General features: G+C 39.9%; 4 protein-coding genes, 2 long non-coding RNA genes, 1 other non-coding gene and 1 pseudogene across 9 annotated transcripts; 3 read left to right on the plus strand and 5 right to left on the minus strand.

Moving 5' to 3' along the window:
• The first annotated feature begins 18,885 nt into the window (after positions 1–18,885).
• On the plus strand, positions 18,886–21,264 carry LOC133745318 (monooxygenase 2). 2 transcript variants are annotated; one of them, XM_062173377.1, is made up of 6 exons: positions 18,886–19,295; positions 19,483–19,629; positions 19,878–19,943; positions 20,043–20,205; positions 20,288–20,516; positions 20,599–21,264. In XM_062173377.1, the coding sequence occupies exons 1-6, from the start codon at positions 19,066–19,068 to the stop codon at positions 21,117–21,119; spliced, it is 1,356 nt and encodes a 451-aa protein (XP_062029361.1). In that variant the 5' UTR covers positions 18,886–19,065; the 3' UTR covers positions 21,120–21,264. The 2 variants fall into 2 exon arrangements, with proteins under 2 accessions (XP_062029361.1, XP_062029362.1); XM_062173378.1 differs by lacking the exon at positions 18,886–19,295 and having other exon boundaries at positions 19,488–19,629; positions 19,870–19,943.
• Positions 21,265–24,355: 3,091 nt separating this feature from the next.
• On the minus strand, positions 24,356–25,602 carry LOC133742761 (uncharacterized). Its single transcript, XR_009862725.1, has 2 exons — positions 24,719–25,602; positions 24,356–24,596 (listed from the first exon to the last, which is right to left on the minus strand). It is a non-coding gene; the product is annotated as an uncharacterized LOC133742761 (long non-coding RNA).
• Positions 25,603–25,773: 171 nt separating this feature from the next.
• Positions 25,774–27,895, plus strand: LOC133742759 (ras-related protein RABD2c). The gene is made up of 8 exons (XM_062170435.1): positions 25,774–25,939; positions 26,317–26,389; positions 26,500–26,547; positions 26,652–26,699; positions 26,877–26,948; positions 27,038–27,193; positions 27,310–27,413; positions 27,583–27,895. The coding sequence occupies exons 1-8, from the start codon at positions 25,926–25,928 to the stop codon at positions 27,674–27,676; spliced, it is 609 nt and encodes a 202-aa protein (XP_062026419.1). The 5' UTR covers positions 25,774–25,925; the 3' UTR covers positions 27,677–27,895.
• A 205-nt stretch (positions 27,896–28,100) lies between these two features.
• LOC133742757 (pentatricopeptide repeat-containing protein At4g16835, mitochondrial) lies at positions 28,101–31,254 on the minus strand. Its single transcript, XM_062170431.1, has one exon. It carries the CDS (start codon positions 31,112–31,114, stop codon positions 29,081–29,083), a length of 2,034 nt encoding a protein of 677 aa, XP_062026415.1. The 5' UTR covers positions 31,115–31,254; the 3' UTR covers positions 28,101–29,080.
• TRNAE-CUC (transfer RNA glutamic acid (anticodon CUC)) lies at positions 31,236–31,308 on the minus strand. The gene has a single exon. It is a non-coding gene; the product is annotated as a tRNA-Glu (tRNA).
• Positions 31,309–34,664: 3,356 nt separating this feature from the next.
• LOC133742758 (vacuolar protein sorting-associated protein 32 homolog 1-like) lies at positions 34,665–40,061 on the plus strand. 2 transcript variants are annotated; one of them, XM_062170432.1, is made up of 2 exons: positions 34,665–35,250; positions 39,931–40,061. In XM_062170432.1, the coding sequence occupies exons 1-2, from the start codon at positions 34,711–34,713 to the stop codon at positions 40,042–40,044; spliced, it is 654 nt and encodes a 217-aa protein (XP_062026416.1). In that variant the 5' UTR covers positions 34,665–34,710; the 3' UTR covers positions 40,045–40,061. The 2 variants fall into 2 exon arrangements, with proteins under 2 accessions (XP_062026416.1, XP_062026417.1); XM_062170433.1 differs by having other exon boundaries at positions 34,665–35,232.
• LOC133742760 (uncharacterized) lies at positions 38,609–39,145 on the minus strand. Its single transcript, XR_009862724.1, has 3 exons — positions 39,000–39,145; positions 38,830–38,925; positions 38,609–38,648 (listed from the first exon to the last, which is right to left on the minus strand). It is a non-coding gene; the product is annotated as an uncharacterized LOC133742760 (long non-coding RNA).
• Positions 40,062–49,065: 9,004 nt separating the features above from the next.
• Positions 49,066–50,814, minus strand: LOC133744802 (peptidyl-prolyl cis-trans isomerase FKBP62-like; annotated as a pseudogene).
• Positions 50,815–65,421: the final 14,607 nt, after the last annotated feature.

A 65,421-nucleotide genomic window follows, 5' to 3' on the forward strand; every position in this document is an offset into this window, starting at 1 on the left:
TGACCAGCGTGTTTGCGTGTCAACCAACATCATGAAATATTTAAACGTCCGCAAGTTGGTTGAATCAGTCCACAGAATCTCCACGGATTCTATGTAAGAACAGAATGAGTATTTTCAGATCTTTTGCATAGGACGGTCTCAGTCCTAATTTTCCTAAGGAACGGGTTTTGTAAAATGAGCGAGAGACCTTAGAAGCAACCAATGAGGATTTTGGTTGGGCCTGAGCGTCTAAAACGCTATTTAAAGCAAAGTTATTACTACATCACCTATCATGGCGTCATAACCATAGGAAGTGGCATCCATGACGTCATGGCCATGGGAATTGGAATCCATGGCGTCATGGCCATGGGTGCGCCTACTATGGCGTCATCAAGGGGGACGGTGGCGGCCCTAGCTAGGCCTGCGGTGGACGGCGGCAGCGGCGGTCACACTTAATCCGCGAATCAATCTTTGATTCTTGCTTTGTTTTGCTAGAAAGAATGGATGTCCGTGTGAAGTCTTTAATAGACGGATCATCATATCATGACTAGAATGACCTTTCATGTCATGACAAAGCTAATATGTGTCTAAATCCAAGAGATATTCTCTCATAACTTTATTGGATTTAATAGCTCGAATTGTGGTGACATAAAATCCACTAGAGAGACACATATGTTTCTCTAAGATGCGTCTTTATTGGCAATGATTAGAGGTAGTGCAAAGGAACTCTTTTCCGTTCTCTTCATGTGTTTTGTATGGAATCCGTTGACTCGAATAGCTCAATAGAGTTCGATTTGCCCTAGGAGCGTAGAGAGTTTCTGTGACAGTAATCAAGGTGCCATTTGGCAAGTAGAATTTAGACTATTCCATGTCCTTGAAATAATCCTGATGGCCCAGCCATCGTAGTTACAAAGTAATATGGTCAGAATCAAAATGGAGTCATAATGAAAAGAACTCAAAATTTTATTCATAAACCAACGGAGTACATCATTGTTTCTTAACGATTAAGAGAATCTAATCCAAGTACTAGCTAATGCAAAAACATGGTAGTCGTTTAACTTCTTTTGGTAACTCCATAATAAATATGACCAGGTGAGTAGAGAGATGTTGGTGGAGCAAAACTCACTTAAGTACCACTTATCTCAAAACCTTCCTAGATATCATACTCACTTTGGATGAGCTTAGTTTGAAGAGAAAATAAACCAATGGCATTTAGTACAAAATATAAGGGAATAGCCCATTACATCTCTTGAAAAAAAATAAAGACTATCTATTGATCCCAGCCAAATTTGAAGTCTTCAACCCTTCACTCTAGATCACCTTCTTGATCTTCTTGTTCCACATAGTGAGCGTCTCTTGCTTCACAATATGCTTTGCAGACGGTGACAATTAGGGGTGGGCACAAAACCGAAACTGGGCAAAAAACCGCCCGACCCGAACCGGAAGAACGGTCCGGTTAACTGACCCGATCAAAAAGAGCAGGAAAATTCAAAGGACATGTTTGGCTCCAATTTTTCTGCAGCTGGTCAACAGTCTCTTTTCTGCGCGGGCGTGCCAGCACCGTTCGGGTGCGGTCGTCGGGGATGTCCCTTGACCTGACTTCTTTCAAGCAATTGTGGACGAGGAGAGCACAAACCTCGTCGTGGGATTCTTTGTGCCTCGTGGTGAGGACTTTTGCTAATCTTCTTGCGTCACCAAATCGATACTCGATGTTGTAGATCGAGCAGAGCGAGAACCACCGGGAAGTAGAGAGAACTTGCTAAAGCGTGACTTTAGCTTGGCTGGGTTGCTAGGGCGTTACCCTTGCTTGGCTGGTTCTGTAACCGTTATGGTCGCGGCACTACCGTCGGCTCCCGAGGAGACTAGGACCGAAGCACGTTGACAGAGGGTTTGGTGGCACTGAAAGTCGGCTTCTGAGAAGACTAGGACTAGGAGTGTGATCACCGCTAAGAGAAAGAGAAGGAGAGGGAGAGGAGTTGCTCTTAGAGAGGTTTGCTCTAGAGAGAACTTAGATCATCTTAGAGATGTTGTTGTTGTATGTGAATGTGTGTTCTAGAATGAGAGGAGAATGTGTTTATATAGGGAAGAAAAAGAAGAGTGAAATGATGAGTGAAAGAAAAATAATGAAAGTAGATCTAAGTTCACTTGTAAAATATGGAAAAGATAGAGAAAAGATGAAATGAAAGCAAAGCATGAAGGTGCAGCAACATGGAAGTGGTGATGATCTATTAAAGAGATTGTTGTAGAAAAATATATCCAAGGAAAAAGAGAAAAGCATCTAGCTTTCTTCATGTGGGTAGGAAACATGAACATGTGAATATTGAGCTGGTTTTAGGTCAGTTTCTGCCCCTTTATTCCTTCAATTATTTCTCCAACAAGACTTCATTATATGCCTTCGACTTCTTCATATGAAATGTTCCACTATGAGTGTAGATCATCATGACAAATTTTGAGATTTTTATTCCATGTGGTTGGGCCGAAAATGCTGCTGGACCTCTTACAGGTCCAGTTTTCCAGTTTTGCTTCTGTAGAAAATTGGGCTGATTTTTTGAAGGCCTTTCACTCAAAAAAAGCTCTGGCACTCTTCATAAGAAATGATCCTTGCACTGTCTAGAATGGATCTGCAGAGTTTCAGCTCATTTCAAGTTCATTTGGTCAGTCTGCCGCCCCTCCTTCCTTGTTTAGCTCGGTTTCTCCTAGCCGAAATAGGAAAATGTGCTAAAGTTGACTTTTCATGTTTCCATGCTTCTATGCTTTCATAGTAGGCTTTATTTAGCCTCTAAATATATATTTCGAACTTGTCGAAAATATATAGCTTGAGCCACTGACATTGGCTCAATTTCTCCAAGACACGCCTTGTCAGGCCAAAATGCTTATTTTGGGTCCAAACATTGCCCCCCAGACCTCGAAGTCAAAGGTCTTCGTCTTGACTGAAGAGGTCTTGAATCAGCACTCCTCTTATAATGTCGTTGCTCCAAAGCCACTTGTATTGGCTTGACTAAAATTACTTGAACAGTAGCCTCTCTCCCTCTTAATTATACATAGTGAGCATACATATATTAATCGCCAGTCTTCCTTCGCGAACCATCCTTTGCGAGGCCATGTAATTAAAACCACTTCGCTGCCAACAATCCGCAACCCAGCTTTCGCCACAATTATTGGCAAAAATATTGATTTGACCTCCTCCACTGCTAATACCATACTAGGCATATTAAATGCCTCTTGTATATGTGCTCAGACCAATACCAATGGCCTCTTAAGTATATTAGCAAGTTCCAGCCACTATTAGGCAAGAACACAATTTTTTGCATCCTCCGCGACGCACAAAATTGAAACTCTTTTTGTATTTTTTTTTATTTATTTATTTTTTATAATTTTAATAAGACATTGTGAATCAAGGTTTAGACATGCGGCCCAAGTATAGTCGTCTAGACACAAATTTTCTTTCAAATCCTTTGGGCAACCTTACTGAAATGGCCAGGTGGGGGAGGGCGAACAAGAGAGGCAGAATCCATTTTGGCATGAGCTACTCCCACATAGTGGTTTAGGCCCATTTGCACGCACTTCTGGATTCAAGAACCTGTCATGAACGTTGTCCCCTTTCTAGACACCATTTCACATAGGCTATACTTACTAAGATGAGAAAGGTCATAAATGTGAAGACAGTTCAACAAGTGTTAATAAAAGCCGCCCTTAACCTTAAGGGACCTGAACTAGGCACCAATAAGGAGTTTAGGCCAATATTAACAAAAGAGACTTCACCTATTCCGTTATGATTCACAACCCCTTACCAAATTCAATTTTTTTTTTTTTTTAACTGATTTTTTTTTTTAAATGAAAAGAAAACTAGAAACGAAAAAATTAACAGAAAATTAAAAGCAAAGAAAGAAAGAAGCTAGCAGCACCATGTTTGGCTAACCTCTAGAAGACCACGGGGGAGGCCATCTATGCTTCATTCCAAGCTCCGATGTATCAAAATTGGTAGGGTAAAAATCCCTCCTGTGAGAGCTTGTAGGAAAACAACAAAGATACTTCTCGTTGAAGAATTTGGAGGAATTTGGCTCGTGAGAGGAGTCATCTTGCCCCCCAAGTATCTTTGTTGGTTGGTGAAGCATGATCTTCAATTGCAATTGAGGAGATGAAGATGAGTATAGATCGGCTTTGTTACCAACCAACATGTCATAGAACATGGCCTCTCTAGAATAAGCCACAGATTGGCTATCATATTTGACCACTTGTTGGTCTAAATTCTCCACATCAAGAGCTTCACTTGTTGGATAATTGTAAACAAGAGTTATCTTGTATTGATGATACTCAAATTTACAGTCACGAAGGACAACTTGGCCACTAGAATAATTGTTCTGGCCATTCATGCAACGTGGGTTGTAGATGTGCCCTCCACATATATCAAAGCCACCACTTGACCTTGAAGAATATATGAAGAACTTCAAGTTGAATTGATTAATAAAGCCACAAATTGGCTTCTGTAGACCACAACTTAATTGATAATTAAGTTGGTCCTGATTTTGATCACCTTCCCCATGACGTCCAGTAGCAGAGTTACAATTAAAATGATCATGAACTTGCTTCTTTTGATCAAAGGGATGATCATGGGCCATATCTTGCCCCCCATGCATCTGATCAGTAGCCACATATTTCGCTTGATCAGTGGAGAAATCAGCTATATGTTCAGAGACAATTTCATTGTCAGAAAAACATTCTTGTGGACCGTCTTCTCCATGCACAACCTCTGTGTAAGGCTGTGACTCAACAGTGAGACCCTTACGTTGATTGCCACCTATAGGCAAGTTAGTCTCAGAAATGACCTCTTCGCGAGCAGGTTCTGGAATCGTGAACTCATCAAGCCGTCGACGGTCCTCCGCGAGGGCTTTACTCAGATTCTCATGGTATGCGGTAGAATTCTTTTGAAGGATATCAAGCCACTCTTCTATGCTCGCATTCTCTGGAATGGGAATGGGCACATAGCCTTCTATCGTCGCCATGACTTCAGGAATTTCTTTTGGTAAAGATTTTCCTCTGGCATCCCAATGATGGTGAACATAAAAAGACTTTGGTGTAGTCCCACCGGGTGTGCCAAAATGTTTGTTTTGAAGCCCAGTGGTTGAATGTGCTTCAAGAGAAAAGACTCTGATGTTGTCCCACTGGGCGTGCCAAAATGTTTGGCTCCAATTTTTCTGCAGCTGGTCAACAGTCTCTTTTCTGCGCGGGCGTGCCAGCACCGTTCGGGTGCGGTCGTCGGGGATGTCCCTTGACCTGACTTCTTTCAAGCAATTGTGGACGAGGAGAGCACCAACCTCGTCGTGGGATTCTTTGTGCCTCGTGGTGAGGACTTTTGCTAATCTTCTTGCGTCACCAAATCGATACTCGATGTTGTAGATCGAGCAGAGCGAGAACCACCGGGAAGTAGAGAGAACTTGCTAAAGCGTGACTTTAGCTTGGCTGGGTTGCTAGGGCGTTACCCTTGCTTGGCTGGTTCTGTAACCGTTGTGGTCGCGGCACTACCGTCGACTCCCGAGGAGACTAGGACCGAAGCACGTTGACAGAGGGTTTGGTGGCACTGAAAGTCGGCTTCTGAGAAGACTAGGACTAGGAGTGTGATCACCGCTAAGAGAAAGAGAAGGAGAGGGAGAGGAGTTGCTCTTAGAGAGGTTTGCTCTAGAGAGAACTTAGATCATCTTAGAGATGTTGTTGTTGTATGTGAATGTGTGTTCTAGAATGAGAGGAGAAGGTGTTTATATAGGGAAGAAAAAGAAGAGTGAAATGATGAGTGGAAGAAAAATAATGAAAGTAGATCTAAGTTCACTTGTAAAATATGGAAAAGATAGAGAAAAGATGAAATGAAAGCAAAGCATGAAGGTGCAGCAACATGGAAGTGGTGATGATCTATTAAAGAGATTGTTGTAGAAAAATATATCCAAGGAAAAAGAGAAAAGCATCTAGCTTTCTTCATGTGGGTAGGAAACATGAACATGTGAATATTGAGCTGGTTTTAGGTCAGTTTCTGCCCCTTTATTCCTTCAATTATTTCTCCAACAAGACTTCATTATATGCCTTCGACTTCTTCATATGAAATGTTCCACTATGAGTGTAGATCATCATGACAAATTTTGAGATTTTTATTCCATGTGGTTGGGCCGAAAATGCTGCTGGACCTCTTACAGGTCCAGTTTTCCAGTTTTGCTTCTGTAGAAAATTGGGCTGATTGTTTGAAGGCCTTCCACTCAAAAAACGCTCTGGCACTCTTCATAAGAAATGATCCTTGGGCTGTCTAGAATGGATCTGCAGAGTTTCAGCTCATTTCAAGTTCATTTGGTCAGTCTGCCGCCCCTCCTTCCTTGTTTAGCTCGGTTTCTCCTAGCCGAAGTAGGAAAATGTGCTAAAGTTGACTTTTCATGTTTCCATGCTTCCATGCTTTCATAGTAGGCTTTATTTAGCCTCTAAATATATATTTCGAACTTGTCGACAATATATAGCTTGAGCCACTGACATTGGCTCAATTTCTCCAAGACACGCCTTGTCAGGCCAAAATGCTTATTTTGGGTCCAAACAGGACCGAGCCGATCCGAATTGATGCGGTGCGGGTTCGGTGTCAGGTCTCAGACCGACCGAACAAAACCGACCCGACCGAATTTAATTAATATATATTTTTATTTATTTTTATTAGTTGTTTATTTCCTATTCATCCATATATGCTTATGATATACCTTACCTCAGAGAATCCCTATGGCCATATAAAACTGAAAAGAGGGAGCCCAAGCTCTCATTTGCATCTGGATCTCTCCACACACAGCCGCTCTCGGCCTCTCTCAGTCTCTCTAGTCTCTACTCTCCAGTCGAAAACCCTAGCCCTAAACCAGAACCCAGTCAGATCGGCGATCACAGCTCTCTGCTCTTGGCGATCGCAGCTCTCGGCTCTCGGCAAACCATAACCCATTCGATTCATTCGCTCTCGGCTCTCTGGTGAGTTTTTGAAACCAAAATCTCTTCGATTCATTCGCACATTTATACTCGATTCATTCGATTCAGTGTGTTGATGTGGTTTTAGTGTTTTACTGGTTTAGATTTATAGGTTTTGAGACTGGGTTTTGACTATCCGAACTGTTGACTATGTTGCTTTATAGTTTTGATTTATAGCTTGCATTCTGTTAAGAAATGTTGTTGATTGTTCGATTCATTTCACAGTGCATACATATATCAAAATTGGTTGTGTTGTTGCTGATAAACATAGTTCTAAACTTCCAATATGCTTTGTTCAGAACTTCAGATGATGGAAGGGAATTCAAACACTGTGACTCATATTCCCACAAGCGTAGAGGCTGCATCAAGCATAGGGACTTCAATACCCTCATTCCCTGCTTCGAAATTAAACCCTACTGCTGCTGGTGCGATTGTTTCAGTTCCACTTGGTCCTGCTGCCCTTGTCTCAGGTCAACCGACTGACTCTACTGCTGGTACCGATGCTCCTGGACTGGAATCAACATCGAAGAGGAAGAACAAGTCTGTGGGTTGGGAGCACTTCACGAAGATGAAGAATCCAGGTGGGACTCCGATGGCCAAACCCCGAGCGAAGTGCAACTATTGCCCACAGACTTATGCCTGCCACTCCAAGTCTAATGGGACGTCAAGCATGAAAACTCATCTGCTTTATCAGTGCAAGAAGTGTCCGCTGTACATACCTGCCAAGAAACAGAGGTACTTGACTTTTGATAGCATTGAAAATGGTGGTAATGTTGTGGCTGTTCAGTATGATCCGGATAGGTCTAGGATTTTTCTTGCTAAGATGATTATTAGAGATGAATTGCCGTTTAGTCATGTTGAGGGGGAGGGTTTTAAGGAATTCATGCGGGTGACAGTGCCTAAGTTTGGTCTGCCTTCTCGTAGAACCATTGCTAGTGATATATGGGATTTGTATCAAAATGAAAAAACAGCTCTTATAAATATCTTGGCCACTTATGGACAGCGAGTTTCCCTCACTACCGACACTTGGACTTCGATCCAAAATGTCAATTACATGGTCTTAACTGCTCATTTCATTGATGACCAATGGACTCTCCATAAGCGAATCCTAAGCTTTGTTGTAATTCCTAATCATAGGGGTAAAACCATCGGGAAACTTGTTGAGTCATGTCTTATAGGTTGGGGAATAGAGAAAGTGTTTACAATAGTTGTTGACAATGCTTCTCCAAATCAAGTGGCACTTGATTACATGAGGGAGAAAATAGGGAATTGGAGGGAGTTGGTGTTAGATGGTGCGTTTTTGCACATGAGATGTTGCTGCCACATCCTCAATTTAATTGTTAAGGATGGCATGGAGGAGTTGGATTCAAGTATTGATGGGATTAGGAACTGTGTTAAGTATATAAGGTCTTCACCTGCTAGGTTAGAAAGGTTTCGGAAGTGTGCTGCTCAAGAAAAGGTAGAGAGCAAGGGTGGGATAGTGCCGTTGGATGTCTGCACTAGGTGGAATTCTACGTATTTCATGCTAGACATTGCTGTGAAGTTTAAGAAAGCATTTATGAGAATGGAAGATGAAGATTCTCAGTTTGAGAGTTACTTCCAAGAAAGGGTTGGTGGGAAAAAAAGGGAGGGGCCTCCGAATAGTGCTGACTGGGAGAAAGCAGCTAGATTAGTGAAGTTTCTGAAAATCTTCTATGATGCCACTCTCCAATTCAGTGGTACCAAGTGTGTGACTACAAATCAGCCACTGTTATGGATGTGTACAATTGTGCAAGAGTTAAACAAGTGTGCAAAAAGTGACGATCCTCTAATGGTGAGCATAGGAGCGTCAATGAAGCGAAAATTCGACAAATACTGGAGAAAGTTAGAAGACATGAACAAGATCTTATTGATTGCTGTTGTGTTGGATCCTAGATACAAGATGTTGTATCTAGAGTACTTTTTTCCGAAGCTGCAGCAAGATAGAACTTTGGTGGCTGAGATGGTTGATGAAGTGAAATCCATGTTTCTGCAACTCTTTAATGAGTATGCAAATTCTGATCCCGAGGCTGCACAAGCAAGTATGGATATCACACTACCTAAAGTTGATTCCAGCAGTTCTGCTCAAGGTGAGGACGATAGCCATGCATCCAATATCCATGAATTTATGATGCTGAGGCAAGAGAAAGATGTGGTGGAGATTAAAAATGAGGTTGATAAGTATCTTTTGGAGGCTGCTGAAGACCCTTCTAATCCTAAGTTCCAGATCTTAGAGTGGTGGAAAGAAATGCACCTCGATATCCAATCTTGTCTCAAATTGCACGAGATGTGTTTGCTGTCCCTGCATCCACAGTGGCTTCAGAGAGTGCTTTTAGCCTTGGCAGCCGAGTGGTGGATCCTTTTAGGGCCAGCTTGACTCCTAGAATGGTTGAGTGCCTTGTGTGTTGCTCGAATTGGTTAAGGGCTGCCGGGAAGTCTTTATTCAAAGAGCCAACCAAAACTGAACTTGCGGTCTACGGTGAATTGGAGAAACTTGAGCAAGGTAAAATTTTGTTTTAAGTTTTCTTCTTTTAAGTGTAACTTTTGTTCAAATCTGTAAACTTTTCACATTTGCTCAAATATGTTAGTTTTTGTTCTAACATTGTTTTCATGTTTGTGCTGCTAGATGTTGGAATTACCAATCTTTCAGATATTGAGGAGTGATTCTGCAGATCCGCTTGGTACAACCGTACAAAATACAAAGTTAATTAGATTAGTTTATTGCTGGATTATCTTGTTGCAGCTCTACCTGTCTCTTACAGTTGCTAATATGCTTTGTTTACAGATTATGGTCGATGGAAGGGAAGTAGCCAAGATGAAGAATGAAGAATGAAGAGGAGAAAGCCAAGCTGAAGTGTTGCTTATGTTCTTAGCTTTTTTTTTTTTGAATTTCTTTTCAACTTAAAGCTTATGGTCTTGAACTTTGGATTAGTTGGTTTGTTGGTCTGTAAACTTAAGTGGTTCAGAACTGTTTTGGATTTGTATTGCTTGGTTGCATGCTTCTGATTCTGGATTAGTAATATGCATGTTGGTATGGTGATTAACTGATTATGCTTTGTTCTTTGTGTGTCAGTGAGTCATTAGGTTGATAACTTGATATATCATATGTTGATCATTTGCTCAGTACGTGACTAAAAGTTGTAGACTTGTAGTCATTGAAATAGGTTGAAAAATATGGAAATCTTCAATATTGAGCCTTAGAAAATTTGTAGCCCCTTTTTTTTTTTTTTTTGAAAACTGGGCTAGTATTTAAAAAGCCCATAACTGAACTGGCCCGAACCGGAAATCCGGTTCAACCGAAAAACCGGCCCACAAAAAAAAATATCAGTTGCGGTTTGGATTTTGGCCCAACCGAAGAATCCGGGTCAAAAACGGTTTGGGCCCTAACCCGACCCGATCCGACATATGCCCACCCCTAGTGACAATATCTTCACGAGCTCTACAAATGTGTGCCTAATGACCGGATACTCCACATCGGGAACATACATCTCTGTGCTCAGACTCCATTGATTGAGGCGCTTTGAAAGCGTCATTTGGATGGCTCTTAATATTGGTGGCACCACCAACATGACCAGAGGCGTTGCCTCCCTCTCTCTTTCCACGTTGACATCTTCGGTTCCATGTTCGCTTATTTTGGCTTTTACCTTCCTCATTAGAGCGAGAATATGGACCAAAACGTCCATAAATGTCCCTAGATTTAGGGTTTCGCTCTTGGCGCCCTCCCTTAGGGGCGCGACTATAATTGGACTCCGAAATATGCTATGTTCCCACGGACCTCGAATTATAGTTATTCATAAGGATGTTGTCATGTTTTTCAGCAACATTCATAGCTCCAATGAGCTCATGAAACCTTATGATCCGTCCTGCAGTAATATCGATTCGATAGTTCTTAGCAACCATCAAAGCAGAGACGGGGAAGGTAGAGAGAGTCATCTCAATCAACATCGCATCTGTGACATCTTTTCCACAGAATTTCATTAAGGATTTAATGCGAAGTGCTTCAGAGTTGTATTCAAGAACTGACTTGAAATCACAGAAGCGGAGGCTATGCCATCTCACTTCTAGGTCAGGAAGCAGGGAGTCACAGACGTTGCAAATCTTTTTTCGTGTGAGACCCAGAGCCTTCTGGGGTCTTCTTCATTCATATACTCGTACTGGAGCGAATCATCCATATGACGAGTCATTAGGATGATGGCTTTCACCTTATTTGCCTCCGATGATACTCTATTTGCTTTCAAAGCTTGAGCTTGAGCTTGAGCTTGCTCAACAGTTAGCACGTCCTGGCTAGGCTCAAGAATTGTATCCAGGATTCCTTCGGTCTTGAGATGCTGGCGGACATCACGGACCCACTTGTGATATCCAGAGCTAGTTGTTCCCAATGGAGCAAAGTCCAGTTTGTTCAGGTTACTCATCCTGAAAAGAGAACAAGAAAAATTGTTAGTTTCGGAGTGGAAAAAGCTACCACGAAAACAATAGAATTTTCTGAGCTTAATCGCTCCCAATAAATAAGGAATTTCTGAGCGTAATCGCTTCTAAGAAATTCGATTCCAAGAGGTATTGGAATAGATCGAAACAATGATGTATTTGTGGTCGATCATAATTTCTCAACAAATTCTAAGTTTGGAGGACTCTACAAGCTCCAAGCTTAGAGTGAGCACGAACCCCCACAGTTCGGCTTATGGTCTCACCTATAAAGAAGACAAGGGGGTAGAAGAAGGGAGGTTGCAAGTCCCCGAGAAAAAGAAGAAAATTGAAAAAAAAAAAACTCAAAAAGGGGAACTTTGAGTAAAAAAATACCTCGAATTAGGGTTTTTGGTGTGGCAGCGGTGTGGCGCGCTGTGGTTTTAGGATTTTTGGTTTTTGGGATTTCAAGGTTAGGGCTTCGTGCTAATAACGTGTTTTAGGAAAACTGAAATTGGGAGAGAATTGAACCGTGTTTTCATTGATAATAAGGGTATCTTTGTATAGAGGATTACAAGTATGGAGATAGAGTTGTACATGGAAACATAATCATACTTAGATTGGATATCTACTAAGATTCTCCGAGATTATCTCTAATACAAACCATATTACAACTAGAGCAAGTAACCTAGAGTTTTGGGCCAGACATATATTCTTGATTTACTTGAACAGGTTCAACAATATTGATCTTAATAAAGCTCAAGTGGACCAACCAGCGAATTTTGTGCACCCGACTCCACCAGCCCAAAAAGCTAACCCGCCACTACTTGTCCCAGCCAGAAACCTCCTGAAGTATATAAACACATATTTGGAGGAACTATTCGGGGAACCAGCCAAAACCGTTGGGGATATCCTTGTTGGCCATTAAAAACAAGGAACCACTATGTCATTTTCATTACTAGACCTTCTAAGCAAGGTTTTAAATATCGGTATTTTCATATCTATCGGAACTTTGAAAAAGAGAGATATCGGAAATATCGGGGATATATGAGAAAATATATCGTTTTTGAAAGAGTCAATTCATTAGAATTACATATAAATACATATTAATGTCAACTTCATCTACATCTAAAAAGAGATTCTAGGTGGTTGAAAAGTCGCTCCCTGGTCTACAAAAATACAATAATCAAACCAAAACATATGACCCATATAGTACGAATTGTAGTAATGAACATGATAATTATAGATCTCTTTAGAGCTGCCGATAGTTTCCCCTATAAAGAGATAATAAGGATGAATCCAACTGGATGACTGATCATATACTTCTCCATATTTATTATATCCATAAGCGTCATAGCCAAATTGATTGTTGCCTTCATGAGATTCATTTGAGATCCCACTGCGCTCTGTGCCTAAACTGATATAGTCAAAATTTAAGGCAATTGAAGAAACATCAGATGGGGTACTTTGATCCTCAGTTGCACCTCTAGTCCTCCTCCCATATCGGGTCTTCTCTTGAGCGCCATGATCAGCTGTTCTCACTCCGTGGTCTTCATCTTGGGTGGTATGATCAAAATTACATTACAGGTAAATTGGTTTAATCCTCCACCCACAGAAGATTGTCCAAATTCATATCTTTCACCTCCACCACCTGTTCCGCTTCAACTCTCTCCACCATCATCAAAACTATCTGGAGTTGCTGTACCACCCCACGCATCATCACTATCTGAATTATCTCCTGGGTTTTTAACAACTTCTTCAGATAAGACCCTCTCTACGTTGATTTCAGCATTAGTTGCAGTTTCTACAATTTGTGGAAGAGGTCTTCCGGCTTCATCATCAAGGTGTGCAGGCATACTCCAATCATGAAGTGGATCAATGCCATTATCAAGCGGCTCACTTGCAACATGAAGTAGATCTATATAGTTGTTTTCATTGACCACATTATTCATTGCATGTCTGTCTCGCAGCCACAGCTTCATGTTGTACGTAGTAGCAGTATACAAGCTTTTCCAACTTCTGATATGCCAAACGGTTCCATTAGGAGATTTCTCCTCACCCAGATTTGCCTTGAGGAGATCTCTCTTCACAGAGATTTGCATTTAGAGAATTACTGAGTTTTTTCTATTTTTTGTTTTTTTTTCATTAGATTTTACAGATATTTCTTCACTTTATTGGGGATATCTCCCGAATATCTAATATATCAGGGATATTTGATGATGTCGGAGAAATTTCGCAGAAACGGTAGAAGATAAGATATTAACCCCCTAAGATATATCGGTCCGTCGAAAAAGGGAGATATTGGGGGATATATCGGAAATATCGTAGATATTTCAAACCCTGCATCTAAGTATCGAACATATTTGTGGTGCTTTTAAAAATGACTCACTATGTATTTTGGTTGAACTTTTAAGCTAATTGATAGCATATTTAGCAATTCTAGCCATTTTTTAGTCAAAGTAGCTAAAAAGCCATTTTGGTTAGTTACTTTTAAATTACGTCTGCATCAGTTCTCTCTATTTGAGCTTGTTTTGAATTTATATTATTTATTGATAGAAGAAAAAGTATAAATAAATTTATAAATTGCATAAAATAACTTAAAACGAATATTTTAAATTAACAAAAACAATATAGAGCATCATCTCGCTCTTTATATTTAGGAGCGAGATAACTAAAAATTAAAAGGTTCTTGACCCAAAGCACCAAAATTATCATACTTAACCCATCAACAGATTTTTATTCCCACTTACACAATTTCAAATAAAATGACAATTTTGCCCTTAGCTTAATTAAAAAACTACATTCATGCCATCGATCTCTCTCTCCTCCCTCTCATCCATCTCCGATCAGACTCTGTCTCTCCTCCTTCTTCTCATCCCTCTCCGATCAGACTCTCTCTCTCCTCCTCCTCCCTCTCATCCCCTCTCCTCCTCTCCACCACCGTGTTCATCCTCTTCCCCTCCGACCCGGCCCTAGAGCTCGCCCAAATCCAACTCAACCACATCGGAGTCCACTCGTCGCCGAAGCTCACCCTTGACCTCTCGTCCTCCCTGATGATCAAGGTCAACCAGTTCCCCGATCTACCGCCGGTCATGGTTAGAGCATATAGAAGGAATTGACGATGTTGTAATGGAAACCGCCCAGAGCAAGAGAGAAAGAAAGACGAGTTTTCTGCAGCACCCATTTCGGTAGGCTAGGAATCAAAATTCTCTCTCTACGGCGGCGTTGGACGGTGGTGACCGGTTTGGTTGGAGATGCTTCCGGGGATGCCTTGCCAGAAGCCGAGATTGGCGTCCTGGACTGACCGAATATGCGAGGCAGGGAGAGAGAATTCTGATTTGTTGACTTGGGTGCCCAGAGCAATTTCTGGTGCCAAATCATTTTTTTTTTTTTTTAAGTAATGGGGCAGAAGGAAAGGGAAAAAAAGTTTTGAATGTCTATTGGAGGGCAATAGACGTTTTTAAATTGATATAATCTCTTCGTTTTTTTTCTTTAATCAAAGTTTTATGTATCTAATTTTAGGAAGATTAATTCTCATTCCGGCTACAGAAAGTTCTATTGGGGGCAATAGACATCTATTGCCCCCAATAGACGTCTATTGGGGGCAATAAACATTTCCAGTGACCTATGAAATCTCCGACAACCTCTTTGGGGACCTTCGGCGAGATTTTTTAAAAAGTCCTGTGGGCGGCGGCCGGTGACCAGAATCCGGAGAAAGTTAGCCGGATTTCAGCGAAAGTTGACCGGTAATGGGGCTCCGGCGAAGTCTCTTATGGTTTCTCTCTCTCTCTAAGTAACAAAAGGGTGAGGGTAAATAGTCTTTAAAAAAAAACACAAAAAAAACTTAATGGGGTATTAGAGAAGACTTCCTTAGAGTGTTTTGGGTAGGGAAGAATTAAAAAAACTTAATGGGGTAAGTGGGAAAAAAAATCCCTAGAAATGGGGTAAATGGACAAAAACCCAAAATTAAAATAGAGAGAAACTTAGAAGCTTGATCCAGCTGTCAGCGAGTTGTGACATGTTGGTAACTTATAATTCCAACATTGTAAAGGTTATGAGTTTGATTCTCATTAACATATGTAAGGGTGGGTGTTTGGCTCCAATTTTGCTGCAGCTGGTCAACAGTCTCTTTTCTTGCGCGGGCGTGCCAGCACCGTTCGAGTGCGGTCGTCGGGGGTGTCCCTTGACCTGACTTCTATCAAGCGATTATAGACGAGGAGAGCACCAACCTCGTCGTGGGATTCTTTGTGCCTCGTGGCGAGGACTTTTGCTGAGCTTCTTGAAAATCACAATCGATACTCGATGTTGTAGATCGAGCAGAGCGAGAACCACTGGGAAGTGAGGAGAACTTGCTAAAGCGTGACTTTAGCTTGGCTGGGTTGCTAGGGCGTTACCCTTGCTTGGCTGGTTCTGTAACCGTTGTGGTCGCGACACTACCGTCGGCTCCCGAGGAGACTAGGACCGAAGTACGTTGACAGAGGGTTTGGTGGCACTGAAAGTCGGCTTCTGAGAAGACTAGGACTAGGAGTGTGATCACCGCTAAGAGAAAGAGAAGGAGAGGAGTTGCTCTTAGAGAGGTTTGCTCTAGAGAGAACTTAGATCATCTTAGAGATGTTTTGATGTTGTGTTGTGAATGTCTTGGTGTTTGGTGTTTGGTCGTGGTACTACAATCGGCTCTCGAGGAGACTAGGACTGAAGCACGTTGACAGAGGGTTTGGTGGCACTGAAAGTCGGCTTCTGAGAAGACTAGGACTAGGAGTGAGATCACCGGTAAGAGAAAGAGAAGGAGAGGAGTTGCTCTTAGAGAGGTTTGCTCTAGAGAGAACTTAGATCATCTTAGAGATGTTGTTGTTGAATGTGAATGTGTGTCTTAGAATGAGAGGAGAATGTGTTTATATAGGGAAGAAAAAGAAGAGTGAAATGATGAGTGGAAGAAAAATAATGAAAGTAGATCTAAGTTCACTTGTAAAATATGGAAAAGATAGAGAAAAGATGAAATGAAAGCAAAGCATGAAGGTGCAGCAACATGGAAGTGGTGATGATCTATTAAAGAGATTGTAGAAGAAAAATATATCCAAGGAAAAAGAGAAAAGCATCTAGCTTTCTTCATGTGGGTAGGAAACATGAACATGTGAATATTGAGCTGGTTTTAGGTCAGTTTCTGCCCCTTTATTCCTTCAATTATTTCTCCAACAAGACTTCATTATATGCCTTCGACTTCTTCATATGAAATGTTCCACTATGAGTGTAGATCATCCTGACAAATTTTCAGATTTTTATTCCATGTGGTTGGGCCGAAAATGCTGCTGGACCTCTTACAGGTCTAGTTTTCCAGTTTTGCTTCTGTAGAAAATTGGACTGATTGTTTGAAGGCCTTCCACTCAAAAAAAATCTCTGGCACTCTTCATAAGAAATTATCCTTGGGCTGTCTAGAATGGATCTGCAGAGTTTCAGCTCATTTCAAGTTCATTTGGTCAGTCTGCCGCCCCTCCTTCCTTGTTTAGCTCGGTTTCTCCTAGCCGAAGTAGGAAAATGTGCTAAAGTTGACTTTTCATGTTTCCATGCTTCCATAGTAGGCTTTATTTAGTCTCTAAATATATATTTCGAACTTGTCTACAATATATAGCTTGAGCCACTGACATTGGCTCAATTTCTCCAATACGTGCCTTGTCAGGCCAAAATGCTCATTTTGGGTCCAAACAGTGGGGTGGGATAAGGGGTTTTTTTTTTTAAAAAAAAAAAAAAAAAAAAAAGAAGAGCTTGATCCAGCTATTAAAATTGATTCAAAAAAAAGCTACACATGCTCTCTAAAATAACTAGGGAGTCAAGATCGAGATTCTTCTAAAAATACTCTGATAGATACTTTTTTTGGGTCAATGATTGTATTAGAAGATCCAAAGGATCAAGCAAAATACAAGAGGCACATAAGACCCCAGATAAAGAGGCACATAGGCCCAACAAACATAAAATAAAACCCACAATGAACCCCTACCAGCCAAAAGCCCAAAGAAAAATTACAAACCCTAATCCTATCAAACAGCCACCGAATCTGCTGCGGCAAAGAAATACCACCGCCGCATTCATGCCACCTCCACCTGTTGGAACACACACAGGGCTCAAGAACGCCCAAGAGAAACAAAGTAACCGTGGAGGGTGTGATTGCCGAAGCAATCTGGACAACCTCTTTAAAGTGGACAAAAATCCGCAAACGGGCGAAAGCTTGCCTAGATGTGGTGGTGAAGTAAGCAGATCTGGAAGCAACCATAGTCAATCCCGTCCAAAGAAAGCATGAACAGATTTGGGGGTAGAACTCAGAAAGAAAAATTTGGTGACTCAAGAGGAGATTTGGTCTGTGGAGAAGGAGAAAACGTGGGATGGAGAGGAGGTGAAGATGGTGGTGAACATGGAGTTTTCCATCACTGGAAATCTCAGGTGAGGAAAGAGAGGAAGGTGGTAAATGATGAAGTGAGCAGATCTGGTCGAGAAAAGAGATTGGGTGAAGGTGGAGATGGAGGTGAAGGTGATGGGGGCAGTGGTGGAGGTGGTGGCGGGTGGGGACTCTGATAGATACTACTAAAATAATTTTAAAAAAAATCTAGTTTTAGAGAAAATACTTACGCGAGGTTATTTTAGTTCTTACTTTTCTTGTATGATTTATGGTCTATTGTCATACATAGCTTTATGATTGGGGGTACGTCTATTGCCACCCTACCATTTTCTTAGTTCACCCTACAAACATTTGAATTATTGAAAGACTATATTACCCAGGTGTAAAATGACTACTAAGTACATTAATTTTCTAAAATCTAAATTTGTAAGGAAAAATAAATAAATAACCAATGAATTAAATAGAAAGATTACTTAATTTCTCATTGGATAATATTAATCTTCATCTTCTCCACCCAAATTTGCATTTATTACAATTTTTTTGTCTTTCTGTTACATCTTCATCATGAATTCGTTATTTAATTCACAAAATTATTAATGTTAACTACATCAAAAATTTTGCAATATCTTTTGTGAACACTGAAAGTAAAAATTTAAAACACGCAAGAAAAATCTCAATATCTTCTTTATTGCTCATAGTTGTTAACTAACTAATATTTTGACATATATTGAAATAGATGAACATTGAAGCAAAAAGACAAAATTAAAAAAATGGAAGTAAATTAGATTATGATTTTGTTAGGAAACTTTAATATATTATAGTTTTTTTATTGGTATAAATTAAATGTGAGATTTTCATTAAAAAAAATCTCTTTTTATTGGATATGTCATATAAGGATATTCTTGAAAATAGAAATGGATTACATAAGTAAATTTAATAATTGAAATTAAAATGTAGGGTGTAAACCGTGTAATGAGTAAGTAGGGTGAACAAAGAAAATGATAGGGTGGAAATAGCCACACCCTTATGTTATTCAGTTATTGTCAAAATTGGTGGGCAACAATCGCAAATGGTTATGCCTCACATTAGGTCCAACAAGCCAAAGACCAAAACTCAACTCCAAGCCACAACACACAAAGGGGTTCTGAAATGAAATATCTTCCCGGGAAAAATCGGATCCAAATGCCACTCCTTTTCATCATAACCACTAATTTTCCATGGCAGATTTGCTGACCAACACCTCCTCCTTCACTCTCAAACTCTCCCATGCTATCACTACTCTGCAAGTTACTGCATAAACAATGGGTGTAGTCTCTTTTTCCCTAGTGCTTCACAGCTCACTGGTGTCACCATACCATTCTCAAACTAGAAATCCTCTTGGCCAATCCAATTGGTTTCGAGCTCCAACCACAACCAGAACAAAACCCACTTCTTTATCAATCATAAGAGCTCAATCTGGTGCCCGCAAGGAGGAGATTGTCATAGTTGGCGCCGGAATCGCCGGCCTTGCCACTGCTCTGTCTCTTCACAGGTAACATGGTTTTGGGTAACGCTCTTTCTGCGAGACAAGTTATGTTGAGAGACTGTCAATCTAAACTGCACATTTACCAAAACTTAATTCGCTAAAGAAAATTTTTCCATTTTCCGAGGCTATTGTGTTCTTGAAAGAATTACTTGTTGCAAGTGTGGATACTCTTTCTAATAGTTTGGATTTTTAGGCTTGGAATTGGATCAGTGGTGCTAGAGCAAGCAGAGTCACTTCGAACCAGTGGAACTTCACTCACCCTCTTCAAAAATGGCTGGAGGGTTTTGGATGCAATTGGAGTTGGAGATGATCTCAGAACCCACTTTCTTGAAATTCAAGGGTATGGATATGTTCATTTCCTTCTTCAGGCTTAGTCTTACATTATCAGTCTGTCAACATATATAGACTATTGTCTATTTTGGCCATTTGGTACATGGTACATGCTTAATCTTGCAATAGTTTGATAGATTAACAAACAGAAGCATTTCTTTAGAATGAACTCCTTGTTAAAGTTTCAACTAGAATAAGGCTGTGGATTCTTCAAACTACTCAGTTGCCCTGATCTGGTTCATGGAATCAGCTGTGCAGGATGGTAGTAACAACAGCCGAGGGAAATGAGCTACGCTCCTTCAAGTTCAAAGAGGAAGATGAAAGGTAATGAGCTTCAAACTTAGATCATCTTCCGTGCTTTCACAGAACATGCAAATTTCAATTTACAATGTTGTGTTCTTATAACTGAATCATCATTTTCAGCCAAGAGGTGCGTGCCGTGGAAAGGAGAATATTACTGGAGACTCTTGCCAATCAACTACCCCAAGGGGCGGTTCGTTTCTCTTCAAAGCTTGCAAAGATTGAGAAGAGTGAAGATGGAGACACTTTGCTGCAACTTGTGGATGGTACTCAGCTATCTGCTAAGGTTGTAAATCAATCTTTTGACTAGCAAATTCATGGCTGAAAGTACCAAGTATCTCTTTCTCATCTTTGTGAATTTCCAACAGATTGTAATTGGCTGTGATGGAATTCGGTCTCCTATAGCTAAGTGGATGGGGTTCCCTGAGCCTAAGTATGCAGGGCATTGTGGTCTTCGAGGCCTTGCATTCTTTCCCGGTGGCCATAAATTTGAACCAAAACTGAATCAAATCTATGGAAGAGGGCAGCGTGCTGGAATTGTTCCTATTTCTCCTACAAAAGTCTACTGGTTTGTCTGCTTCAACAGGCCATCTCCAGGTAAATTACTAACTCTGAACTCTGAAGTTTCCATCTTTGAGTTTCTATACGTGTTCTTACAGCGTGCGATATTTTATTACAGGTCCAAAAATTACTGACCCAGCTGTGCTAAAGAAGCTAGCTAGAGAACTGGTAACAAACTGGCCTTCAGACCTGTTGGACATTATAGACCATACCCCGGATGACACAATTAGTCGAACACCACTAGTAGACCGGTGGCTGTGGCCATCCATCAGCCCTCCGGCTTCAGCAGGAAGAGTTGTGCTGGTTGGAGATGCTTGGCATCCAATGACTCCCAATCTTGGACAAGGCGCTTGTTGTGCTTTGGAAGATTCAGTAATTTTGGCACGAAAGCTTGCAGCGGCGATTGACTCAGGACCAGCAGCCATTGAAGATGCTCTCAGCTCATATGGAAATGAAAGATGGCCTCGAATTTTTCCGCTAACCATACGTGCAAATCTCATAGGGTCACTACTGCAGTGGGAGAATCCTGTTGTGTGTTCTGTCCGGAACAATGTCATTATCCCAAAGCTTGTTAAGCTAGGACCAATGTTGGAACACACAAATTTTGACTGCCAGCCTCTCCAGAATCAAGTTGTGTAATGTTGGGGGCAATTTATCATCCCTTTACTGATTGAAGTTAGAGGTCACTGAAACCTACGGGGAAAAGGAAAATGCTTGGAAGTGTCCCACTGTAATTGTATATTCCATCTTATAGTGTGCATCAGCTGTTTATTTGCCTATTCCATATCCTTCTGTACTAGGAAGTTAGAGATTTATAAAGCAACTGCTCATGTTAAAGTGTGATAAACGCAGCATGTAAGCTAACATAGTCTTTGAAATTAATCCCTTAGGATAGTAGGCAATGAAACAAATCAAAATTTAAATGGCATAGCAAGATTTTTCACTGATCAAATAAAAATAGTGCTTCATCTAATCAGAGACTTCAGAGTGCTACAAGCAAATACAATTCTGCAATTCCCGAATAAATAGCTATTTTGATAGTTTACTTTCTGATTCAACTGTGAAAAGCTTATAATAAAAATATTGTTAAACACAAACTAAATTATCTGGGTCATCTTATCTTACATTCATATAAGTTGCTGACAAGAGCTTCTTCTTGAGTAAGAGGGACCGGCTAGTTTTTCTACTCCAATAATCTTGCAGGGCTTATAGATGCATAGATTGTTTAATTCCAAGCTGCTTCTTCATTATCACCATCAATCTTCATAACCTTCATGCTGCAACAACTGAGTCACTTAAATCACTAAGGACATACTCATAGAAGCCACCATGCAACCAAAGAAAAGTGACTTAAAAAATCCAAAAACTTTTCCAGTTGAATTATGAATATCTAGAAGCAATGAAGCTTCCACATGTTCCCTACATTCTGAATATAATGACAGACAAATGCCCGTAACAGTTTCGCGACGGCAGTGGAAGCAAGTTCTTATTTGAAGGGATACCAGTCATACCACAAGCCTAAAACATTTTAAAGCTCACGACAAGCACTAGAAGCCTAAAACACATGAACACAGTTTCTTTATAATGAAACATTGGGCACATACACTTTGATGAAGAACATAAGTATGTTCCAACAGAACAAATTCGTGGTAATCACGAAGCTGAATGATGAACTATAAACAATGCTTCATTTCTTCGACAAAAGAGATACGTCACAGTTATGAACAACATTGGTGACATATATATGAGTCCAATGGTCCAGAGATGAACTATCCAAAAAAAAAAAAAGCAAACAGCCATATTCAAGCTTTAATCTTTGAAGCCTAACAGCTCAAGCTACCGTTGAAGTTCTAACTTCCAACTAGAACTAAAAAACAGCCAAAGATTGATGCATTACTTATCTACATAACTAAGTCCACAAATCTTGGACCTTTGCAATCCATATCTCAAGCATAATCACAAAGTTACAACTACAACCCAGGAAAGTCAGGCATCCATATTAGTCCATGGAAGCAAGACATGACGAAGATGGGAAAGATTGTAATTGTGTACCTGGATTGGAAAAGAACCAGAGGATGATAGCACAGAGAGCGAGGACGAGAGGTATTAAGTGGATGGCGTTCTCTGCGGACCTGATGCGAGACCGTTCTCTCTTGGCGGCATGAGAGAGGGGATCGTATGTGGGAAGATCTTGATCGTGGTGGTGCTCTGAGTCGTGGGTCGCGGTGGTTGAAGATTGCTGTTGTTGCTGCGGTGAAGTTGATAACGAGTTGACCGGGAAGTCCCCGGAGACTCGGGGAGCACTCGCGGATCTGTGCATCTTTGCTTTGCGTGTTCTGGTCAAGGATAGGCCTTTTATTGTCTGGGTGGGTTAAAAGAACATAGAAAATTACCGTAGTCCGGTAATTTTTTTATTGTGCGGTCAATATTATTAACCGTGTAACAATCGCACATAGCACTATAACATTCTTTTTTTTTTCTTTTTTTTTTTAAAAAACTCCACCCCATTCCCACCCTTGATGGGGCTCGAACTCCTGACCTCTTATATATGAGACCAAAGCCTTACCACCCCACCAAACACACACACCCATAACACTATAACATTCTGATTAGATGAACCGTGTAACAATCGCATGCAAGGCTGTATCATAACACTCGAGATTGGTTAGCTAGTAATTACGGGTGTATGAGAATGGCTTATTCACAAAGGAAAATGCGCTACTTAGAGCAAGTTCACCCGTTGGGTCACCAGGTCACCTACTATTCACTGCTTTTTAATGTTAATTTCCACCATCTGGGTCACGGACACAGTTTTCATGGTGACCTGGGCCCAGGTCACGATGGTGACCCAGAAAGTAACTCCGGGTGACCCAGGGCACGAAATACACTGTGCCCGTGACCTAGAGGGTGAAATTAACACTAAAAAGTAGTGAATAGTGAGTGACCTGGTGATCCAACGGATGAACTAGCTCTTAGCCCTACTTTTTTAGAAGCTGTTGAGGTGGCGTAGTGGCAGGTGGCAGCAATAACAACAGAAGTTGTGAAAGCTCCTGCAGTAGTATATTCGATTCTTTGCGATGGAATAGATTCAAGCGTCCGCGCCAGAGCAAATGGGAGTTGACTTAGTTACTTTTGTAGTAGATTCTAATCTCAATGTTGATCCGACGCAACTTACCAGTGATAGTCGCAGCAACAAGAGCTTTCAAGGGAGGCAGACATGTCATACCTTCTAGATCAAGAGTCCCACTAGGCAAACACCATACAACTATTATTTTTTTTGTATATTGTGCGGTCAAAATTATTAACAGTACGTGTAACAGTGGCACATGACACTAAACATTCAATAGATTGAGAAACAATCACACGTGAGGTTGTAATGTGACACTCAGTATTGATTACCTATTATTGTAGCCCGCGGCTATGGGTGTAAAATTTGGTGATGAATTGAGGTCATTCGACTCTTGGATTTCACTAACAGTGACAGACTTGTAACTAGTGATATTAAAATGTATATCGTAGTGTTGAGATCACAAATGTTCATTCCAATGCATTGCAATCTTTTGCGTCATTAATGAATTTGATTCGTTCTCAAAAACAAAAACAAAAAAACAACACGCTCAATATTATTACAATACTATTGTTATTGAATGTCAGTAACATTTTTTTTGTTTTTACAACTATCGGAGCTAATGCATTTCAAATGCTTTTGATTAAACACTCACTCTAATTTTTTCATTCTTACTGTCGTATATACGTGTTTTATCACTCTATGTTGATTCTAATTTTGAACTGATGTAAGTTGACATTATAATAGAGAAAGAGAAATGCACACGCCATTGTATAGCATTTGAAGTGATTTAGACGGAAGACCAACATTGATCCAACCACATGTTCTCGTTTAGACGGAAAGATGGATGCAACACTAAATTGTCCCAAAAATAAAAGAAAAGATGAAACACTACAAACGCGAAAGCAAGGTGAAATTAGCATAAAATGAATATTTAAAGCATCACATAAAATGTAAAAATAAGCTCCAAAACATTGTGGGGGAGTTGGAACAATGATCGGGCACCCCACCTTGTTGGCCTCTAAAAACGTGTCGTTTTGGTCACTGTGCTGCAAAATGAGATCTCGTCTTGGATTAGAATAAGCGAGGAAAGGAAACGCGGACGAAAAGGGCAGGCGGCGCAATGCCAGCTTGCTTAAACACGAACGCGCACGTATTGGCTTTGCCTTACCCTTGTGTCGACGCCACTTCTTTGACGCGCATTTCATTCAGCTCAGCTCAGCATCCCTCTGAGTTTGTTTGCCTTTGGGCTTAAGATTTCTAAGCGCAAACACACTACCTCATGAAGATTGACGAAGCAACTCGGAGACAACTGTTCCAGGCTTTGGTTGATTCACCCATTTTCTTTTCTGGCTTTTTTTGAATTTAAATACTTTTTTATGTTTTACGAAATGACTTAAACACCCTTCTTCTTCTTTTTTCTCATAATTTTCTTATAGTTCCCCTTAAATTTCAGTCCTTGTAAAATTAGGAATTGATTTGATAAGGTTTTAGTGGGTTATCATGTCACACACAATGCTATTAAGTGCTGTTGTTGAGGTCCAAGTCACTATTATTTTTTGTTTATGTTTTTTCATTTTTCTGATACAAAGAGAATTTCACATGATTTTTTTATTGAAGTGGAAAAAAATAAGAAATTCTCAACCAACCCCCTCCTAACCAGGTACAATTTACATTCAACTATTGAAGCTTTTAATAACTCCCATACTTTCTTTGATCGAAAGCATTCAATGAAATCGCTGGAAAATTGTTTTCAAACAATTTCGTTTAATTAACCAATAAAGAATGAGCTAACTTGCAAACTCAGTTTTAACTATATTTTAAGAGAAGTCAATTTTGCTGCTAATATCACTGCTATGTACCGATCATATTATGGATGCCTTTATATGAGATTATTCTCGGCCTCTCAATACAACAACTAGTGCTTTCATATTAGATCAGTTAGGTTCTGTTTGTTGTATGACTTGTATTTTTTAGTCGTTGATGCAGATGCCATTGGAAACCTCTTTTAACCTCAAGTCTAAATTGTACAATATAGACTTGCTTTAGAAGTGCGCTTCCATGAAAATGTGACCAAAATCGTAAAATCACCAATAATCAATCAGAGTGGGATGGTACACGTGGCGGAATCTAGTCCCCTATTACTACGTCACAAGCACTAATAAAGAGTTCCGGCATTTTAGGGGTCCTTTTATAATACATACACACCTCTCTCTCTCTCTCTCTCTCTCTCTTATTTCCTCCTCCTCGGTTTCTTCTTCTTCTTCTTCTTCTTCCACTCTCTCTCTCACTCCGGCGAAGGCTCTCACTTCCGACGCAATTTCTCGCCGGAATCCAACTTCTCGCCGATTTCTCGCGATTCACTCCCCGGCCCAGCCATGAATCCCGAATAGTGAGTCCGATTTTCATAATTCGATTTTGTGTTTGGAGTTTGATTATTTCTGATCTCAGAGCCCCGGTTTCTTGGAGGCTTTTCATTTTATTTTAATTCATGGAGAATTCTAAATGTTTGTTTGTTCGAATTTAGGTTTTTGAATTTAGATCTAGATGTAGCGCAATCAGATCCGTGTAGGTTTGGTTTTAGATTCAGAATTTATTTCAATTTTTGAGACTTGTAATATGGACTGAGTTGTTGGATCGGAGCTGTTTAGGTTAATAGTTGAAGATTGGATAGTAATTTTGATCAGTGAGGTGGTGCTGTTTATGTTAATAGTTTGATTATTGTTTTAGATCACGCGATTACTAATTTCTGTGGAAAATTGGATGCAGTGACTACCTGTTTAAGCTTTTGCTGATTGGTGATTCTGGTGTCGGCAAGTCATGTCTACTTCTGCGGTTTGCTGTAAGTTGTAGTCAGTTTTCTCCTGTATTTTACTGTTCTATCTCGGGGATTGTAATCGTCGATAGAGGCGGTATTGAGGTTGATTCTTTCTATGTGTTTGTGGAAACCAGGATGATTCATACTTGGATAGCTACATCAGCACAATTGGAGTTGACTTTGTAAGCATTACTTGGGTTTTACGGAGTGTGATTCATTTGACTTTTGATAGGAAAGTGATCTTAAGGTTCGGTTCTCATTGATTTCTGTTGCGCCTTTTGTTTAGAAAATCCGCACTGTGGAGCAGGATGGAAAGACTATCAAACTTCAAATTGTAAGTATATGAATTCTCTGCCAATTCTAGTGAAGTTCTTGTCTATCTTGATAGAATTGTAACTGTTTTGGAGCAGTTCAGTATGAACATTAACAAATCTTGTGACTGGTTCTGTCAATAAGTTGTGTAAACATTGGTTTCTTGCTGTTAATTCAATTCACATTTTGGGAATTGCAGTGGGACACAGCTGGCCAAGAACGTTTCAGGACAATCACTAGCAGCTACTACCGTGGTGCGCATGGTATCATTGTAAGTGGGTTGTTCACTATTTCTTATTTGTGCTTCTAAGTCTTTGTTGACCTTGCTCTTTATGATAAATCTTTGTTGGGTTCTCGCAGGTTGTTTATGATGTCACAGACCAAGAGAGCTTCAACAATGTTAAGCAATGGTTGAACGAAATTGACCGTTATGCAAGTGAAAATGTGAACAAGCTTCTAGTTGGAAACAAGTGCGATCTCACAGCAAATAAAGTTGTGTCCACTGAGACAGCCAAGGTAAATTGATGAGCATGTTCAGGTTTTCCATTGTATATTGTTGACACACCTCTTTTACCCATGTGTAGTAGACGAGTGCAAGAGTAATGGTTTAACTTTTTGTCTACTTTGTTTAGGCATTTGCAGATGAAATTGGAATTCCTTTTATGGAAACCAGTGCTAAGAATTCCACCAATGTTGAGCAGGCCTTCATGGCTATGGCTGCTGAGATTAAGAACAGGTACTCTATTTTTCTTGTCATTGCTTGATCAATATGCTGTAAATATGATTGCAACTGGACTTTTTATCTCTCTATCAAATGTGACATTTTTAGTGATTAAGATGCTGAAACAATTATGTATTGCATCCTTGATGTTTAACATAATTGTATGTTTTGGTTTCTATTGCAGGATGGCAAGCCAACCGATGAACAACGCCAGGCCTCCAACAGTGCAGATTCGTGGACAGCCTGTGAACCAAAAGTCTGGTTGCTGCTCTTCTTAAAGGGGAAAAGAAAAACTGGTGGGGGAAATGGATGTTTATGGGTGTTTCCGTGAAATGTAAAACTAGTTTTATCTTAACGCTTTGATATGAAGATTTCTTTTATCGTCAGTGGTCAGCACTTTGTTAAAGCCTTCCATTCTTTTCAATGTATTTGTTTTAAAAACTTTTGTACAAAAATTAGGAATATTGGTGAATAGCAGTATTTGCCTTGTTCTGTTCTCCTAATTCTTGTCAGATGCTTGACTCTTTCTCGGTAGCAACTATTCTTTATTTTGGTCATGAAATAAATGTGGAAGTTTCAACGTGGTGAATGCAACCCTGCCACAATCTGTATATTTCTACTGGCATCACCTCTTGCCTGTGTTTGTGCTATTGAACTTTATGGCATATATAAATTGCCTTTGAAACCTGAAGTTCTAGCAGATACAGGAAAGATTGAATTGTATCTGAAACTCAGTATCCCCTTAGAATTGTATAACGTATACCAAGTAAAAGTACATTTGACCTCTAATAAGTAATACAAATGACTGAATGAGAACAATGCAATCGGGCAAAGCTAGGCTTCATTTCTGAAACCCTCGTAGTTTTCTCCTCTTTGCAAGCAAGCTGCAACCATTATACAAAATTGATCAGTCTCAAGCCTACCCTAGGGGAAGAAAGCCATCATTTACCAAAAGCTGAAACGGTGTTAAGTAACCAATATTCTTAGTACAGTAATGCAGTCAGCATTGGCCAATCTAGCTCCAAGCTTCTAATAGTGAACCGAAGAATAAAGCTCCCAGGATGGAGTGAGGTGCTGAATAATTGTATGCCAATGTACCATGTGAACATGTAATTTCAAACCTATCCACGTAGGAGCCATAGAGAGTGTAACTTGAATAGAATCCTTGAAGTTTTGGGCAAAGAAGGCATAGTGCCTGGATGTTCAACAGCATACCAGAGTTAGCAAAAGGCCAAACCCATGTATTTTCACGAGTGATGGCGCTAACCTTAGCATTCAATGGTATTATGGTATGCCAGAAACTGGTGGTGGCTCTATCATGCCAATTGACAAATGCAGAGGAGTGTGTCAATTATAATTCAACGATCAGGTGGCTCTATCCTTACGAATCCGACGCACGATATAAGAATTAGAATGTCCCCAAGCTACTGGCATGAAAGATTGAGGACACAGAATGTTGCTGAAGCATAACTAGCTTGCCTTTGTTTTTTTGGATCCAACACTAGCTTCTACTCTGAGTAGAAGATTGCATACATCAGATCTAAAGCTGGCATGACATGCTTGACTGGCATGACATGTGGTGATCTCATTCAGCGGATTCTTTTCTGTTGCAAGCCTCATTTTTCCTTATTACCTTCCTAATGTACTTGAAAAAGACTTCCAGGGGAGCAGTTTTTTGTACGCTACCAGTAATCACCACAAGAACAAACCCCATTTTTGAAATGATGGAACCTTGTAGTATCTCTGAGAATGATTTCTCTTTTCTCAATTGCTGAAATATACTTGACTGCATGATGGCAATCCCCACATACTCTCAAGTTTTTGAAAATGCGAATTGGCATCCCTAAAGGCACGTGTATAAGCCCAAAAGCAATTGCTAGTTTTTCACTGTGCCATAATAGCAGCTGCTGTTTCTGCTCTTCCCCAACATCATGTAATGCAAATTCAAGATCTGGAACATAGCCTGCCAACTTCATTTTCTGATCCAGTTCAGACAGTTTTTCATGTATAGATGCCAATTCTGGGTGAGCCCTGTCACCTGATCTGAACTCATGGACTACACTCTTTACCTCAATCCAACTATAGCCAGGTGTCTTCACGACCCTATTTTCTTTCATCGATCGCCTGACCTTGCCGACAAGGTCCCATCTATTTGTTGCAGCATAAACATTAGCAAGTTGAACATAGCCAGCTGCACTCGTTGGATCAAGATCAAGCAATTTCTCGGCAGCAAACTCAGCTAATTCTAAGTTCTTGTGCATCCGACAGGCACCCAATAGAGTTCCAAAAATGGCAGAATGTGGTTCAAATGGCATTTTCTTTATCAAAGCTACAGCTTCAACTAGCTTACCAGCACGACCAAGAAGGTCTACCATACATGTATAGTGCTCTGGCTTAGCTTCAACTTGATACTGTCTTGCCATGGAATCAAAATATTGAACCCCAAGATCTACAAGTCCTGCATGATTGCAAGCCATTAACACAGAAACAAACGTTATCCAATCTGGTTTTACTCCCTCATTCCTCATCTGGTCAAACAAACTGAGAGCTTTTAAACCTTCCCCATGTTGAGCATAACCAGCAATCATTGCATTCCAAGTAACAACATCTTTTAGTGTCATCTCAATGAAAAACTTCCACGCATCCTCCAAATTCCCACACTTACAATACATACTAACCAATGCAGTTCCTGAAGTCGTATCATTATATAATTCAAACTTATAGAGCAACTGATGTACTTGCCTACCCATTTGCAGCGCAGACAGGTTGCTACAACCCAGTAGAGCACTACTCAAACTCGATGCATTTGGCCCAACCCCATATCCAATCATTGACCTGAAAAGCTTCAAACCCTCTTCAGCTCGACAGTTTTCCACATACCCTGCAACCATAGCATTCCATGTTACTAAATTTTTCTCAGGCATCTCTCTAAACAACTTCTCTGCTACACCAATCTTCCCAAACTTCATATACCCAGTAACCATAGCCGTCCACGCCACAACACTCTTAACCGGTGCAACCTCAAACCACTTCACCGCCGAGTCCAAATCCCCACATTTCACATACCCCGAAACCAACGCACTCCACGAGACACTGTTCTTCTCGGGCATCAACAAAAACAACTTCTGTGCTTCCCTCATCTCCCCATTCTGAGCAAAACCCGATATCATGGTATTCCAAGATGCAATGTCCTTAACAGGCATCAAATCAAAGAACTCCATAGCAGAGCCAACACCAAGATTACGTAAATAACAAGCCAGCATACTATTATATGAGCAAGTGTCTGGTTGAGGAATTTTATCAAACAGTTGGCGGGCTTCTTTCACTTTCCCGGGAATTTTCGCATACCCGGCTAAAATCGAATTCCAACTAGTTGTGGTTCTAACAGTCATCTTCTCAAACACCTTAAGTGCAGAATCTAAATCCCCGGAACGAATGTAACTGGTGATCAACTTGTTCGACGCAATGACATTGCGAAATTGGTGGGGATCAAAGTGTGTAGACTCATTGCAAAATTGGGTTGGTGTGAGTTTCTGGGTCATGTTACTGGTGGAAACCAAGTGGGTTTTGTGTGGAGGAATGGGGTGGTTGTTTTGATTGGGTTGTGGGTTTTGGATTGTGATGGTGGAGAGGGAAGAGCTTTGGTTTTTGGCATTGGGGAAAGTTTTGAGCAGCAGTGAGGGCTGTGCTCTTGTGCTTCTTCTAAGACATCTCATGGTCTCTCTCAAGAAATTGAGAAGAGCATGACGTTCGAAATTTGTAATTCTGGGAATTTGAATTCTCAACTTTCAAATTTGAAAAAGGAATAAAAATATTGGAAACAAAGAAATAAAAAAGTTCCGTTGCCGGGACTTGAACCCGGGTCTTTCGGGTGAGAGCCGAATATCCTGACCAACTAGACTACAACGGATTTGTGATCTGTTGGCCAATTAAATCATAATAATATGAGATCTGGATCTGATTATCTGCGACTGCCACTAATTGTTTAAAGAGTTTGAACCAGTTAGAAATCGTCAAATGTTTAAAGAGCCGAATATCCTTACTCTGTTAGTTAAAAATATTAATTTTTATTTTTTCAGATTATGATCTTACTAAAATAGTGGAAAGTGGAAACTACAATTTAGTCTTAGTTGTGGATTAATATGTGCTAAGGTTTACTATATCAAATTTGTTACCATGAAGATGTTGGGTAATTAAGATTAGAGTAATATCAATCTTTTAATGGTGCTTAAGAAATTGTACTATGAGATATTAGTGGGAAATTGGTCGACTGAGAGGACATATTTTGCGGATTTGGTATGCCTGTGATCAAAGGTGTCAAATCTTCTGTATGAATAGAAACACTATCATCTCGAATATTAGTTAGTCTTGCGAATGATGGACATATATTACAGGCGGAAATTTCATATAAGAATTGCATTTTTATCTGTATTTGATCAGTTATTGACTCTTTCACTACTGAGATGATTTTTGTTGAAAGCCTAACTGTAAGCTTGTTCCCTTATTGGAGCTGCTGCGACTGAAGTTTTTGAAGAGCTTTTTATTCCTAGCCTCCTGATGCTGAGCTTGCATTGAATGGGGTTGAAGTGTTTTTATATGCAACTAGAAGTCATCATCCAACTAAGAAAGCTTGATATATTTTCTTCAAAAAAAAAAAAAGCTTGGTATTCGTCTTCGTGCTCTTATAGATGCTATTGACACTCGGTACGTGGTGAGGTGTACGTGAACAGCAATCACCAAGGGTGTGATGGTTGTAACCATATTTCAAACATGCAATATATTGATCTTTAGCCTGGGGTGATCGGTCGTTGCAGAAATTACATATTTCACATTAGAATAGAACCGTAAGTCCTTAACTATTTCAAGTTAATTTAAACAAGAAACAAGTGTCCTAGGTTTGAGAAAGTTTAGGGTGATCGGTCGTTTTTTTACTAAGATCTGATCGAAAACAGATAGCCAAAACTATTTTCTCTCGTGCATATAGTGTGATCGATGTTGTTTTTCTTACACAATAATTCATGAGCAGTAGACTGTAGACACTAAAGTGCCAAGGGCGTATACTAGTTCTGTTCGCATTTTTTTCTGTGTGTTGTTGTGCCTGTACTCTTAGTGCAGACAACAATGAAGTTTTAAATGCTCATTCTTCATGTTGGTGCAATTGTAAAACATTAGTCGGTTTACCTCTAGGTGGCAATATGTTGAAGGAAAATGTTCCATGAATCTAATACAGAATAAGGTTTCCTTCAGTATCTCTTTATTTAGTTTTCTAATAGGGTTATTATCACAAATGGTACCTGAACTTATCTTCTATTTTATCGATGGTACCTGAACTTCAATTTTGATCACAACCAGTACCCGAACTTTTCGATTTCATTTTAAATGGTACCTAAGGCCACCTTCGATAACTATTCCTGCCAAAAAAGCCAAATCTAAAAAAAAAAAAAAAAAAAAAAAAACAAGTTCAAGGCAAGTCTATTACCAAAAAATCATCACTATATATGATTGCAACCCTTGAAATCATCAAAAATCATCACTATGATTGCCTCCCATGCCGTTTTTAGTCGGAATAGTGACCGGAGGTGGCTCTAGGTACCATTTAAAATGAAATCAAAAAGTTCGGGTACTGGTTGTGATCAAAATTGAAGTTCAGGTACCATCGATAAGATTGAGGTATAGTTCAGGTACCATTTGTGATAATAACCCTTTCTAATATATAATAAGGTTTCATTGTCTTAGTAGGTTTTCTTGCCTGAGTAGGTCTCCTTGTTAAACTGAATAAAATGGGTGCCTTTTATTTTATTATTATTAGTTATATAAGGGATGCCGGTCGGCGTGTGGCAGACGGAGCTTGGCTGGCTGGTATGCATGATAGGGACGGAGCTTGGCTGGCGTAGGTGGACTGGTCTGGAGCAGGCTGATGGGCCTTGGGTGGACCTTTTCTTGATGGATATCCTAGTTGGGCTTTGGGTTTCTGGGCTGGGGTTTACCCTAGTCCAGTAACTTCTAAATTTGGGCTAGGGTTTAGACCCTTAGCCCAACCCGGCCTATGTTTTTAGTTTTTGTCTAAATTCAATAAATTCCTTGTATTAGGAACCTAGATCTCTAGCGCCTCCGGCGTAGTACCAAAGGAGGATCTCATTTATTCCTAAGATCTGAAATGTATAATGAGTGGGTCTATTTCTACGTACCACTGCGGGTACTACCACTACCTTCTTGTTTGTCTATGTCCTTAAATGACAGTGAAAGGGTATGTAACAGCTTATTCTGCCTTGCGATGAATATTCTATTTCGCCTTATTGGGCTTGATTCAAAAAAAAAAAAATTATTAGTTATATCAAAGAAAAGGAATTGAATTCCCGTTCAATTATATTCGATGAAATACTCTGAGAAATTAGAATCTAGATGGTCTATTTTAGGACACCTTTTCCAGATTCTTGTAGAATAAAGGCTCCTCCTTGTTGATTTAAGCAAATTAGAACACGTACTAATGCTTATTGATTTAGGTTTTGTGCATGCCTAGCAGCACATATATTTGAACGAACAATTCTTAGGTTCACCCCGAGGGTGAATGAGCATATTCACCCCCATTGTCGATTAAAACATAATAACTTTATAATTTTCTAATCCAACCATTCATTTTGTATAACGTAATACAAAGATTAGCTTTGTAAAAAATCAATCAAATTGAAGACTTTTCAGTTATTCATTTCTATGAAATACATGAACGGTTCATCATAATAGTAGTAAGTGTTGTTAGAACCATCCATTTGTTTGATTCAATTAGATAATTAAACGATTTCTGATTCGATTGATTTTTTACAGAGATGATCTTTAAAGGCTAATTTAAGATATGGACCGTTGGATTATAAATTTATTAAATAAAAATATGTTAATCGACAATAGGGGTGAATATGCTCATTCACCCTAGGGGTGAACCTAAGAATTGTTCTATTTGAACACCTACGCGCACAAGTTAATAAGTCTCCATTATTTCAGTTCTTCAAGCATTGGAAGAAAAAAATTGTCATATAAATGGAAAATAATCGCACCAAATGTTTCTAGTTTCCTATAATGTTTAGGTTTTATTTTCCTTGCAATAATGTTTTTTAATATTTGATTGTCGTAAAATGATTTTAATCATTTAATTATTTATAAAGTTTCCTTGTCATAGTAGGCTTCCTTGTCTTGGTAGGTTTCGAATTAGAGCACTATATAAGGCAGCTATTAGATTTATTTTTTCATAATTCAGATTCAAATCTCCCCTCCCCTATTTGATCGAGATCTTTTTCTCCAAGATAGCAGAGAACCAACCATGTTTGCCAGGCTCTTTGGGAAACCTAAAATGGAACCGATCACCTTGGAAAAGTTAAGTGAGAATCTTGAAAGGCTTGAGAAAATGGAGAAAGTACTCCAAAAGAAGGCTGCTGCTGAACTTGAAAAGGCGACGCGATTCAGCAATGCAAAGAATAAAAGAGCTGCTATGCAATCTCTGAAGAAGAAGAGGTTGTATGATCAGCAAATAGAGAACAACGGAAACTCCCAATTGCAGGTCCATGATCTGATGATAATGCTAGAAGGTGCAAAAGCCAACATCGAAACTGTAGATGCCTTGAGAAATGGAGCAGCTGCACTGAAGGCAATGCAGAAAGCAGCGAATATAGATGAAGTGGAAAAGACCTTGGACGAGGTTCATGAGCAGACAGAGAAGATGAAACAGATCCAGGAAGCTTTGTCAACTCCAATTGGATTTGATGATTTTGATGAGGATGAATTGGAAGCAGAACTTGAAGAGCTGGAAAGTGCCGAGTTGGAACAACAACTTCTTCAGCCTGCAGCAACTTCTTCAGCTCCAGTTCACCTCCCACACTACACCAAAACTGGTCTTTTACGGCCCACCATGTGCGCCGTAAAAGTCTATTTACGGCGCACAAAAACACGCTGTAAAAGCTCGCGCCGTAAAAGACCCCATCTCTTTTACGGCGTGCATAAATGCGTCATAAAAGAACCAAGTAACACGCCATAAAAGTGGTTCCACAAATGTCATCTAGGTCATTTACTGCCCACATTGCACGCCGTAAAAGACCTCCTATTAAAGGCACACACAGAACGCCGTAAAAGAGTGGCTAAACTCCTAGTTAAGGCGCACAATGCGCGCCGTAAATGAGGTGTGTTCAAACAAAAAAAAATAAAAAATTCTTTTTGCTCAAATATCATACTCATATTACCCTCATTATAATTAATTTCATTTACAAAGTAACAATGAGAAATGTATTAGTAGAACTCATTACATCAATCAATTAAACCTAGCTATATCCATAAACCCTAAACATATTTGAAGTTACCTAACTACAACAGACAACAGAGAAATCTGGGCTCGTCACTCAACTGATAGCTAGCATTGAGCTTTCATCTAACCTGTCAACTAGAAACAAGCAGCTTCTATCAACATACTTTAAATCACCACTCGAATTACATATAAATGAACTGAAGCTTTTAGTTGCAAGGTGTACAATCTTTTGAATTTGATCACTTACATACCACACCAAGATAAGAGTACGTACTGACCTCTTCTTTTGTCCAAGGTATCAATTGTTTGAATGTACTAATGATTCATCAAGTATAGCAAAAGATATCATTGATCCTACTAATCAAACAGAGGATGTCATTCACCAAGTAAAAACAAAAGGTAATAAACTAATAGTTCAGTGTTACACTATATCCGCTTTTGGTTTTCTAGTTTTCAATTACCATGTCCTTTCCTTCTCTGCTGAGCTTTTTATTCTCGTCAGTCAATTGATAGCTAGCATCGAGCTTTCATCTAACCCATCAACTAGAAAAAGCAGCTTCTATCAACATACTTTTAAATCACCACTCCATACTCTTAAATCACCACTCCAATCACATATAAATGAACTGAAATGAAATATTGCACACACAAACACAGTGAAGAACATCTAGGAGAAGCACCTCCTAGTAAACTTATTAATTACCATATAAACATATACAAACTTTGAAACTAGATAAATAAAATTCCATATCCGACTTGCAACTTAATACTAAGAAGCCAAAACATTAATAAAAACAACAAACTACATACCTATCAGTGATATATACTCTAGGAGCTCATCCGAGATAAAGTCCTCAACATTCACATCGACCAAATTCCCGAATCTATTAGAGGACACAAAAAATGTGTTCTTGTATCAAGCAAAATGTGTCCTCTTTTTCCTCTAAGGACACAATTTTTGTGTCCTAGAACTGAAAAAAATGTAGTCATCTTTTCTCTACAAGGACAAGCTCCTTTTATATGCCAAGTTTTAATATAAAATTCCAAAAACAAACCTGCTCCCCAGTTGTTGTTTCAAACCCACTTATGAGTGTCACAAGATTCTGGTAGATACCATCTGAACTGTCCTGCAAAAGAAGTAAAAAGGAGAGAATCAATAAATAATATCAAAATAAATAAATACCAGGAAATCTTTTAGTATTGATCTGCATTATAATTAGGGAAAGGCTCATGCAATCATACATATGAAAAACTAAATAACAACTCATTAGCAGCCATCATATCAGCCTCATTTCCACCGGCCTTTGTGCAGGATAAACCTTCATGGTTTAAAATTCTAATAGACAATTTAAATCAGTCAGCGTATGAATCTGGAAAATCAAATTGTAAGTAAGGAGAATGACAATGATGACAATATTACCTTAAAAACAACTGGAGCCCCTTTCAGCGGACCTTCAGTGACTCACATGCATTTGTGAAAGATTACAAACTAAGCACATCTTCCAACTTAAGAAAAGATCTAATTTTGCTACACAAGTTGAATACAAACACATAAACATAGCTAGAAATAACAGAGGGAGAAGGGAGGAACAATCAGATAAAGAACATCTTATCTTTGAGTGAATGTTCTTTTTCTTGGTCTGATAGTAGTTCATGTTCAATTCAGAACAATCACAGTCCAGAATATATCTCTACAGCCAAGAACTTTACAGTTTAATCTGAATGATAACTTAAGCATTATGCATACTCAATCCAACCAGCCTTGTATTGTTTTATTCATTTCTTTTTTTTTGAAGTCAGAATGAAAATGCAAAAAGGAAAAGAGGTACGGAGAAAAACATAGATTTCAGAAAATCAGGCCAAACCTAGAGCACGGTAATTGGTTAAAGCATGGTTTTGGCCTTCTCCACCATGGGAGATATACTTCGTACATAAACAGAACAAAGCATGCAACAATAATCTTGATATGCTGACAGTTTATAGAGAAATCGTTACTAACAGTTCCTAATATGGGTGCTACCTCATGGAACCGGGCGTAGAAAATAGAAACCAAAGACAAAAGTTGAAAATGATAGCACCAGCAAAAGTTCAATACGCCGCAAAACTAAATTTTGGCCACTGTTTGTATATTGTCATGTTCTACTTTCTTAACTTGTTATTAAGATTGTATAGTTAATGAGCCACATATGAGGCTTTGAAGATCCTACTGAAATCATAGAACTATACTAGCATCCTCATTCACTCGCTTGGACTACATAATACTCAGCTTTAGCCTAAATTCTTGTACAAAAATCCAAAGAGAATAACTTTCTTGGGGAAATTAAGGAACTTCTGCTGTTTAAATAAAAGGACAGTATGTGTAGTAGCTTACATCAGGCCAGGTGTCGGTAATGAACTCCACAATGTCATAAAATATATCCCCTTGAACATCAATTTGGTCCTTCTCGGTTGGCCCCTGAGGAAAAAATAATACCAAAATGTAAGGACATAGAGCTAAGCATATTTCAAAATCACTTCTTAAACTATAGTCACCTTGACAACAGAAGCTCCTGTAGCAAATTTCTTCCCTAACTTCTTTGAAGCACCACTAAGTTTGACAACTGAAATGTTACCAAATATACTAGTTATGGATTGTTTCAGCAAAAGACTCTGAAAACAGAAAAACAAAGGATTTAAACCAGTAGATTGCTCACCAAAAAGCTCCAGTCCTTTGACAGTTGTGATACATTTTCGCTTATTGCGTGTAACCTTTTCAATAATAACCTCCAGCTTCTCCTATAGAACAACAAGAAACATCAGCAAAATTTAATCACCGCAATCTAAAAGTTCTCACAACAAATGCTGCTCGTAACTACTTCACCCTGCAAATCTTCTTTCAGTTATGGCATCGAATAAAGTGTTATAAAAAATTACCTTTTTCTTGACCTTCCCACCCGGCAGACGCTTGACCTCTTCTTTAGGTGCTGAAGTTCCACCACCAGCAATCGAAAAAGTATTATTACATTCTCAATTCACACACCGCAAAATAGCAAAATAGTAAGGCAAATAATGACACTCTATGAAACAAAATCAAGACAATCATATCTGAAAAGTATAGAAATCAGAATCACGAAGATGAACGGGAAAAGAGAGAGAAGGGCGTACTGGAGATTTTCGGCGACCTGTTGAGTGAGCTTAGCAGAGAATCCACTGGCAGCCGTCTTGTAACTTTAAACCAGAACGTCCTTGGCAGTCTTTTCACTGTATGTATATTTCAAAATCAATATTAAACAAATTGATTTCGCAGCAGAGAGAGAGAGAGATTTGCAGCAGACCTGCCAAGGACGAAGGCTAGGGTTCGGATGTGATAGCTCAGGCTCCTCATTTTGCTGCGGCCTCTCAGTGTAAACGATGTGGATAGCCGATCACGAAGAAGAAGCACAAGAGCCGGAAAAAGGGTCAATATTGGAAAACTAGAGAAACTCTAGAAATCGAGGAACTAAATGTCGAAGAATAAAGGGTTACCATGTATGACCATCGCTGCAAGGCTATGTCCACTTCGGCGGAATCCAAGTAGGTGAGATGAGAAACCCAAATTAGTTGGAGCCAAATGCAAAATCATCAAATTTTCTTGTCGATTCACCTCAGATCTGAAAGAAACCCCAATTCTGTTTGAGAGAGATGAGAGAGACAGGTATTCACCCAGATAACTGGATGATTGGATTAGTTTGAACAAGGATTAAGAGAAGAAAGGGGAGAGAGATGAAAGAGGAAGGGATGGCTGATAATGTCAGGGTTTGGGTCTGGCGTTTGTTTTGTGAAGCGTGAATTTGTTAGTAAGAGGTCGATTGGGTGGGAGATTAGAATTTTAGCCGAAAAAAATAGGCGGGTTCTCAAAATTTGTGGCGCACTTATTTACGGCGCAGTCTATATGAATGCCGTAAATGTAAAGCAACATTTATGGCACACTCCAAAAGCATGCCGTAAAAGACCAACTAGAAAAGTCTTTTATGGCGTGCTTTGGCACGTATTAAAAGCATGCCGTAAAAGACCAACTAGAAAAAGTCTTTTAAGGCGTGCTTTGGCACGTATTAAAAGCATGCCGTGAAAAACCAACTAGAAAAGTCTTTTACGGCGCGCATTCAAAGCACGCCGTAAAAGACTAACCCAGATGAGTCTTTTACGGCGCGCATTTGGAACACGCCGTGAATAACTATCAATTACGGCGCGCATAATATGCACGCCGTAAATTTTAGGCGGTAAAAGCCTAGATTTCTTGTAGTGCCAGCAGGAAGGCAACCAAATCGTCCTCTTCTCCAGAAGCCCACCGTTGATGAAGAAGATGAACTAGCTGCTTTGCAGGCTGAGATGGCACTATAAGCAGCTTGCACTATGTTATATATGCTAGTGTAGAAGTTTTTATGCTTTAGTTCCAGGTTGATACTCGAAACATTTGTTTTGAATTTGTTGATAATTAAATGGCAGAAATTTATTCTATTCTAATTAATCCTAGTTTCCACCAACTTCATGAACATATATAATCATATCTTACATAGAAGTGTAGAACACAAACCTTACCTCTCTCCTTAATTACTTTATCTTCTATGTAGCTTCACTCGATCACATTCATCCATTACCTCAGGCTTCTTCTTTGGAGCTTTCCCCATCATCCATTCTTTGCCGGTTTGGCTTTAACTAACCAATGCTTCCCAAACTTCTTTTGAATAATCTACTATCAACCTATCAACAGAAGGATAATTAAACTTGAAACAACTGTTTCGTGGAATCAACATTGCATAACAAGCATTACTAATTTCCTATGCAGCCTAATCTCAATCGTACTTAATCTCAGGTACTTGCTCACAATTCCGACATCACTCATCGACTGTGTTTTGTGATTCACACAATTTACTCTCGTAGTCTCACATGATGTACTCAATTGGAAATTATATCGTTCAACTTTGTATCACATAGTGGAATACCGTTTTTACGAAACATTACCACTTTTAAGATGTAATTATTGTCTTTTTGCAATTTCATGCTCACATAACAGATTTTTTTTTTTTTTTTAGAAAATAGATAACTTCATTACTTATCCATGGCCAGAAGGCACGTACATCATAAGTTGTCTCATACCAAAAGTTCTAGATGACACAAGTTGCCAAGCATATGACAGGTGACCCTCATTGTAAACAAATGCGCACAATTAGACAAGCGACAAACAGGAGAAAATCATAACCTAGTGAAAGATACATGACTCGAAACAACTGAACAACAAGTAAGTGTTTGGACCCAAAATGAGCATTTTGGCCTGACAAGGCACGTCTTGGAGAAATTGAGCCAATGTCAGTGGCTCAAGCTATATATTGTCGACAAGTTCAAAATGAGCATAATGAAGCCAAACTCTGCAGATCCATTTTAGCTGTCTAGAACGGTGCTGGCACGCCCGCGCAGAAAAGAGACTGTTGACCAGCTGCAACAAAATTGGAGCCAAACATTTTGGCACGCCCAGTGGGACAATCTGGATAACACTAGAGTCTTTTTGTGTTCGCCATCATTGGGATGTCAGGGGAAAATCTTTACCAAAAGAAATTCCTAAAGTGACAAGATGGCCAATGTTGCCACCATTGGCAATATTGACATTGATGACGAGTTCGAACCACTCATCATTCCACCAGATGCTAGCCTGGATGAGAGGCTTCGCATCCTTACACTGCATAGTGAAAATTATGGGAAGCATCTGGCAGCTTCGATCGCGAAAAGGGAACAACGAATTCGCGAGTTGGAGCAGCGAATGAATCAGAATGCTCAGAAAGCTAAAGAGCAGTCACAAAAGCTTTTCTCGAGCAGAGACAAACAGACTGCCCAACCTGCCGCGAACATCACATCTGAGTTCACGACCTTATGCGAGGAAGGTTCTACCTTGGCTAATTCGCATCAAGGCGAATTCGAACGTCAAAAATCTGCACGCGAAGAGGTTGTTTCTGAGACTAACTTGCCTATAGGTGGCAATCAACCTAAGGGTCTCACTGGTGAGTCACAGCCTTACACAAAGGCTGTGCATGGAAAAGGTCATCAACAAGGTTGTTCTTCTGACAATACAATTGTCTTTGAACAAATATCTAATTTCTCCACTGATCAAGCCAAATACGTGGCTACTGATCAGATGCATGGGGGGCAAGATATGACCCATGATCATCCCTTTGATCAAGAGAAGATGACGACAGTTGGCGACAAAGCCGATCTTGGGACACCGTCATCTCCCGAATTGCAAATGAAGATCATGCTTCGTCAACCAACAAAGATACTTAGGGGGCAAGATTACTCCTCCTACGAGCCAAATTGCTTCCAATTCTTCGACGCGAAGTATCTTTGTTCTTTTCCTACAAGCTCTCACAGGAGGGATTTTTACCTTACAAATTTTGATACATCGGAGCTTGGAGTGAAGCATAGATGGCCTCCCCCGTAGTCTTCTAGAAGTTAGCCAAACAAGGTGCTGCTAGCTCCTTTCTTTGGTTTTAAATTTCTTGCCAATTTTCAGTTTTTTACTTTTATTTTCGTCATTTATCAAAAAAAAAAAAAAACAAATAAAAAAAAAAAAAACAAATAAAAAAAAACAAAAATAGAAAAAGAAAAATACAAAAAGAGTTTCAAATTTGTGTGTCGCGGAGGATGCAAAAGTTGTGTTCTTGCCTAAACAGTGGCTTGAACTTTCTGATATACTTAGAGGGCATTGGTTTTGGCCTGGGCACATATACAAGAGGCATTTAATATGCCTAATATGGAATCAGTCAAGTAATTTCAGTCAAGCCAATAAAAGTGGCTTTTGGAGCAACAACATTATAAGAGCAGTGCTGATTCAAGACCTCTTCAGTCAAGACGAAGACCTTTGACTTCGAGGTCTGGGGGGCAATGTTTGGACCCAAAATGAGCATTTTGGCCTGACAAGGCACGTCTTGGAGAAATTGAGCCAATGTCAGTGGCTCAAGCTATATATTGTCGACAAGTTCGAAATATATATTTAGAGGCTAAATAAAGCCTACTATGGAAGCATGAAAAGTCAACTTTAGCACATTTTCCTACTTCGGCTAGGAGAAACCGAGCTAAACAAGGAAGGAGGGGTGGCAGACTGACCAAATGAACTCGAAATGAGCTGAAACTCTGCAGATCCATTCTAGACAGCCCAAGAATCATTTCTTATGAAGAGTGCCAAAGCCCGTTCGGAGTGGAAAACCTTCAAACAAACAGTCCAATTTTCTGCAGAAGCAAAACTGGAAAACTGGACCTGTAAGAGGTCCAGCAGCATTTCCGGCCCAACCACATGGAAATAAATTCTGAAATTTTACCACAACAATCTACATTCATGGTGGATCATTTCATATGAAGAAGTCATGGTCAAAATCTGAATGCTTGGTGGAGATATAGCTGCAGCAAAATTGGTGCAGTAAGTGCTTAAACCTAACATTCCATTAGTGTTTAAGTGCTTGAACCTAACAATTCCATAAACTCATAAGTGCTCCATAAACTCATAAGTGCTCCATCATGATCCCATTAAGTGCTCCATTATGATTTGTTTAAATGCCAAATAGTGTTGCTTGGAAGCCTATAAATAGAGGCTACAACATAGAACAAAGAACTCATTCATACATCAAAACATCTCTAAGATGATCTAAGTTCTCTCTAGAGCAAACCTCTCTAAGAGCAACTCCTCTCTTTCTCCTTCTCTTATCGGTGATCACACTCTAAGTCCTAGTCTCCTTTGGAGCCGACTATTAGTGCCACCAAACCCTCTGTCAATGTACTTCGGTCCTAGTCTCCTTGGGAGCCGATTGTAGTACCACGACCAAAAACACCACAATTCACCAATTTAAACACTCATTCATACATCAAAACATCTCTAAGATGATCTAAGTTCTCTCTAGAGCAAACCTCTCTAAGAGCAACTCCTTTCCTTCTCTTTCTCTTATAGGTGATCACACTCTAAGTCCTAGTCTCCTCAGAAGCCGACTTTAAGTGCCACCAAACCCTCTGTCAAAATGCTTCGGTCCTAGTCTCCTCGGGAGCCGACTGTAGTACCGCGACCACAACGGTTACGGAACCAGCCAAGCAAGGGTAACGCCCTAGCAACCCAGCCAAGCTAAAGTCACGCTTTAGCAAGTACTTCTCTCTACTTCCCGGTGATTTCGCTCTGCTTAACCTACAACGTTAAGTATCGACTTGGTGACACAAGACAAAGTCCTCCAGCACGAGGCACAAAGAATCCTGCGACGAGGTTGGTGCTCTCCTCGTCTACAGTCGCTCAAAAGAAGTCAGGTCAAGGGACACCCCCAACGACCGCACCCAAACGGTGCTGGCACGCCCGCGCAGAAAAGAGACTGTTGACCAGCTCAAGAAAAACTGGAGCCAAACATTTTGGCACGCCCAGTGGGACCACATCAGAAGTTTTTCTCTTGAAGCACATTCAACCACTGGCCTTCAAAACAAACATTTTGGCACGCCCAGTGGGACATCATGGTGAAAGTGGTCACAATCATGGCCAACTTAATTATCAATTAAGTTGTGGTCTAGAGAAGCCAATCTGTGGCTTTATGAATCAATTCAACTTGAAGATCTTCATATATGCTTCAAGACCAGCAAGTGGTTTTGAGACTTTTGAGGAAGGATTTGGTGACCCCAAATTCAATCTCAATGCGGAGCCAATATACGATGAGTATGACGATAATTATAATTTAATTATTGGTTCAAAAAATCATATGCAGGAGTTTAAGTTCTTTGAGGCTCTTGATCATGAGAATTTAGGCCAACAAGTGGTCATCTATAATAGCCAATATGTGGCTAATTCTACAAAGACCATGGTCTATGACATGGTTGTTGGCGACAAAGCTGATCTTGGGACATTTTCATCTCCAAAAGTGCAATTGAAGATCATGCTTCGCCAACCAACAAAGATACTTGGGGGGCAAGATTACTCCTCCTACGAGCCAAATTTCTTCCAAGTTTTTGACGCGAAGTATCTTTATTCTTTTTCTACAAGCTCTCAGAAGAGAAGTTTTCATGCTAGAAATTTTGATACATCGGAGCTTGGAGTGAAGCATAGATGGCCTCCCCCGTAACCTTTTAGAGGTTAGCCAAGCGTGTCGTTGCTAGCTCCTTTTTTTTTTTTTTAATTTCCTGTCAATTTTCAGTTTTTTACTTTTATTTTCGTCATTTATCAAAAAAAAAAAAAATATATATATAGAAAAAGAAAAATACAAAAAGAGTTTCAAATTTGTGTGTCGCGGAGGATGCAAAAATTGTGTTCTTGCCTAAATAGTGGCTTGAACTTTCTGATATACTTAGAGGGCATTGGTTTTGGCCTGGGCACATATACAAGAGGCATTTAATATGCCTAATATGGAATCAGTCAAGTAATTTCAATCAAGCCAATAAAAGTGGATTTGGAGCAACAACATTATAAGAGCAGTGCTGATTCAAGACCTCTTCAGTCAAGACGAAGACCTTTGACTTCGAGGTCTGGGGGGCAATGTTTGGACCCAAAATGAGCATTTTGGCCTGACAAGGCACGTCTTGGAGAAATTGAGCCAATGTCAGTGGCTCAAGCTATATATTGTCGACAAGTTCGAAATATAAATTTAGAGGCTAAATAAAGCCTACTATGGAAGCATGAAAAGTCAACTTTAGCACATTTTCCTACTTCGGCTAGGAGAAACCGAGCTAAACAAGGAAGGAGGGGTGGCAGACTGACCAAATGAACTCTAAATGAGCTGAAACTCTGCAGATCCATTCTAGACAGCCCAAGAATAATTTCTTATGAAGAGTGCCAAAGCCCGTTCGGAGTGGAAAACCTTCAAACAAACAGTCCAATTTTCTGCAGAAGCAAAACTGGAAAACTGGACCTGTAAGAGGTCCAGCAGCATTTCCGGCCCAACCACATGGAAATAAATTCTGAAATTTTACCACAACAATCTACATTCATGGTGGATCATTTCATATGAAGAAGTCATGGTCAAAATCTGAATGCTTGGTGGAGATATAGCTGCAGCAAAATTGGTGCAGTAAGTGCTTAAACCTAACATTCCATTAGTGTTTAAGTGCTTGAACCTAACAATTCCATAAACTCATAAGTGCTCCATAAACTCATAAGTGCTCCATCATGATCCAATTAAGTGCTCCATTATGATTTGTTTAAATGTCAAATAGTGTTGCTTGGTAGCCTATAAATAGAGGCTACAACATAGAACAATGGACTCATTCATACATCAAAACATCTCTAAAATGATCTAAGTTCTCTCTAGAGCAAACCTCTCTAAGAGCAACTCCTTTCCTTCTCTTTCTCTTATAGGTGATCACACTCTAAGTCCTAGTCTCCTCAAGAGCTGACTATTAGTGCCACCAAACCCTCTGTCAACGTACTTCGGTCCTAGTCTCCTCAGGAGCCGATTGTAGTACCGCGACCACAACGGTTACGGAACTAGCCAAGCAAGGGTAACGCCCTCGCAACCCAGCGAAGCTAAAGTCACGCTTTAGCAAGTTCTCCCCACTTCCCGGTGATTTTCGCTCTGCTCGATCTACGACGTCGAGTATCGATTTGGTGACGCAGAAGATTAGCAAAAGTCCTCACCACGAGGCATAAAGAATCCCACGACGAGGTTGGTGCTCTCCTCGTCTACAGTCGCTCAAAAGAAGTCAGGTCAAGGGACACCCCCAACGACCGCACCCAAACGGTGCTGGCACGCCCGCGCAGAAAAGAGACTGTTGACCAGCTCAAGAAAAACTGGAGCCAAACATTTCGAGCAGGGCTGTCTAGAATGGATCTGCAGAGTTTCAGCTCATTTCGAGTTCATTTGGTCAGTCTGCCACCCCTCCTTCCTTGTTTAGCTCGGTTTCTCCTAGCCGAAGTAGGAAAATGTGCTAAAGTTGACTTTTCATGCTTCCATAGTAGGCTTTATTTAGCCTCTAAATATATATTTCGAACTTGTCGACAATATATAGCTTGAGCCACTGACATTGGCTCAATTTCTCCAAGACGTGCCTTGTCAGGCCAAAATGCTCATTTTGGGTCCAAACAGTAAGTTCGCCTAGAGACCTCAATTGGTGTACGAAAATACTAGTAGATTGCAAAGAGTCTCCCACAAATGTAAGATCCAGCAGGTCACGAGATATGGTTTGTTGAAAACAAGTCCACGCCACCAGTCCACTGTCCTGAGCCTGCACTTGAGTAAACCACCATATTCGAACTAAGGCCCAAACGACGCAAGCTCGATCCTCTCCTCCTCGCCCTTGAATATGACCGGAGATTACTCTCCCGGAGGTGGAACACCACCAAAATCCAGCAAGACAAAAGGGCAAATCATTAATTCCTGGGTCCCAAACCCAGATCTTCCATAAATCTCTTAGGTACCCCATCACACTGATCTGGACACCCAAGAACAAGGCACCCAGACTCAGTGTTTGACCCATCCCGTCGCCGCCCTCGATCTGCACCCACAACAGCCACAGAATCATGACCTTCCACCAAAGCAAGGCTCCATTCTGCAATGACTATGCGGTTATTGACTCCGGACCACCATCGTTGGCCACCATCCCTGGTCACTTCAATGACGACGCCGCCCGCATCAATCCCAAATAGATCAAGACCCAGCCGCCGCTCTGCACCAGCGCAACCAATAGTCCAGTTCCACCATCGAAAATCCTCCAGTCCCTGTAGGAAGGAAGTCGCTGCCCGAGCCCAAACCCGAATCTCATCCCCTGACGCGGAAGCGTCCCTGCCATGGTCTCAGTCCGAAATTGAGCCAATCAAAGAGCGTTGCCAAGCAACGCACAAACCGCGATCCATCGAAGCGAGGAATGAAACGATTAGCCGCTTGGCACGATCGTCGAGATGAGAATGGTGGAGGTGACGGGAACCTCCCTAAAAGTCGCCCAAAGGAGACGACGCTAGGGTTTTGAGAGAGAGCACTCTCCTGTTTCATCGACCTTCATGAAACTGGCTTCCTATATTGCTCACATAACAGATAGTTTTAAGGGATTGTGAAAAACTAATAAATATTAGCCACACGTAAATTAAAAAGCTGAAAATTAACAACTTATATGCATTTATTTTAACACTTCTACAGTCACTCAAAATATATTCATTAAGCAAATCTCCAATTGTAATTTTAAAAGTGATAATGTTGTAATCTATACAGGGCTGCACAAGAGAGGGATCCACAAACGGACTGCCACAACGTCATCAGAAAGTAAAATTGGGTCGAAGCGCAGAGGCCATGTTTTACTCGTAAGGAGAACCTTTATCAAATAATGGGGGGTCCCAAAGAATGATCATCTACACAAGCTGCTCACACCTTTACCAAAAGTAAAGGTTTTGAATTTGAATTAGATTTAGAAATCCTGGGATCAATCTCCAGGAGTCCTCCAGACTTGAGCAGATGGGTTGTCTGTATCAGCAGATGGGACTGGACCTTCCTTCACTGTAGATTATAACATAATAGCAGAATTATTTCCATTGCAAAAAAATAAGTTTTCCTTCATTATATGCGTAGAAACTTTATAGGTAATGAGCAGACTAAGATATTGCTGATAAGAAAATTGGGTTAACCTATCAGAGTAACTATGAAAATCCAATGCCAATCACATATCAATTAGAATCATGAAAATCATCTGCCATTGATGGGAAGGAAAAAAGAACATGTGAAAGTCGGACAAATGGCAGGAAACTGAACATGACCCTCCATCAGTGTAACTATCACAAAAAAAGCTTTATTGGATTCAATCCATGGCCATCAATAGCATATCATCATGGAGATATATCATTTTAATAGCAGAGATGATCATAAAGCTATATTCCATGAAATAAAAATGAAAACACACACCACTGTGACAGAACACACCAACAAGGAGGTAAGAATATCAAAGGGAATTATAGTGCTGTCGGCCTAGAGAGGAATGTACAAAAAGAAACCAAGAAGAGCCATAAAAGCAAGTCCACAGGCAAGCAGAATATAGGCAACAGGGAGAGAGGAAATCAAGATTATAGATAACCTCGGCAAAGTTGCATTGCAAAAATAACCAATCCTAAGAGGCTACAGTAATATTGGCAAAAACAGGACAGTCAGAATGGACAACAAAAGATGTCCAACCTAAGCAGCCATCCATAGCTAAGCATCATATAGGCAAAAAGGAAAAAAAGGAAATCAACATATCATGCCTATAAAGAATATCAAATTCTAGGAAACTACAGTATTGTTTGACCTTAGGGAACATTAAGAGCAGACCAAAAAAAATATCCACTCAGTGTTGGTCCAGAGCCAAGGATAATATGGGCAACAAGGAAAAAGAGGAAACCAACAAATTCTAATAACCTAAATGATTAGATCCTAGATGATTATAGAAAGCATTCCATTATTCCTTCTTCTTACCAGCAGCCTCCATTTTATTCAGAGTATTCATGTCCCATGATTCCTTGTCCTGGGGAAAGGAGGATACAAAAAACATTAAAACAAAAGGGACGGGGAAGGATCGAAACGAATAGACAGATAACACATAAGCTGCACAATTCACCCACCTTGACAAAAGATACAAGCTCGATCTCATAATAGAGGATCGAATTAGGAGGCACCACTGCCAACTCCTGCTGGGACTCTGACGAGCCAAATCCATACTCAGGGGCTATAATCACAACAGCTATCTCACCCTTCTTCATTGTCACTACAGCTCTATCAAGCCCCTCAATGACTTGCTCTGTCCAATAAGATCAACTCTTAGCACAACAAAAGACCAAAGGACCACGGGGAAAAAGGCAGAAGGAAAAAAAAAAAAAAAAAAGCACTCTGAACTCTGAAGTATTATTACCCTCATCTATCTTGAACTCAAATGGTTCTTCTCCTCCAGCATGACCTTTCTTTAAAAATTCCTTTCCATCTTGCAACTTTCCAATCAATTTCACTGCCAGCCACAAAACAAAAATGATTAAGAAACTGTTTAAGCTGGTATTTGTAACATAGGCATATCTAATTCAATGAGAAGCTACCTGTAACAAAAGCTCCTTCATTTGGACGCTCATCCCCTTCCCCTTCTTTTAGGATCTTCTTAATAACTTTCTGGTCATCTGTCAGTTCTGAGACTGTTCTCCACGATACCAACTCTAGAGTAATATGAAGAGTTGCATTTGGAGGAACAGCACCCTCATCACCAGAGGCAGGCTTACCCTTGTCCCCAAATCCATCTGGAACATAAAGCAGGTAAGAATGGATGAGAACTCATATCATAATGGTCTATTCTGATTTTCTATTAATTCCCACCGGAGGTTCTAGGCAACATACATTGTGGTTTCACCGTTAGCAATACTTTTTCGGCATTCTTCATTGTTTTCACAGCGTTTGCCAATGCAGGACAGAAGTAACCTGTTCACAATTGCAAGATTATAGGTCATCAAAAGGCAAATGATAAAAACTGAATACCAGTTGAGAAGAAACAACACCCTCTTTGACAGTGAATTCCACGGGGTCAGATTTTGCTACAAGTGTTTTATCTTCGAGATGGGCCTCAAATTTAACTGCATAAAGCACAGGCAGGGGCTGCATTAATTAAAGGCCATAACATAGTCAAGAAGCCAACAACAAGCATGAAAAAGAGATTTACCTATGACTTCATCAAGATCTTTTGGGTTCTCCCTCTTTCAAGACCTTCTTAATTATTCCACCATCCTTGGTTATGTCATTCACACTGGTCCACGATAGCAATTCAACACCGAACTGCAACGGGGCATTTGGAGAAATGGTTGGGGAAGATCAGTAATTAACTACCTGTTCCGGCTCGATTTGCCATTCCCGTTCTAGCCTCTGTGTGGAAAATATTATGTATCATTATTGTAATTGAATTAGGATTACAGAATATTTCTTTTAGAAGATTACATAGATTACTTACCTCATTAGAATTCCTAGATTGTAGCAGTAGCAGTAAGAGTCTAGCACGTTTAGACCTCTCTTGTATAAAATGTTCTTTGTATCTATCAATGAAATCATCTTCAACCAATGTCTTTACTAAAATCCTGACTCCATAGCCGCTGCACCTTATCTCTCGTGCAATGAATTTTCTTCTCATTCCGTTGTACTCTATATCTCGTACAACAATCCTTAATCTCGTCTCCATGGGATCAAAATTTCAAATCATTTTTCATTGATCATTCTAATCATCCGGCCTTGGTGATAGTGTTCAATCAACATAATCGGCAAAACGGTTCGTCCTATTGTGGTCCTCTCTCTGAGCAACAACTTCAACAAGTTTTGGCTATTTTGAATCACAAAGTATCTGACGATTCTTCTAGTCCTCAATCACATTCAGCTGCCATGGTTGTTAGGAGCAACAAGCCCAATCAATCCTATTCTTCAAATCGCGTCTACAGCAGTTTTTCTGATGCACGACCTTTTGATCAAGATAAGCGTCGAGTAGGTTCATTCCGAGGTCGACCACAGTGCTCTAATTCACAAACCAATGCTGCTATAACTAAACCAAGTTTATCAAAGATCGCTTCCCGCAGCTGGATCATTGACAGCGGGGCGACGGATCACATCTCTTCATCTCCTAAATTATTTTTGCATAAAAGTAAAAATTGTTCATTGCCTCCTGTGTTATTACCTAGTGGAGAGAAGGCTAATATTGTTGCAAAATGATCATTGCCTCTGAATTCTGTGTATTACATGCGTGATGTATTGTGTGTGCCTACATTCAAAGTTGATCTGTTATCAGTCAGTAGTCTGACAAGGGGCTTGAATTGTTTAGTGACATTTTTCTCATATTGGTGTATTTTGCAGGATCTGGTTTCGAAGAGAATGATTGGTTTGGGTAAGCAACGTGACGGTCTCTACTATTTGGTGGCATTAGCAACGGAGAAAACCACGTCCAAACCACATCACTCATCACCCATTCAACCTGCCTGTCACCTCACCATGTCCAAAGGCATCGTCGTTTGGGCCATGTTTCATCTCCTCCTCTAGATTATATTGCTAAATATTTCTTAAATATTTCTCTTAATTCAAATCATGCTTGCAATATTTGTCCATTAGCAAAGCAGAGTCGTCTTTCTTTTGGTACTAGTTCTATCTCATCTGTTAGACCTTTAAATCTTATTCATTGTGATATTTGGGGTCCTTATAAACATTCTTCTCTTTCTGGTGCCCATTATTTTCTTACTATTGTGGATGATTATTCTCGTTTTACTTGGGTTTTTTTAATGCAACATAAACATGAAACTCAATCTTTAGTAAAACAATTTTTTGCTTTTGCATCTACTCAATTCTCATCTCAGATAAAAAGTTTTCGCAGTGATAAGGGGCTGGGTTCCTTTCTCTTCAAAATTTTTTCCAAGATAATGGAGTCCTTTTCCAGCATTCTTGTGTTTATACGCCCCAACAAAATGGGGTAGTGGAACGCAAGCATCGCCATATCGTTCAGGTTGCACGCGCTTTTAAATTTCAAGCTAATCTTCCTCCAAAATTTTGGGGAGAATGTGTACTTACTGCTGTGCATGTTATTAATCGTTTACCCACTCCACTTCTCTCTTTTAAAACACCTTTTGAGCGTCTTTATTCTAAACCTCCTTCCTTTCATCACCTTCGTGTTTTTTGTTGTCTAGATTATGCTACTAATATCAATATCACACACAAATTTGCTCCTAGAGCCGTCAAGTGCATCTTGATTGGTTATCCCAATGGTTAGAAGGCCTATAAACTCTACGATCTCTCTAGTCACAAAGCTTTTACCAGTCGCGATGTAGTTTTTCATGAAATTATTTTTCCATATAAGTCTATTGATCTCGAGCCCAATTCCCATCACATTCATCCTTTGGCCCAAATCACAGCTTCAACGTCTGCACCCCAGTCAGCCCATACAACCCAACAACCCACAAGCCCACAACCCAGTCAACCTGCACAGTCCGTTGACTCCATTCCCAATTTCGCGTCTGATCCCTCCAGTTCCTCTGCCATCCCTTGTGCGACTCCCACGCACCACCTCCAAACCACAGACCCACAAGATCAGTTCAGTCAACCATGTCTGCTTTCAAACCCAGACACGTCTGCCCAGCTATGTCTACCTGACAACCCAGAAATGGCGAACCAGCCTTCCACCACGCGCACACCTCCGCCTTAGCCAAGTATTCCGCCGCCGCAACCATCTATTCCTTCTTCACCTGGTTTGCCCCACTTCAATCAGGTCCCAATTTGCCCGGTTCACCTCCGTCACAGATTCCTGATTCCGTCGCTCCATTCCAGGCGCAACCACCGTCCCCCATTGTACCTCAGCCGGAACCACCGCCGCTCAACCCAGAACCCCAACCTCTCCGTCGCTCTGCCCGGCAATCCACTCCTTCAGTCCAGCTACTTGATTTTGTCTGCTCACAGGTCACATCCAGCTTCCCAAACTCGTCATCTTCTTCCTTTCCAAGTCCTGTCAAAGTTAAAGGTACGAGATATCCTCTCTGCAATTATCTCTCCTATCACCGTTATACTCCTTCCCATTGCTCATTTATTACTCAGATTAGTGCGGTCAGTGAGCCACGCACTTATGCCTAAGCTGCTTCTCATCCCGAATGGCAAGAAGCAATGCGTTGTGAATTGCAAGCCTTGGAGGACAACAACACTTGGACTCTCACTCCTTTACCGGTTGGAAAGATACCTATTAGTTGCCGGTGGGTTTACAAGATCAAACATCGATCAGATGGTTCTATTGAAAGGTATAAAGCCCGTTTGGTTGCGAAGGGCTTCACTTAGATGGAAGGTGTTGATTATCATGACACTTTCTCACCCACTGCCAAAATTATTTCTGTTCGATGCTTATTATCTTTGGCTGCTGCTCAACATTGGTCCATTCATCAGTTAGATGTTAATAATGCTTTTTTGCATGGTGATCTTGATGAGGAAATTTTCATGTCTCCTCCTCCTGGTCTTCGGCGACAGGGGGAGAACTTAGTTTGTCGCCTCAACAAGTCCTTATATGGTTTAAAACAGGCTTCTCGGCAATGGTTTGCAAAATTCTCTGATGCTATTCGATCGGCTGGCTTTATTCAATCTAAGGCAGACTGCTCATTGCAAAAAGGGGAAGTCATTCACTGCTTTATTGATATATGTTGATGACATATTAATCACTGGTAATGATCCCATCGCAATTTCTGCTTTAAAGAATTTTCTGAACAACCATTTTCGTATTAAGGACCTTGGTGATTTAAAGTATTTTCTTGGCATAGAAGTTTCCCGTTCCAAGAGTGGAATTTATATTTCTCAACGAAAGTATGCATTAGAAATTATCAATGATGTAGGTTTATTGGGAGCAGCTCCCTTTGATACTCCTATGGAACGTGGTTTGAAATTATCAAACAAAGGTGATCTACTTAAGGATGCTTCACGTTACAGGGGATTGGTTGGCAGATTGATCTATCTCACCATCTCAAGGCCTGATATAACATACTCAGTGCATGTGTTGAGCCGGTTTATGCATGAGCCATGTAAACCTCATATGGAAGCAGCTTTACAAGTTGTTCGATATCTCAAGAACACATCAAGGCAAGGTTTGTTCTTTTCTTCACAAAGTGATTTCAGACTTCGTGCTTATTGTGATTCAGATTGGGCTGGTTGTCTCATGACTCGAAGATCCACTACGAGTTATTGTGTCTTTTTCGGTTCTTCATTAATTTCTTGGAGGTCAAAAAGACAAAAGACAGTTTCGCTCTCTTCAGCTGAGGCAGAATATAGGGCAATGACAGGAGCTTGTTGTGAGTTGACATGGTTGAGAAGTCTTTTCATCTTCTCAAAGATCTGAATATTCTCCATTCAAAGCCTGCTCTGTTGTATTGTGACAATAGGGCAACTTTACATATTGCAGCTAATCCTGTCTTTCATGAAAGAACTAGACATGTAGAAATGGATTGTCACTATATCATGGACAAGATTCAAGATGATTCAGTAGCTACAAAGCATGTGAGTTCTTCTTTTCAATTAGATGATGTTTTCACGAAGGCCTTGGGAAAAGAAGTGTTTATTCCTTTGATTCGCAAGTTGGGAGCTCGCGACATTCACTCTCCAACTTGAGGGGGAGTGTGGAAAATATTATGTATCATAATTGTAATTGAATTAGGATTACAAAATATTTCTTTAGAAGATTACATAGATTACTTACCTTATTAGAATTCCTAGATTGTAGCAGTAGCAGTAAGAGTCTAGCACGTTTAGACCTCTCTTGTATAAAACGTTCTTTGTATCTATCAATGAAATCATCTTCAACCAATATTCTTTTTTTTTCACTCTGGAGTTCCACTTCCAGTTCTTCCAACTCGATTTCCGGTTCCAATTCTTGAAGCTCAATTTCCAATTCTCGTTCTTCTTCACTGTTGGGCTCCAAAATTTCATCATCAATATCTTGTTCAGCAAGAACAAACACCTCCTTAAGAACCTGAATGAAACGAAGATTAAACTAGAAACAGGATCAAAAATCTTGATTCTTCGATTCTATCAACTACCTGTTCCGGGTCGATTTGCCATTCCCGTTCTAGCCTCTGGAGTTCCACTTCCAGTTCTTTCAGCTCGATTTCCAGTTCCAATTCTTAAAGCTCCATTTCCAATTTGCGTTCTTCTTCACTGTTGGGCTCCGAAATGTCATCATCAATATCTTGTTCAGCAAGAACAAACGCCTCCTCAAGAACCTGAATGAAATGAAGATTAAACTAGAAACAGGATCAAAAATCTTGATTCTTCGATTCTTCCAAAACAGAAATTGAGTGGCTTACCCGATATAAAAGCGGTAAGGGATGAACCTTGCTACTTCGGCCACCCATTCGCGAAGAGAAAACTGGAGCAGGAAGAAGTTAACCGGAGTTGGAGTAAAAAACCGGAGTCGGGAAAAGAAAAAAACCAGAGTCGGAGGAAAAAGATTGGAGTCGCGAGACGAGAGAACAAAAATGGAAACAAAACCAGAGTTGGGAGAAAAAAAACCCGGAGTGGCAAGAAGAGAGAACAAAAAACGGAAAGACAAAGATGGAAAAATTATAATGATCGATAAAAACTAAAAGGAAAAATGGCGGGAAGCGTAGCCTAATTATTATTTTTTTTTTAAATCACAATCAGTGTGATTAAAAAAAAAATGAAATAACTTTCATACCTCCATTTTCAAAATTTTCAAATTGATAGATCTCAACCACTCCGAGCTTCTCGGAGCGGTTTTGAGGGTGGTACGCTAAGAGTAAGCGCGCAATTTAACCCTGCAAAATGTAGTTATCAGTATAGAATAAGTAGGGATCGTTCTAGCCGGGGATTGAGGGTACACCTGGAATTGCATAAACAAGTAAAAATTTAATAAAAGTATAAAAAACAAAGATTGAAAATATATACAAGTTAACGTAAAAATGGGGGATTTTAGGATTTTGTAATATAAAAAAATATAAAAAATAAAAATAAAAATGTAAAATACATATACAAGGGTGGAACGTAAGGAACAAAGATTAAAACCACAATCATATGAATGAAATCCAATCACAATTCCTATAGTTGATTATCTCTGTCATGAGAAAGAAGTTGACCATGTGAAACGTTAATAAGCAAACGATTTCTCATATTTTACTTTCTACTTTCCTTCAATATTTAATTTAAGTGAAAGCACCTAAATAAAACCTATTGAACATACAATCATAGTCTAGAAAGCTAGCTAATCAAGAACACATTCAACGCATGAAGAACAAAGAAAAGATGTCAACCAAAGTGCACAACCTAGTATGAGAAAGTTCATCTATTTGCAATCCTCCTTAATTGATTTCGAATTTTGTCCAAAGCCTTTACTACTTATGAAATAGGTTTACAAAACTATTAGGTGAATTGTTTACCTAAATCTAGCACCAATTACATGCATATATCCTAAGTTGGCCACCAAAGAACACATAAATATAAAAGTTTTCAATAATCCAAAATCCAATAAGCAATCTCACATAAGCAACATAGAAATCAACATATAGAAATCACAACTTTATTATCAAAACATATAAACGGGCTTTAAACTTTGCCCTTAACGTCATGTTAACTAGAATTCATAACTCTACGAATCAAACAAATGAAAACAAAAGAAAGTATGAAATACACCGTGAAAGATGAATGACAAAGCCTTGAGACGAAGAACTTGAAGATCCTTGAAAGCAAGCAATCTTCTAGGGACGACACAAGGGTGGATGGCGGCTAGGATCTTGATGTATTGCATGACTTCTTCTTCTCCTTGGTTGAGACGCAGAGCTTCTGAAGACTAGATAATGGAGAGAATTTTTGGTGTTTAGAAATATGGGAGAAGTGGTGGGTGAAGTGGTGAATGAAACGTCCCAATGATGCTCCTATTTATAGGAGGATGGCAACTTGGTCTCCAAGTCTTCCAAATTCTTCTTTTTATTTTTTAGGATTTATCTGATTAATCCACACAGCATTAGCCAATCAGATAATTCCACATCATCGTTCCTGTATCATCCAACCAATAAGAAGCCTTCAAATCAGCACCTTGATTCTAGGGAGATTATTTTTGAATTTATTACATGATTATTTTCTGATTGATCTCCTCAATTTTAGCCAAGGATGGAGTGTAGAGCTCAAGGAATGTATCTGGACCTGTTTTCAACCTTCCTGAATATTGTAAATCCCTTAAAACTCTCCATGATAACTTTAAAAACGTCACTTTCCAGAATCCCTTGAATATCTCACGGCAAAAACACTTACTTCACTTAGAATTCCTTCTTTTTGCATCCAAGAAACCCTAGTATACTTAGGTCTCTTTATTTGCCCCAATATCCCAAGTTTTCTAGAAGAATCTTGAGTTTTGAGTCATCTTGAAGCCACATGGTCTAGCTCCTAGTGCCCTCAGGTTTCCTAGCCCCATCAGGACTCCTCATGTCTTCAGGACTCCTAGTCAAACAAGGACTCTTCATATGAAATGTTCTTGAACCTTCCAGAATCTTCTTTTGCTTTCCTAGTTCAACTGGGATTCCTTTTGTCTTGCTTTTGTCATCTTCAATGTCTCACATCCTTCTCATGTGTCTTTAAGCTCATTTCTCGTCATTTTCTCTGATGTACCTAGAAAATAGAAACTAAATTAAAAATGATTAAGTAAAGGAAATAACTAAGCAAAATATGAGGAGTTAACTATTAAAACATCGCATTAAAATGCTCCTATCAGAGGGTTTCAAAACCTAGGGTTTCAAGTGGCAGCGGCACTTTTCTTCCCTGCAGGGCGTTGATCGTGGGGTCCCAGAGGTGAGAAGTACCGCCACAGCGCGAACAGTGAGTTCCAGCGGCAATCGTGGGATGCGGCAAGCGGTTATGTAACAACTCAACTTGCAGCACACCAAATTGGAAGCGTTACAGTACCACGAATCTTTAAGAACACAAGCTAAGAGGGCTTAACTCATGTCCTAAAGCAACGCAAGGCAATTTAGTTTAAAGATTAGAATGGTAAGATTTGGAGGAAAGCGTAAAGAAATTCAAAGTGTGGTGATAGTAATAACATCATGCATTCTGGTAAAACAAATTGACATCTAAAAGAATACCAACACTTATGGGTTTTAGTTCAGACCAAAACAACTTTTGTGAAACAACATAATAGTGAATTAACAATTTAGAACAATGCAAAACAAGATTCATGAAACTTAAGTTGGATTCGAACACTCAGTACAAAAAAACAAGAGTTCAGGGAAGATAATAAGCAAAGATTGACACTATTACAAGTTAACATTCACCTCAATCAAACAATGACAATTAAGTAGAGGTGAATAAAATGTGAAGGTAAATATACCGAATAGTTAAAGTAAAAATGTAGCACCCAGCTCAATCCCGAAATTCTCCTCAATCCTCGTGCACAGCATCTACAAGACCCAACTATAGTAGGTGTGAGCTTTCGTCCTCGCTGCTCAAACATCAACCCTAGCTAGATTTGAAAACCAAATAGTAATTGGCACCAGTTGAGTAAAATATAATAAAATTAAATAAAGAACTCCCCAATGTGAAACCATATGAAAACGAATGAGTACCTGGGTAAAATCAAACCTGATGACCGGTCTAATACTAGCTAACTACATCATCACCGAAGATTTAAATCTTCAACAACAGGTGAAGAGTAGCGAGAGTGTCCATTTACGCCGTACCACCTAGATTTAGTGTCACACCTCAAAGGATGTCAGACACTATCCCGTCCGTACAGCCCTTCCGGAGGTTTAGGAGATTGAAACCCAAGTAAGTCGCTATGCCCCGCTCACTCTCAAGTCATCTCATTAACTCAAGTGTTAAATCTTAAAAACCACTTCAAACCATAAAAACAATATGTAAAACAAAAGAGCACTAACTAGGGTAAAGCCTTCATACCTGGAATCGAAGTTCTTTGAATGTTATTCCAGGTCAAGCAATACCTCTCCCTTTGGCTTGTGCAACCAGATTCCATGCTTCGTCATCCAATTGTCAAATCAATTGTGTAAACTCAAGATGGAGATGGAAACTTCATGAAATTAACTCAACGCCGATGGAGAAACATTACCCACTCTGAGTAGAAACTGAATTTGAAAGAGGATTGGACATGCAAACACAAATTAGAATCAAATATCAGTGGTATCTCAGAACAGGATTTTCACTACTGAACAGTATGATGTCTCACCTTGATTGAAAACAATCTAACCGTTCGATTATAGTCAAATTCTATAGTAGACACAATTCCAAGAAACTTTCATGAAGAAGTCGTACTGATCTAAAGGCTCAAACTTGCAGTTAATGACCATCGAAGTTGGCTGACAGAAGAAATTCTGGAAGAGGTTAGAATATCCCTTTTTGAAGATGAACCTGCATTGGACGAACTGCTATAGTTGCATTTTCATGAACCATCAACTAAAATCATAATGCATTTGTTCAAACACGTAGAGACTGAGGGAAGGAGGAAGATTGATACCTCAATCAACTCAAAAATTGGTTGGAAATGCAGGTAAAGATTCGCCGAAAAATCTGAGTTTGCATGCGTCTATTCTCCCTAGCAGCAGGTAGACTCAATGTAATGTTTGTACAGAAACGGTAGCATCACTGAGACGAAAATCTCGACACTAAGTTTGCAGTGATCGGGCTCTGGACGACATAGATATGAAATGGTGAAATCGGTGGATCAAGTGGGTCGGTGAATGATCTGATGCTGATATGATCAATATGGTCTGACTGGTCCTGAATATAAGCTACTGCAAATATACCCATTTGCCCTTGAACTTTGCTAACCGTAACTTTTTCGTCTAACTTTGTTTCATGGACCGTGTACGTGTATATGCTAGCGAAATCAATAACTTTCCAACAATGTAAAACTCGCATCTTTAATTTCAATCTCCATAAAATATTTGGAAGGGCCCTAGCAAGTATATAGTTGTCGAAAGCTAATTTCAAAAAATAAATCTGAAAGAAATCATTACTAATGCTCAACTAAGTAAATAGTGCTATCATTTCCTCTTGTCCTCGGGGACTAGGAAATTTCTCAATTACATCACTAAAAACTTTAGAGGTCTCACAGGTTAGTCTGAAGGATTTGTGCGAGGCGGAGGTTCGGAGGACAACTGCCTTGACTGTGTTGCATTATTTTGTTCCAACTCTAATATGGGTCGGATTGAGGCGGTGAACGTCGGAGGCAGACGACTTTGGTTGTTCCAAGCCCAGTTTTGGTCTTGGAGGCGGAGGCTGTGGTCGGGGGGTGCGGTGGTGTTTGATGGCACTTTGATCGTGCTCTGACCCGACACTTTGTGATTCGGAGCGTGGATGTGCTTGAACGGCGGAGAGGCTGTTGTTGTGATCCAGTTCTAGGGGAGGCAGCTGGAGTTTGCTTCGTGGTAGCCGGTCGGGTCGGCCAATTAAGTCACATCCGACAATGGTAGAGAGCCGCTGGAGGCCGTCGGAGCGGTGAAGGATCGGGCTGCCTCCTTGGGGATTGGGCGGTCTTTTGGTGTTGAGGGAGCTTGGTAGGCAATGGGACTTGGGTCGCTGCCTATAGGGTTGTATTGTTGCAGCCCAATGAACTGGGCCTTTTTGGTCCAGTTCCCTTCCTTCCTCTTCATTTAATTTGGGCTGGCTTGGGCCTTTGGGAGGTGGTCTAATTTGTTCTTTAGCCCTATACTTGTTCCTTGAATGTTACTGTGGCGGCTATGTTGCTTTGTTGTGATGTACACCAATGGGTCTTAGTCGTCAAGATGTTCAAGACAGTGGTTCTATTTTCGGACAGGGTAAGGTTAGGGAAGTTTTTTTTTTTTTTTTTTTTTTTTTTGGCTTTTTCTTTTTCACATTTTCTTTAGGTTTTTAGATTTGTTGGCTAGTAATAAGTTGGCTGTTTGGGGCAGTTTGTAATGTGCCTATTTTTACGCACCTCTACTTTGTACAGATTTGATCTGTTTATCAATTTATAATTTTATATTATGAGGGATTTTCGAATCCTTCTACCTTGACGCAATGCCGTCGTTGTTTGGACTTTTAAGCTCGACCCAACATACATACTTTCTCCGTTAACGGTTAACCCCTTTAACTTTTCAAGGGTAGACATGTCCTTTCACGTACTGTTCATCTTTTCTAAGACTCTCCTATCTAACTGCAGTCCCAGATTCTTTCTTCTTCTTCTTCTTCATACCTCAGTACACACTGCTCTTCTCCTTTTAATGGCACCACGTCGTTGTTTATTCTCCACAAGTGAGAGAGAGCAAGCTAGAGAGAAGAAGGTTGTGCTCTCCAGTGGAATCTCCGTCCTCATCTACTGGGTCATGAAGGAGAAGACTAATAAAGTATACTGCTTTTTAGGGCTTCCGATTACTCGGATTGATTGGTTTTGAGAGAGAAATTGTTCGAACAATTTGAGTTTGCAATGTCATCTCCCATTTGAGTTTCAGGTTCTAGAGATTGCTCTGGAAGTTGTCTGTACATATTTGGATTCCAGTGTGGTACACCTGGAAAGAGATATGAGAGAGTTTTGGATAAGATGAACAATGATAAAATAACCAAACAAAGGAGTAATGCAACTTTGTACTCGATCATTTAGAATTTTATATATGGAGAAAGAGATTTTTAACTCTCAATTGTACCACAAACTGATTATGTACATGTCTGCCTTATTAGGCAGAAGCTCTCACAAAGAGAAACAGATCGGACATATGGCAAGATTATCCTTCTATCAAACCTTGGAGTCCGGTAACATTGAAGTGATTGAACTTTTCCAAGGCTTCTGCAATCCTTTGTGAGACACTGAGACACCTTTCACCCTAGCTAGCTACCTTTCATAGACCTGATATTATCAAAATATGATTAATTAAGTTGACTAAGAATCCAGTATAACTTGGTCACCCAACCACTACAAGAAAAAACATATTTAACAACATGCAATTCACGTTGTCAATAACTTTTGACAACGTTTGCCGCATGTTGTAGATGCCAAAGTCATTAAAAGTCCCCGAGTCCTTAACATCGAGCTTTGAACGTTGTCGAAAAGAGGCGAAGCATGTTGTTGTAATTATTCAACAATGAGCTATGCACGTTGTCATAAATTTTCGATAACGTTTCAAGCGCATGTTGTAAGTTTTAACAACATTCTCTGCACGTTGTCATAAATTTTAGACAGCATACACGGTACGTTGTCATATTAATGGATACGTTGTTATAAAATTTCAGTACATACTATTGCACCCAATTTGCTGGGTTATGCTTTCCTGTACCTCTAAACATTCACCATTACTTAAACTCATTCACATGCCAATATTAGTACACACTAACCATGTATGAAAAATTTACATTTCATTAGGAGTGCCACATTCTCTTATACATATGTTCTTTACAAAACAAGCATGACAAAGTACTGGATTCTTTGTTCATCAGCATTGACAAAACATGCATGGTACTCCCTCACCTACATAAATTCTCTAGTAAAGCAAAATGTACCTGCTACTTCAACTACTAAGGGAGCATTTTAATGGAGCTTTTGGGCCATGCAAGAGTGCTTCCTACAGCTTCACCAAGTTGTTTGGCATCCATGGTTGCTCTATACACTTCCATAGTCTGATACTCATCAAACACCACGTCAACCCAAACCTTCCAACAATCTCGTCCAAGAGGCACACAATGAACTTTTGTACTTGGATTTGTTGAAGAGATCTTCCCTTCAGCCACCACTTCATCTTCTTCATAATTGTTCCAATTCAAAAGTGCACATCTTCTATTTTCAAGATCATTGCTTGGAGCATTGATTGGTCTACTTGATTGTTGTGACTACAAATATAAGAAATTAAGAGAGAGAAATATTGGTTTAAACATCTAACTGTAATATTGCTCACACAGTTTCTGGAAGTAATATTGGTCTACTCATTATTTATCAATGAATTACACACATCATCAAATTTCACAAATTCTTTTCCATGCAACAAAGTTGTAATCAAATGCTCATACTCGTCAGGGAGAGAATTTAGCAAACACAAAGCCTTATCCTCATCACTAATTTGCACATCTAAATTAGCCAAATCTGCAAGTATCTTATTGAAATCACTGATGTGTTCAGACATAGAAATACCTTGCCGATAATTGAATCGGAAAAGCCGCCTCTTCAGGTGAAACCGGTTTTCAGCACTCTTGGTCATGTATTGGTCTTCCAATTTCTTCCACAGAGCTTTTGCCGAAGTTTCCTTCATGATAAAGAACTTCATATCCTTTGCAAGACACAATCTGATAGAACCACAAGCCCACTTATTAATCTGCTTCCACTCCTTCTCACTCATATCTTCTGGTTTGTCTTCAAGAGCTATATCCAATTCTTGTTGACACAAGACATCCATCATCTCACACTGCCACATGCCAAAATTGTTTGTTCCATCGAACTTCTCAACTTCAAATTTGGCATTGCCAATTGATGGCCTAGTAGTCGACGATGAACCCGAACTCGAATTTTTCGTCATTGAATCCAATCAATACTCAACTCCCAAATTCAGAACCGAAGCTCTGATACCAGTTTGTTGTGCGGAAGCGTAACAAACAAGGTATTGATATGAATTCAACAGTAACAAACAAAGCAAAAACACCTAATAAACAAACCACAAAGAACACCAAGATTTATAGTGGTTCACTCAATCAGTGTGATTGAGCTACATCCACTTTCGGAGCCGGCAAGATATTCCACTATGATCAATTTGGAGAAACATACAATTAGAGTTTATGAACAACTCTCACTACCCAAATCCCCAATACACCCAAACCTATTAACTCTCCTTTGATTCAAATAGAGAAGAAGAAGAATTCTTACTTCTCATATACAATACATAGCAACACCAACAACTAAGCTTAAGAAGCTTCAACTATGGAATTGCAAAGTCTCCAAAAGGAGAGGAAAGACAGAGTATTCAAGGATGGCTATCAATTATGTTTCTCTCCTTACTTCAGTTGTTGCCGATGTGGGGATTCAATACAAAGAAACTAAACTACAGCAGCTCTATCTCTCTCTCGCTCCAAGAGAAAGATTAGGAACAAAGGAAAAGTTGCAAACATTTCACTTTTCACTTTTCCTTTTTCCTTTCTTCTTTTCCATGTTTTCTGCCGCAGAAAACATGCCTCCATGTTTTCTTTTGCTACCTTTTTCCTTTTGCAACTGGCCCATCAATCTCCCACTTTCTTCTTCTTTCAGCTGCTATGTCTTCAAGTGAAGACAACATCAACAATCTCCACCTTGGCTTCACTTGATACAATAATATCACAAGTAAAATATCACATACCAATTTGCCGCTCCGACATCCCCGTAGGGAAGATCAAATGTTACGAACACCAATCAAGTTCAAGCAATGCTTGAACTTGCTCAATGGAACTGGTTTGGTCAACATATCAGCAGGATTTTCTTCAGTTCCAACTTTCAGGAGCTCTATATCACCATCCTCCACCAGTTGACGAATCTTGTGAAATTTGACATTGATATGTTTAGTGCGAGCATGAGTAACCTGGTTCTCTGCCAAATGAATAGCACTCTGACTATCACAATAGAGATCCACATAATCTTGAATTATTCCCAAGTCCTCAAGCAAACCACGAAGCCATACTGCTTCTTTTGCACCCTCTGTTACCGCCATGTATTCAGCTTCTGTAGTCGACAAAGCAATAGTAGATTGCAAGTTCGACTTCCAACTCACCGCTCCACCAGCAAGAGTAAACACATAAGCTGTAGTAGATCGGCACTTATCCAAATCACCTGCGAAATCAGAGTCCACATATCCAACAACACACTGACTCATCTTATCCTGCTTAAACACAATTCCAACATCCACAGTACCAAGAATATACCGTAGAATCCATTTCACTGCTTGCCAATGACTTTTACCTGGGTTATGCATATATCTGCTCACCACACTTAAAGCCTGTGAAATGTCAGGTCTAGTACACACCATGCAGTACATCAAGCTACCAACAGCACTAGCATAAGGAACTTTAGCCATATATTGCATATCATCATCAGTGCTAGGAGACATAGAAGATTTAAGCTTGAAATGAGAGGCAAGAGGTGTACTTACAGGTTTAGATTTATCAACCATGCCAAACCGTTGTAGTACCTTCTTCAAATATTGTTTTTGTGACAAACAAACCTTGCCTTTGGATCTATCTCTTTCAATTTCCATGCCCAAAATCTTCTTAGCTTCTCCCAAGTCCTTCATTTCAAATTCACCACTCAACTGTGATTTTAATTTTTCAATTTCCACCTTGCTCTTAGATGCAATTA

This window comes from Rosa rugosa, chromosome 4 (genome assembly GCF_958449725.1).
Source record: "Rosa rugosa chromosome 4, drRosRugo1.1, whole genome shotgun sequence".
Classification (NCBI taxonomy): domain Eukaryota; kingdom Viridiplantae; phylum Streptophyta; class Magnoliopsida; order Rosales; family Rosaceae; genus Rosa; species Rosa rugosa.

Excerpts from the sequence above, each read along its gene's own strand:
- LOC133745318 (XM_062173377.1), top strand. The coding sequence starts at position 19,066 with ATGGGTGTAGTCTCTTTTTCCCTAGTGCTTCACAGCTCACTGGTGTCA. Across the intron at positions 19,296-19,482 it reads ACTGCTCTGTCTCTTCACAG|GCTTGGAATTGGATCAGTGG; the intron begins GTAACATGGTTT and ends TTGGATTTTTAG. Across the intron at positions 20,517-20,598 it reads CTTCAACAGGCCATCTCCAG|GTCCAAAAATTACTGACCCA; the intron begins GTAAATTACTAA and ends ATTTTATTACAG.
- LOC133742759 (XM_062170435.1), top strand. Across the intron at positions 26,548-26,651 it reads GCACAATTGGAGTTGACTTT|AAAATCCGCACTGTGGAGCA; the intron begins GTAAGCATTACT and ends CCTTTTGTTTAG. Across the intron at positions 26,949-27,037 it reads GTGGTGCGCATGGTATCATT|GTTGTTTATGATGTCACAGA; the intron begins GTAAGTGGGTTG and ends GGGTTCTCGCAG.
- LOC133742757 (XM_062170431.1), bottom strand. The coding sequence starts at position 31,114 with ATGAGATGTCTTAGAAGAAGCACAAGAGCACAGCCCTCACTGCTGCTC.
- LOC133742758 (XM_062170432.1), top strand. The coding sequence starts at position 34,711 with ATGTTTGCCAGGCTCTTTGGGAAACCTAAAATGGAACCGATCACCTTG. Across the intron at positions 35,251-39,930 it reads CAGCAACTTCTTCAGCTCCA|CCTAGATTTCTTGTAGTGCC; the intron begins GTTCACCTCCCA and ends AGGCGGTAAAAG.